At 38.0% G+C, this 72,089-nt stretch overlaps 2 protein-coding genes and 1 long non-coding RNA gene across 3 annotated transcripts in view; 2 read left to right on the forward strand and 1 right to left on the reverse strand.

Moving 5' to 3' along the window:
- The first annotated feature begins 19,752 nt into the window (after positions 1 to 19,752).
- LOC106091054 (probable cytochrome P450 28d1) lies at positions 19,753 to 54,345 on the forward strand. The gene is made up of 8 exons (XM_013257460.2): positions 19,753 to 20,013; positions 50,878 to 51,016; positions 52,728 to 52,835; positions 52,907 to 53,011; positions 53,075 to 53,500; positions 53,565 to 53,682; positions 53,738 to 54,001; positions 54,055 to 54,345. Exons 1-8 carry the CDS (start codon positions 19,826 to 19,828, stop codon positions 54,219 to 54,221), a joined length of 1,515 nt encoding a protein of 504 aa, XP_013112914.1. The 5' UTR covers positions 19,753 to 19,825; the 3' UTR covers positions 54,222 to 54,345.
- Positions 40,976 to 41,724, reverse strand: LOC106091055 (uncharacterized). The gene is made up of 3 exons (XR_001221934.1): positions 41,692 to 41,724; positions 41,210 to 41,469; positions 40,976 to 41,148 (listed from the first exon to the last, which is right to left on the reverse strand). It is a non-coding gene; the product is annotated as an uncharacterized LOC106091055 (long non-coding RNA).
- A 13,925-nt stretch (positions 54,346 to 68,270) lies between the features above and the next one.
- LOC106091058 (probable cytochrome P450 28d1) overlaps positions 68,271 to 72,089 on the forward strand; it is a 15,242-nt gene continuing 11,423 nt past the window's right edge. The window contains exons 1-2 of the mRNA XM_013257463.2: positions 68,271 to 68,526; positions 68,632 to 68,770. Of these exons, the coding sequence (XP_013112917.1) occupies positions 68,339 to 68,526; positions 68,632 to 68,770 (327 nt within the window). The 5' untranslated portion in view covers positions 68,271 to 68,338. The remainder of the gene's footprint in view (positions 68,527 to 68,631; positions 68,771 to 72,089) is intronic.

Raw genomic sequence — 72,089 nt, forward strand, 5'->3', positions numbered from 1 at the left:
ACCGACCTTCCCTTGACATAGGCATGCTGTTTGTATTTAAGCAGTTCGCTGGAAGTCCTACTCTTTATCATGGTATCCACAATACGTTCCATGGTTTTGACTGTAGGCCTTTGGTGTCGCATAACTTGCCTTGCCGGGCTTGGGTATAAACACCACCCTTGCCTCCTGCCAGGCTTTCGCAGTATATATAGGAGTATTCTATGTCGGCCTCCTTTTGTAGTAACGCCGGATATATCCCATCAGGTTCGGGTGACATAAATGGTTTGAAGATCCTCAAGGATTCCTTCACCATAAGATCCGTTATTATAAACCTTCGATCAACATCATTATTCCAAGATTGTCTCTACTCTCACTCTCATGTCATCTACTAAAGTTTCAGTTTGGACATGTGTTTTTAGAGAAACTCTTTTATCTTGCCGGTGTCATTAACGCTTAGACCTGTTCGCAGAAAAGCTTCCAGGAGGCACGTTTTGCCGCTCTGGTAATCTTATTGTATTCCTTGAGCCGTGTGTAATACACATCCCAATAAGCTTCCGCTTTTTCACGACGTGATCTGTTAAAAAGTCTGCCGACCTCTTTCCCAATATTGCGAATCTCACCGGTCATCCAGAGTTTTTCTTGGGCTGATTTGCTTTTCCGAAGAGGGCAATTATCTTCATAGGACGCCACCAGTGCTGTGCTTGGACAATCTTAATTATTTGCCCAAGGCTTCTTCTGAGTAGCCTTCCGAATTTCGTGCAGTTTGTTTTCAACTTACTCTGGAAGCTTATCGGATTCGGCGTTGGCCGTGCTATTCTAACACTAATGTAGCGATGGTCCGAGAAAGAGTGTTCCATAGAGACCCTCTAATCCAGAACCTCATCAATTAGATTTTCCGAACATATCGTTACATTTAATACCCCCTCCCTCATCCTATTAAAAAAGGTAGCGGTGTTACCATTATTAAGTGTTATTAGGTCGTTAGTATTTAAGAACACTGCCAGGGCCTGACTCCGCTTATTAGTGTTGGTACTACCCCACGAAATGTAGTCAGAGTTCGTATCGCCCCCTATAAGTACCTCGTTTCCTATCTGTTTGCTTTCCGCACCAGCCGTTGCAGCGCCGACGTGGGTGGCGGTGTCGGAGAGTCGAAAGGCAGATAAAGTGATGCCACATATGTTGGTATGGTATTATATATATAAAAACTTTTCAAACAAGGTGTCAATTGCTTTAATAATTTTTAATATAGAAATTCGATTTTCTTTTGTATCACTGCAAGTGATTGGAACAAGGCATACGATGAACATATTTTTAATTGTACGAATTAAATTGTTATTTAATAGTATAAATTGTGCATTGATCAAGATTATACTGCGTTCCCTTTCACTCATATCCATTGCGAAAAAAAGTGAGAATTAGTCAAACATATGCATTGCCTTTATCATATACAGATACAAAGTGGCGTGGGTAGACAAAAAAATATCGAGAGAAATAGAAATTGTAGTTTTTTATCTCACCATTAAATATAATTTATTTAATTATAATTGCTACGAAAATAATTTTTGGGAATAACGTTACGCTGAAATAGTTGAAAGTGGAAAATATTAGGATGTAAACAAATAGAATGGCCAAGTTCCAAACGCAACAAATTGGAGAAAATTGAAGAATGCAAACGTGGTGTATACAACACATAAATATTATTAATATTTTCTTATTTTAATAGTTTATTATCCATATGGATCTACATATGTAGATCCAGATTTCGTGGTACTGTACGCAACATGCTAAGATTGGTGTTTATTACGGTTCATTTTAAAAATGTATATAAATGAATTTGTTTACTCTTTACAGACCATGTCCCTGTCAATTAATAGAGCTTCATAATGGAAACGGCAGTTTTTTTTCGTTTTTCCGAAGCCTGGAATTATTTATATATTTTCAGCTATATATTTCATTTTTATAAACAATTTTATCCAATAAAATAAAATGAAAAGGTTTTTATTCATGTGAAAAATAACAATTTTAAATTTTTCTGAGTAGTTTAAATGTTTTTTTTTCTTCCGTCACTATGCCCTGAAGATTCAGCAGTAGCCAGCCTTAAATTTTATAAGTCTCATAGATTGTCTTATAAGTTGGCTTCCCTATATATAGAGCACGCCTTTAGCTTTAAGTTGGTGGTCGAAGACACTTATGCAGGGAAAATGAGCCTCATTATAGGAAGTGATGCTTAAGCACATCATCACATATGGCGACTGTTCGGAAATCAACGAAAGGGGTGAGCTGCTTATCGGATATATTATAAGTTGCAATCTGACGATTTGTATTAAAGGGAATAAACCAGTGAGCGGAGCAGAGCAGGCTTATTTTTGCCGAAGTGGGAGTGGAGTGAGAGCGAATTTTTTTAGTCCGGAGCGGAGCGGAGTTTGGAAACCGCTCCGCTCCGGGACAACAAAATACAAATGTTTAAAATACACTTTTTTTGGTTTACGAACTTGTTTTTTTTGTCGAAGAATTAAAACAAACATTTAAAATTATTAAATTAACATAAAAAACTTATGAGATAACTTTCGTTAAATCATTATAGAAAACATATCAGAGAAAAAATTTGTACCAATTTTAAAAAGTTTCGTCATAAAGTCAAAACAAGTAAGAACGAGCTAAGTGCGGTAGGGCCGAGTCTTCTATACCTTCCACCATTGATCGCATTTGTCAAGTTCTTTTTATAGGCAGAAACTAAAAAGAAACAAGCAACAAACTCTATGGATTTTTATACACACCACATAGGAAAGAAGGTATACTCATTTAGTCATTCCATTTGCAACACATCGAAATACTTATTTCCGATCCTACAAAGTATATATATTCTGGATCGTCGTTAAATTCTAAGATGATTTAACGATGTCTGTTTGTCGGTCCGTCTGTTGTAATCCCGCTCCAGCCATCAAAAATTAAGATATTGAGCTAAAGTTTGTCAAAGATTCGTATTTTGACTATGCGCAAGTTAAATTCTTGAACGAGCAAAATCGGATCATATTTAGATATAGCCGCCATCTTCTGGATATTAAGCCCACAAAAGCCGCATTTATTATCCGATTTCGTTGAAATTTTAAACCGCTAGTTGTACTATAAACTGCTAAACCCGCTAGTTGTCAATAATTGGGTATAGATGCCATAAAGACCAACCTAACGATATAAGGGCGTATTTATTCCAATAGTTATTCCTTCTGTAACAGCTCGAAATGTATATATATTCTTGATCGTCTCGACGTTCTGATTCGAAATAGCATTGTCCGTCCGTCCGTCTGTCGAAATCACGATGGCGGTCGAACGCATAAAAATAGCCGCTTGAAATTTTGTACAGATACTTATTATTTATGTAGGTTGGGGATTGTGCCAAATAGCTCCCATATGAACCGGACTCTAGATCATCCATTTTTGGTTCCAAGAAGCTTTAATTTTTGTGACAGAAGTTTGGTATGTAGAATATAATTGTGTCCTTAAACTAATTTTATTTTGTATATATTTTTAGAAGAAACCCACCACCATGGGTTCCCATAATTCGGCCCGGCCGAACTTAGCACGCTTTTACTTGTTTGAAATTAAAACAGTGAAATCCGCAACGAGTTTGGTCCAGCTCGAACTTTATTTAGATACAGCTGCTGTATAGGTCTATCTGCCGATTAAGGGTCTTAAACCCATAAAAGCCCCATTTGTTATGATATGTGTTTCTACAGGGTAAATACCCAACGCTTGGGTATTTATTGGGTAAATACCCAATAAAAACCTTTCAAAATCAAAAAATTCCAGGAAGAGATGCGGCGACGGTGACATTTGGTCATAAAAGAAGAGCTTAACTTTGCTTAATAGTGAGTTAACTTTTAATAGTGAGATTGCGGTATTCAATATTTTGTCTAATATTTCGGTGAAGTGGCCCGGCCAGCACAGGATAGCTATGAGCATCACACAGTAGAGCAGGCAAACTATCGATAATCTCAACATTTGATATTTTAGATAGTTTTGCTACAATCGTTAATTTCTCATCACTTTTTATTTCAAACGAAAATGAGAAGTAAAAATCTGGTGATCGATTTGTATAGAAGCAATATCAATGCACAGACCAAATAAAACCAAGATTAATAAAGTCAGTTGTAAGTCATCTATAGGCTCAAAGTATCTTAAAGGATAAATTCAGTGTTGGATCAATTATTTTGGTTTAACTTTGCAAAAAATTTAACTTTCCGATAATTTTCATCAGATAAATATCAATCGATATTCCGTCAAAAAATTAAATATCGATAGTGTCATCGATATTTTGCCAGCTCTACCACACTGGCTGGAACTTTGGGCCCTGAAGTGTGTGGAGTTCATCGTTATGACGAAAAGATTGGCTGAGAGCTACAGGGCGTGTCTGCGGGTTGAAGATAGTGGAAAGCTTTGTTTTTATGCGGAGTGGGTGAAATGCGGCCGCCGGCAGTCAGCGATTTTGAGAGAAGGGTGTCATGAGGGGTAAATTGGTAAATCCACCACAGACCAGATATTTACACTGCTCCAAATCTTGGGAAAGATCCGAGAGAGACAAATTAACACCTACCACCTTTTCCCCCACTACAAAGCCGCCTTCGACAGCCCTATTCGTTCAAAGGAATTTAAGCCATGTCTGAGTTTGGTATCCCTGCAAAACTTATCTGACTTTGCAGAATGACACTTGTTCCTATTCTTACTGAGGAAAGTGTATCAGTTTCCTCAGTAAGAATAGGACAAGGAGACAGCTTATCGTGTGATCTCTTTAATATTTTCCTGGAGAAGATTATTCGAGTTGCAGATGTGAATAGATATGGCACACTAATCACAAGAGAACACATGCTACTCGCCTATGCCGACACTTCGACATCGACATCAGAGTAACTACATCCTTTGAAAGAATAGAAAGAGATTCAGTGAAAATGGGTCTGGCTGTAAATGGAGATAAAACAAAAGGAGTAGCATCAACTCCCAAAAGACCCCAGCACAACTGATCAGATAAAGAAAATGGAGAAAGTTGGGAACCACAACTATGAGATAGTCAGCAACTATATCTATATCGGCGCCGCCGTAACCAAAACGAATGACACCAGTTTTGAAATAAAGCGAAGAAAAATTACTTTGGCGCTCCGGTAGCCGAGTTGGTAGCGTGCTTGGATTACCAGTGCAGGGGTCGGGGGTTCGATCACAATGGACTTAAAATTGTCTTAGTGAGTCTTTAAAGGACTGCCACTCTTACCTTACCCAACTTAACCTAAAAAACTGGCAAACAGATGCTACTATGGATTAAGTAGGCAGTTTAGAAACAAGGCCACCTCTTGACAGACGAAAATTACACTATACAAGACACAGGGGTAGTGTTGTTATATGGTTCTGAGGCACGAGTAATTGTGAAAGCAGACGAGGAAGTGCATGGGGGTGTTTGAGAGAAATATTCTTCGTAAAATATATTGACCAGTTGGCGTCAATGGAGAATATTTGTTTCGTATGAACCACGAGCTGTATGACGACGATAGCTTAGTAACACGTATCAAAATACAACGGCTGGGTTGGCTTGGTCATGTTTTTTGAATGGATGAAGAAACTTCAGGAAAGAAGTCTTTTGAAAGCAAACCGGGACGATCAAAAGCCCGATGGAAAGATTAAGTGGTGGCAGACACCTCGAAACGTGGTGTCATAGATTAAAGAAGGAGCGCAGAAGATCGAGTCGCTTGGAAGTCTATGCTGAGTTCGGCAAATGAGACTAAAGTTCTGTCATAGCCAATAAAAGTAAGTTAGTTGGGGTATTCAATATATTGTCAAACATTTCGGTAAACTGGTTAGTATTTTGATGATGATTTTTACTTTTTTTAAATATTGAAAAAATTTATATTTTGCACTAAAATAAGACTAATTTTTGTAAAAAAATGTCATTTGAACATGATGTATGAGTGGTGTACATAAGTTCTCCTTCGAATTTCATTAAAATCGACCGAAAATCTTTTTTGCTGGATAGATAAGGTAAAGATTGCAGACAACTTTTGCTCAATATGCCTATTGCTACTACATTTTCTTAATTTTGGAGAATAAACAAAGAAAATGTTAGAACCAAAATAGCATGCTAACTAATTACGTATAATATAAATCTCACCTGATTGAAAACTTTTCCCAATTTAGCAAATTTTCAGCATTTTGGAAATTGGACTGATCTATTTTCACCACAGAGCCAATTTTTTTTTTAAATTGTTTGTTGAGAATATTTCATGAAAATATTAAAATCAAAGAAATTTTTTATAATATTCTTCTTAATCTTAATTTATATTGCACTTTGACCATTGGAGGAAATTTCATTAAAATCTTGTTTAAAATAAAAAACTTTTCATTTTTGTTTCCATAAAAATTAAATTGAAATTTTGTTTATAGGGAAAAGTCTATTGAAATTTTTGTTTTAGAAAAAAATCATAAAAATAGACTGGCTTTCCTACATATGGCACACGATTCAGAGATGCCGCCTTCAAACTTTAAGCCGCTTCTGTAGAGATGAAGAGCTTCGTTGTAGGAAGTGATGCTAATGCACATCACCAGATATGGGGAAGTTCGGATGTCAACGAAAGTGGTGAGCTGCTTATCGAATATATTAAAAGTTGCAATCTGGCGATTTGTAGTAAAGGGGATAAACAGACCTTTATTACCAGGAACAAGCAGGAGGTACTAAATATTACCTTTGTATCGGAAGATGTATGTGAAAGAATATGCGACTGGGAATTGTAGGATGACCTTCTGATCATCGTTATATTGGTTTCAGCCTTGGAGAAAATACTGAAGTAGTGGTCCCTCGGCTAAACAGAAGAAAGGCCGATTGGGATAAATTTCGGCACTAATCCTGCACGTCTATCCTTTCTAGACCAGAAAAGGAAATGGAAACTACGGAGGATATAGACATAGTGGTCAAACGGATCACGAAGACCTCGCTTGTGTCAGAATATCCTAGTGCCAAGCCAAGGGGCAAACAGCGATCGCCATGGTGGACCCCAGAGCTAGTTGGTCTAAGGAAGGACTGCAGAAAACTCTTCAACAGAGCAAAAGCCACAAGAGCACCACACGATTGGGACATCTATAAGGCTGAGCTAAGAAAATATAAGGGCGAGCTTAGAAAGGCCCAGAACAAATCCTAGGCAGAATTCTGCAGCTCCGTGGAGGATACATCTGAGGCCTCTAAGCTATGGAAGATTCTGTCTTCGAGACTTATTACTGTGGGGTATATCCAGAAGTCAGAGAATGTATGGACAATGTCTAGTGCGACCATTTACTGAAACTAGATCGTTGACACATTTCCCGGGAAATTCTCCAATGGACAACGTGGCGCCAGAAGAGGTTGTCACTGATATGTATCCGTCGGAGGTGTCTGAGCCGAAAATCCTTTGGGCAATAAGAAGTTTCGACTCCTTTAAGTCGCCAGGCTCTGCTGATGTATCACCGGTTAATTTATAAGCTGTGTCTGATAGACTGGTTCCCTGGCTTAGGAAGGAGTATCAGAATGTCATATATACCTGTGGGATGGAGGGACACGAAGGTAATTTTCATTCTGAAAGAAGGAAAACCTTACCACACGAAGGCAAAACATTTTCGTCCTATTAGTCTATCATCCTTTATGCAGAAGACTCTTGAGATGTTGATTGAGACATATTTTAGAGCAAAGATCCCTGGAGATCGCCTGTCGTGGCAGCAGCATGCATATAAAGGGAAATGCACTGAAACAGCCCTTTAGGACCTACTCGGCTGCATAGAGGGTTCTCTCGCTGTCAAGGAATATACAATGGTAGCATTTCCTGACATTGAAGGTGCTTTCAATAATGTAAAACTGACGTCAATCATGAAGGAGTTGGAGTTTCTAGGCATCATCTCTATCGTAAGAAAGTTTATTAATAACTTACTTACTAAAAGATGCATTACGGCAGGCTTGGGATCTGTGTATCTAAAATGATGGGTCAGCAGAGGAACTCCTTAAGAAGGCGTACTGTCTCCTCTACTTTGGAATATAGCCAGTAACAATATATTATTATCTCTAAAAGAAAAAGGCGTAAAAGTGGTCGTGTATGCTGATGACGTGGCAATTGCTGTTAGGGGAAAGTTTCCCACACTCTAAGAGATATACTTCAGAAAGCTCTACGTGCAACAGCAAAGTGATCACAAAGAGGGGGCTGTGAGCATTCCAAAACTATGTAGCCTAATCTAGACTTATAGAGGTCTACTGCTTTGCAGACGTCTCAGTCATTGTGTCCGTCATGACATGTCACTTTGGTTCAACGGTAGGAACCAGAAGACTTCTTCCTTCTTCTGTTCCTGTGGTATCACAATGGACGAAAACGTCTAAGTGAGTCTGATGGTAGACTGCCACTTAAACCTAATCTATCTTTAAATAAACAAGTAAGAGCGTGCTAAGTCGGCCGGGCCAAATCTTATATACCCTCCACTATTGATCGCATTTGTCGAGTTCTATGCGCGGTATTTTTTTTAGACAAACATAGAATATTGAATAAGAACTGTTATGGTATTGGAGCTATATCAAGTTAAAGACCGATTCGGACCATAAATGAATGCTGAACATTGTAGAAGTCATTGTGTAATATTGGGTTGCCCAAAAAGTAATTGCGGATTTTTTAAAAGAAAGTAAATGCATTTTTAATAAAACTTAGAATGAACTTTAATCAAATATACTTTTTTTACACTTTTTTTCTAAAGCAAGCTAAAAGTAACAGCTGATAACTGACAGAAGAAAGAATGCAATTACAGAGTCACAAGCTGTGAAAAAATTTGTCAACGCCGACTATATGAAAAATCCGCAATTACTTTTTGAGCAACCCAATATTTCAGTTATTCGGATAAGAATTGCGCCTTGTAGGGGCTCAAACAGCAAAATCGGCAGATAGGTTTATATGGGAGCTGTATCAAGCTATTGATCGATTCAGACCATATAAGACACGTATGTTGAAGGTAATAAGAGAAGCCGTTGTACAAAATGTCAGCCAAATCGGATGAGAATTGCGCCCTCTAGAGGTATATCAAAACATGGACCGATGTAAACCATACTTGGCGTAGTTGTTGGAAGTGCTACCAAAACACTACGTGCAAAATTTCAATAAAATCTGATAAGAATTGCGCCTTCTAGAGGCTCAAGAAGTCAAGACCCAAGATCGGTTTATATGGCAAAACACGGACCGATTTGGTCCATATACAATACCAACCGACCTACACTAATAAAAAGTATTTTTGCAAAATTTCAAGCGGCTAGCTTTACTCCTTCGAAAGTTAGCGTGCTTTCGACAGACAAACGGACGGACGGACATGCCTAGATCGACTTAAAATGACATGACGATCAAGAATATATATACTTTATGGGGGAGGGTATAAAAACGTTAATTGATCTTGCCTTTGAAAAAAAACAATTTCCAGGTGAGCCGGGCCAAATAATATCTTTAGGGGATTTTACTAATATGTTTTCTTTGGGGAAATTCAAATTGAAGTTTTCACTTTAGAAAAAAAACAATTTTTAAAAACTACAAATTTAAAAAACAACATATTTAGAAAAAAAATTATTACAATTTTGTCTTCAGAAAAAGTCATTGTAGATGCGATTTCATTGAGATTTTATCTTAAAAAAAATCCTTAAAAATTAATTTTTTGAAATATTGCTTCAAAAAAATAATGTTGACGGGCCGCCTGGGCTAAATTTTGTCTTCGCAGAATATTTAGCTGAAATTTTATCTCTATTGAATATTAGTTTTCAGAGAAAATTTAAGTTTATCTTTAGATTTTTTTTTTGAAATTTGGTCTTTCTTTTTTATACCCTCCACCATAAGATGGGGGGTATACTAATTTCGTCATTCTGTTTGTAACTACTCGAAGTATTCGTCTGAGACCCCATAAAGTATATATATTCTTCATCGTCGTGAGATTTTATGTCGATCTAGCCATGTCCGTCCGTCTGTCCGTCCGTCCGTCTGTCTGTCTGTCGAAAGCACGCTAACTTCCGAAGGAGTAAAGCTAGCCGCTTGAAATTTTGCACAAATACTTCTTATTAGTGTAGGTCGGTTGGTATTGTAAATGGGCCATATCGGTCCATGTTTTGATATAGCTGCCATATAAACTGATCTTGGGTCTTGACTTCTTGAGCCTCTAGAGTGCGCAATTCTTATCCGATTGGGATGAAATTTTGCACGACGTGTTTTGTTCTGATACCCAACAACTGTGCCAAGTATAATTTAAATCGGTCCATAACCTGATATAGCTGCCATATAAACCGATCTTGGGTCTTGACTTCTTGAGCCTCTAGAGTGTGCAATTCTTGTTCGATTGGAATGAAATTATGCACGACGTGTTTTGTTATAATATCCAACAACTGTGCTAAGTATGGTTCAAATCGGTCCATAACCTGATATAGCTGCCATATAACCCGATCTTGGGTCTTGACTTCTTGAGCCTCTAGAATGTGCAATTCTTGTCCGATTGGAATGAAATTTTGCACGACGTGTTTTGTTATAATATCCAACAACTGTGCTAAGTATGGTTCAAATCGGTCCATAATCTGATATAGCTGCCATATAACCCGATCTTGGGTCTTGACTTCTAGAGCCTCTAGAGTGCGCAATTCTTATCCGATTGGAATGAAATTTCGCACGACGTGTTTTGTCATGATATCCAACAACTGTGCCAAGAATGGTTCAAATCGGTGTATAACCTGATATAGCTGTCATATAAACCGATATTGGGTCTTGACTTCTTGAGCCTCTAGAGGGCGCAATTCTTATCCGATTTGAATGAACTTTGGCACGACATGTTTTGTTATGATATCCAACAACTGTGACATGTATGGTTCAAATCGGTTCATAACCTGATATAGCTGCCATATAAACCGATCTGGGATATTGAATTCTTGAGCCTCTAGAGGTCGCAATTATTATCCGATTTGCCTGAAATGTTGTACGACGGATTCTCTCATGACCATCAATATACGTATTTATTATGGTCTGAATCGGTCTATAGCCCGATACAGCTCCCATATAAATCGATCTCTCTATTTTACTTCTTGAGCCCCCAAAGGGCGCAATTCTTATTCGAATTGGCTGACATTTTACACAGGCCTCCAACATATAATTTAATTGTGGTCCAAACCGGACCATATCTTGATTTCGCTCTAATAGCAGAGGAAATCTTTTCTTATATCCTTTTTTCCCAAAGAAGAGATGCCCGGAAAAGAACTCGACAAATGCGATCCATGGTGGAGGGTATATAAGATTCGGCCCGGCCGAACTTAACACGCTTTTACTTATTTAAGTTTGTCTTTAGTGAATTTCTTTTTCAAAATTTTGTCTTTGAATATTTTTGAGCAATTTTCACTGAAATTTCGTTCTAAGGCTGGTACTACGTTCACTTTCTACGATATTTTTCGCCGATTACTTTTTTTAGACAAAAGATTTTCCGTCATTGCAAATTTACCCATGAACATTCTAAAGGAACAGGGGCAGACTTCTCACACATCAGATTCATGTTTAAGCTTAATAATAAGGACCTCCTTTATATAGTGTGACACCTCTTTTGGTGTGACGCCACTTTGGGTGTGACGCCTCTTTGGAGGCGTCACTCTTTGGGGAAAAATCTTTACTTGGCATAGTAACTCACAAATGTCGCCAGCATAAGGAGGATTTAACCACCGCAAAAAATTTTTTGTTATTCTCGCCACGATTTGAACCTAGGCATCAGATGGTGTCTTCATATGCTTACATGCTAACCTATGAGCTACGGTGGCCTCCCGTCATCACTTATGGTAAAATTTTAATAAAATTGTTTTCGCGGTGTGGTTCCAACGGTGAAAAACGAAAAGCTAATTTGTCCGTAGCTAATTTTGTCACAACGAATTGAAAATTGAATAAAGTTCATCGATGCGCTGTTGTTGAGTTAATTCACTTAGAAAGTTGTAAAAAATAATCGCACGAAAATGTCCACTATTTAATTCCATTTTTTGGGCGAGATGAATCTTTTAAGTTACTGTAAACAACACAAATAGCACTCGTATGTCAAAACGTTCTGAGTACATATAACCTCAAAAATGTCAAGCTTTACTGTAGAGCTATCAGTTGGCAGATTGCAATATAAGGGTTGTCCAATCCCAATCCCAATAAGGCAACCCTCGTACATATATTGTCAAAAATCTCAAATAAACAAATTTAAATTTGCATTTAGGAAAATTATCCTGAAAAAATTCCTTTGGAAAAATTTTTTGAAAATTTGTCTTCAGAAAAATATTTTAAAGTTGCCCGGGCATAGGCAAAATTTTGCCCTTAAAGAATTTTTCACGGAAATTTTGGCTGTAGAAAAAATTTAATTTAAATTTTGTCTTAAGAGAAAAATTCATTAAAATTTTGTCGTTAAAAAAATTATATAGTGGGCTAAGATTCCTGGAGATCACCTGTCTCCGCAACATCATGCATATAGTAAGAGCAAGTTCATTGAGCAGCCCTTCACGACCTAGTCGCCTACATAAAAGGTTCTCTTGCTGTTAAGGAATACAAAATGGTAGCATTTTTTGACATTGAAGGTGTGTTAAACACTGCACTGAAAAACTATGTTCAAATAAGAAATTTGTACATTCAATTAAAAAAAGCTGAAATCGGACCTATAAAGGAATTTGTATTATAAATTACATTATAATTTGAATTTTTGAAAAGCTCAAAAATCAAATTAATGTGATTAATAACTGAATAAACCATTTATTTCAAATTTGCCATTTCTTTTAAATAAAGTTTTTACTATTTTAATAAAAACAAATTATTAATATTTTTCACGTAAATAAAAAAATGTTTAATTCATTGGATTAAATTGCGAATAAAACATGAAATATATTGCTTAAAAATATTTATATTTTTTTTTAATGGTCCCAGAGTTAAAACAAAAATGCAAAAGAGTCGATTCCGTTTTGAGCTTTTCTTCGTTGTCGGTTACACCGTTTATAAAGAGTTTGTTCCGTATTGACTCAAAAACGGCTGAACCGCAATTCTCACAGATTGTGTGGAGTGGTCCGGAAGGAGCCAAAAGAACGACCCCAAAATAAAAGTGGGCCGATCGGGACAATGTGGGATTAAAATGAAAGGTTTTAACTGGGGGGTCGCCGGGGGACGATAATGACAATATGGGACTCGAATGAAAGGTATTCGGGAGTAGATTACGAATATGGTCAGGAAGGAGGAATAGGCTTTATAATTTGTAGCTATTGAAAGAGAGCCGACCCTCCCCCGTTACCCCAAAAATACGACTTAAAACCAAAATGGACCGATAAGGACAATATGGGTATCAAATTAAAGGTATTGGAGAGTAGAATACGAATATCGTATTAAAATTGGGACAAAGTATCCAAGGGGTCGCCCAACCACATAAAAACTCCCCCAAACAGACATATTGGACGTACATATCAAAATGGGACTCAAATGAAAGGTATTTGGGAGTAGACCACTAATATAATATAAAAATTCTCAAAACGCCCCCCAAATGGGAATATTATTCGATCATAACTAGATGAGACTCAAACAAATGAAAGGTATTTGGGAGCAGACTACAAATATGAGATAAAAAATTAGGTTCAAGTAATTGAGGGTCGCCCCATCCCTGATAAGCCCCTCAAATGGGAATATTACTCGATCATAGCTTGAAAGGAATTTAAGAGCAGATTACGAATATGACATTAAACTTTGTGTGTAAGAATCTAGGTGGTGATTTGCCTCGTAATTTCGCCTCCAATAGGTTATTTGACCGATTAAAAATATAATTGAAGAGCGACATTCAAATTTGTGCTCAAGTGGCAGATGGAGTGTGGCGCACAACCCTCCTATAGACGCCCCCCACCAAACGGCTGCATACACCAATTATGACAATATGGTGTTAAATTAAAGGTATAAGGTTGTGGACTGCAAATCTGATATCTTTATTCCACTCCATAACATGATTGACCTACATCATAATGACCTAATAGGACACTGTGCGATTTACTTAATTTGGGGACATAAATCAAGGTAGGCCGCCACAGCACCAAAGTTTTGACGTTCAGTGTGATAGGAGGAGTTGCAAACCTCAACGTCAAGGTGGCCGCCAGTTTAAGCTCATCGATAAGGGGTTTTCTTTTCCTAGACAACGACAAACGACGTGATGCTGGGCAACACTTTCAAAAGTTTTACATGGTTTAATTACTAAGAACTGTCGCCACCGCACCAAATATATAGACTGGCAAATTAGTTCTTTAACACAGAGAATCGTTGAATATGGTAATTTCTAAATGATGACTTTTTAATAGGTAGTCATATAAATTAAAGACAACTACCACATGACAACTAAGCCACTCCAAGAAAGTAGCATCATACACAAAAGAAATTTAAGGACTCATAACAATATGTTCAAAAAGGCTTTAACAGATGGGAGAAATGTTAAACTCTTAGTCGTTTATATGTGATTGCAAAATAGAAAAAAATGGATATGAATACAAACAATTTCTATAGAAAAAATAATTTAGGAGAAAAATGATTAAATAAAATGTTGTCAAAATTTTAGAGTAAGAATAAAAAACAAAATTTTCTCGTGGTGTTAATGAAGGCGCAGCGGAGCGGGCAGGGTTCAGCTAGTCTTATATATATACAAATGAATTTGTGTTTGTTTGTTTGTATGTATGTATGTTTCGTATAGACTGAAAACGGCTAAATCGATTTTCTTGAAATTTTTACAAATGGGGCACAATGATCCCGTGGGGGAAATAGGGTACTACATTTTTTTGATATCTGAAGGGGGGCTTTGTTGAATTTCCATTGTATATCGGACACTAATGTGAAATAATTGAATTTGAATCCAAATTGATTTTGTTTTTAGGTATTGTTACAATTTTGCCCACTTTCCAGTTTCAAGGGAAGTAAGAATTATTAATAATATTATTAAAATTTTTTAGTAATCTATTATTAGTTGGTCAGGAATTTTTTAAGAATTATATTGGGAATATTGTCCGTACCGGAAGATAATTTTCCTTTCAAATAAATTAGTGTTTATCCATTCCCTTCGATCTTAACATGTCCAAAAAATATATTGCGTGTTCTGGCTTGGTGAAGACATGTGTTCTGGTGAAGACATGTGTTTCATTTTCCGTATCAATATGCTTCCGTATCAATATGCTTATGACCAGATCCTAGATAAGCACCTATAATATCAAGAATTAGAACACTATCCCTAATAAAACAAGTAAAAGCGTGCTAAGTTCGGTCGGGCCGAATCTTGTATACCCTCCACCATGGATCGCATTTGTAGAGTTATATTCCCGGTATCTCTTTTTAGGCAAACAAAGCATAAAAGAAAACAATTGCTATGCTATTGGAGCTTTATCAAGTTATGGCCCGATTCGGACCATAATCGAATTGAATGTTGGATACCATTGTAGAAGTGATTGTGTAAAATTTCAGCCAATTCGAATAAGAATTGCGTCCTTTAAAAAGAAAAATAGGGAGATCGGTTTATATGGGAGCTTTATCAGACTATAGATTGATTCAGACCATATTTGGCAAGCATGTTGAAGGTCATGGTATTGTAGATGCCGTTGTATAACATTTCAGCCAAATCGGGTAAGAATTGCGTTCTCTAGTGGCTCAAGAAGTCAAGATTCAGATCGGTTTATATGGCAGCTATTTCAGGTTATGAACCGATTTGAATCGAGCCCCCGCTGAAATGATTTGGTCCAAAGAAAAAATTGAAATTAAATTTATTCTATACCAAAAATGTCGGTAAGATTTTTTAAAATTATAAAACTTCATGTTTATAATATTCTACAAAGACAACATTTAGCTGAGGCTAGGGCCGCCTTAAAAACAAAATTTTAATCAGGTTTTTTCTAAAAAAATTTTAATTAAATTTTTCTGAAGACAAAATTTCAACGTAATATTCTCATATGACGAAACTACAGCACGGGACGGACCCCCTCGAAATTATTTTTTAGAGACAAACTTTTTTAAATTTTTTCTAAAGACAACATTTTTATTTAATTTTTCCTAAGGACTAAATTTTAGCGAAAAACTCTCCAAAGACAACCTAACCTCGAGATTATTATATAAAATTTTTGTGATTGTTTTAAACGAAAAGTTATTAAAAGTTTCTTTCTTTAAGTTTAAGTCTTCATGGAATATTCTTGCCACAAAATTTTTTTATAAAAATTGTTCCGAAAGACAAACCATAAACATTTAACACATAATTCGAAATCAATTTTCTGTTATTTCTCGTTTTATTATTGTACCATCTTTTCTTAGTTTATCTCCAATAAATTAGGAAAACTAATCTAAATTAATAACTAACTAATAATAATCATGACGGCAATAGTTCGACTCAATTTTACAGGACATCTTTTCCATCAAAAACGAATTATAGGTCGATTTTAAGTTCTAAGAAGAAATTAGCGACATCATTGAAGCAGAATGTAGATGGTACTTCGTAAAAATTGGTCAAAAATTAATTTTTTTGAAATATTTTACATATATGTTTGCTTAATTTTTTCAATTTGTTTGCGTTAAATTTCATGGAATTAAAAGTCATTTAAAAGCAATTGATAGACACAAACAATAACCTGTTGAAATCATAAAACTAGTTGGAGAGCGCAAAAAAAAGCGCAAATGAAAAAATTTCATCAAAATACTGAAGCATATTCGCTAAAACTTTCACTATAAAACTAAGATATTCGCAAAGACAACCACACTTTAAAAGCTTTGAAAGATCAACCTATAAATATTGTGTTCGCAAGTAGTATAAAATTCTGCTCTGACTCTGTCGCCGCCAATGGATCAGTTCCTGCTGCCAATAGCGACCACAATTTTCAATAAAAAATGTGATGTATCTTTACCAATTTCACAGTAATAGCAGAATTTTGGTAACTGTCGGTTTAGAAAAAATGTGGGTTGGTCTCTCTCAGAAGTAAAACATTTAAGATGACTAGGGCGAGGGGGAAGCTTTAGCTGAGCTGCCAGTATTTTGATTTACCCACTTTTAGCGCTGCCAGTATAATTTAAAGAAAATCACTCCAGCTTTTTTGACGTTCAACAGATCATTAAACGAAAATTAATTCATTTGTAAACATGTACGCAGAAACATATTTGTTAACCCCTGCTTCATAGTTTTCACTATTAAAAACACTTACAAATTTGTTTAATCCCTGCAATTTTAATTCGGTTAAACCAGCATTTGAACGCACCGCACATTACCACAATGTGTGTGTGTATATGCTGCACAGCGGCGGCCGTAAATTGAGTTAAAATTGCTTTTATTTTTATATGTTTCAATATTCTACAATTGAATAATCTACAGGAAAGCTGCACCTAGAGCTTTTTCTCCACTTTCGCACTTAATGTGACAGAGAATTTTTTTATTTACCTTCATTTGACAGTGAAATTTTCTTCAAAGCGGATCATAAAGAACATAGCGCGGCAGTAGTTGTAAACCCAGAACGTTGTCACAATGATAGTTTTCATATTAAGTACAATATGTGTTATCCTTCTGTTGTTGTATTTATTCCTGGTGTGGTCATTTGATTATTGGAAGAAACGTGGAGTTAGTGGACCCAAACCATGGCCCTTTGTGGGCAACTATCCTAGCTTGGCTACGCAAAAACGGAATATGGCATGTGATATTCAGGATATTTACGAGTACGTACCCGATTGAGTGGCTTTTAAATTTTAATATGTAATTTGTGAAGAATGAAGGTCCAGTTAAAATCGATTAAAAAAGAAATTAAAATTTTCCAAAGCGATATAACAGTTTAAGAAAAAAAAAAAACAAAACGTTATTGGTGGCCATAGCAAACCAAATTTGTTATTCAAAACAGCAAATATGTTTGCTTAAACAGCAGTTTTTGTCTGCTGAAAATGGGAAAGCAGACATTACTGCTGTTTCAGCAAACATAGGGCTGCTGTGTTAACAAACATTTCTACTGCTATTTGAACTAACAAAATCAGTTGTTCTGAGTACACAAGTCTGCTGAAAAAAATTGTATTCTACTGGTACTTGTTTTGATTATTTTAGGCATTTTTTTAGAAAATTGGTTGGAAGGGATGTTTTTAATTTGTGGAATATTACTGTAAAGAAGCTACCTGATCCATACATTGGTATTCATTTCGAAATGTAGCTGAGCTAGCTCGCATTTTTTGTTATTGCTCTGCTAATGTGTTTTTCTAAAAAAATTTTAATTAAATTTTTCTGAAGACAAAATTTCAACGTAATATTCTCATATGACGAAACTACAGCACGGGACGGACCCCCTCGAAATTATTTTTTAGAGACAAACTTTTTTAAATTTTTTCTAAAGACAACATTTTTATTTAATTTTTCCTAAGGACTAAATTTTAGCGAAAAACTCTCCAAAGACAACCTAACCTCGAGATTATTATATAAAATTTTTGTGATTGTTTTAAACGAAAAGTTATTAAAAGTTTCTTTCTTTAAGTTTAAGTCTTCATGGAATATTCTTGCCACAAAATTTTTTTATAAAAATTGTTCCGAAAGACAAACCATAAACATTTAACACATAATTCGAAATCAATTTTCTGTTATTTCTCGTTTTATTATTGTACCATCTTTTCTTAGTTTATCTCCAATAAATTAGGAAAACTAATCTAAATTAATAACTAACTAATAATAATCATGACGGCAATAGTTCGACTCAATTTTACAGGACATCTTTTCCATCAAAAACGAATTATAGGTCGATTTTAAGTTCTAAGAAGAAATTAGCGACATCATTGAAGCAGAATGTAGATGGTACTTCGTAAAAATTGGTCAAAAATTAATTTTTTTGAAATATTTTACATATATGTTTGCTTAATTTTTTCAATTTGTTTGCGTTAAATTTCATGGAATTAAAAGTCATTTAAAAGCAATTGATAGACACAAACAATAACCTGTTGAAATCATAAAACTAGTTGGAGAGCGCAAAAAAAAGCGCAAATGAAAAAATTTCATCAAAATACTGAAGCATATTCGCTAAAACTTTCACTATAAAACTAAGATATTCGCAAAGACAACCACACTTTAAAAGCTTTGAAAGATCAACCTATAAATATTGTGTTCGCAAGTAGTATAAAATTCTGCTCTGACTCTGTCGCCGCCAATGGATCAGTTCCTGCTGCCAATAGCGACCACAATTTTCAATAAAAAATGTGATGTATCTTTACCAATTTCACAGTAATAGCAGAATTTTGGTAACTGTCGGTTTAGAAAAAATGTGGGTTGGTCTCTCTCAGAAGTAAAACATTTAAGATGACTAGGGCGAGGGGGAAGCTTTAGCTGAGCTGCCAGTATTTTGATTTACCCACTTTTAGCGCTGCCAGTATAATTTAAAGAAAATCACTCCAGCTTTTTTGACGTTCAACAGATCATTAAACGAAAATTAATTCATTTGTAAACATGTACGCAGAAACATATTTGTTAACCCCTGCTTCATAGTTTTCACTATTAAAAACACTTACAAATTTGTTTAATCCCTGCAATTTTAATTCGGTTAAACCAGCATTTGAACGCACCGCACATTACCACAATGTGTGTGTGTATATGCTGCACAGCGGCGGCCGTAAATTGAGTTAAAATTGCTTTTATTTTTATATGTTTCAATATTCTACAATTGAATAATCTACAGGAAAGCTGCACCTAGAGCTTTTTCTCCACTTTCGCACTTAATGTGACAGAGAATTTTTTTATTTACCTTCATTTGACAGTGAAATTTTCTTCAAAGCGGATCATAAAGAACATAGCGCGGCAGTAGTTGTAAACCCAGAACGTTGTCACAATGATAGTTTTCATATTAAGTACAATATGTGTTATCCTTCTGTTGTTGTATTTATTCCTGGTGTGGTCATTTGATTATTGGAAGAAACGTGGAGTTAGTGGACCCAAACCATGGCCCTTTGTGGGCAACTATCCTAGCTTGGCTACGCAAAAACGGAATATGGCATGTGATATTCAGGATATTTACGAGTACGTACCCGATTGAGTGGCTTTTAAATTTTAATATGTAATTTGTGAAGAATGAAGGTCCAGTTAAAATCGATTAAAAAAGAAATTAAAATTTTCCAAAGCGATATAACAGTTTAAGAAAAAAAAAAAAACAAAACGTTATTGGTGGCCATAGCAAACCAAATTTGTTATTCAAAACAGCAAATATGTTTGCTTAAACAGCAGTTTTTGTCTGCTGAAAATGGGAAAGCAGACATTACTGCTGTTTCAGCAAACATAGGGCTGCTGTGTTAACAAACATTTCTACTGCTATTTGAACTAACAAAATCAGTTGTTCTGAGTACACAAGTCTGCTGAAAAAAATTGTATTCTACTGGTACTTGTTTTGATTATTTTAGGCATTTTTTTAGAAAATTGGTTGGAAGGGATGTTTTTAATTTGTGGAATATTACTGTAAAGAAGCTACCTGATCCATACATTGGTATTCATTTCGAAATGTAGCTGAGCTAGCTCGCATTTTTTGTTATTGCTCTGCTAATGTGCACATGACTGGCATGGCCTTTTGTATTTAAATTTAAAGAAAAAAGGTTTTGGAAAGTATGCATTCAGTGGTGATTAAAAACATTTACTGAGACACACATATGTGTTCCATTTTTTCATCTAACATCCCCTTTAGTAGTACTTTTCAGCAAACAACAGACTTTTCATTAGTAAGCCTGCTACTCTGAAGTTGCTACTGCTGTAATAGCAGAACTGCGGATACAATAGCAGCAAAGTTAACTACTAACTTCAGTAGAAAGTGTTTGCTATTTTCAGCAAACTTTTTTCTATGAGTGTATTGGAATTGTGAAAGTGACTTTTTAAATATTTAGTTTTAATATTGTGATGCAGCATATTATTCAAAGTCTCTACCCAGTATTTCTGAATGTGGGTGTGGTCAATGCATCAAACCCACAGTGCTGGATCCCTTATAAAGTACTACATCCAACTTTGGACATCGTGTAGTTTTGGGTTATTGTTAACTGATAGCCAAATATTTCTTATTTTTCTTATTGGGATCAAAAGTAAAAAAATAGAGGGTGTGCGTTTAAAAAAACCAAAAAAATAATATACTTTTTGTTTTTGGGACTCTACTATGCAATCAATAAATTTTTAGCTTTAAACATCGTTCAAATATGTGAAAATATATCGATTTGTATACCCTCCACCATAGAATGGGGGTATACTAGCCGCTTGAAATTTTGCACAAATACTTCTTATTAGTATAGGTCGGTTGAGATTGTAAATGGGTCATATCGGTCCATGTCTTGATATAGCTGCCACATAAACCGATCTTGAATCTTGTCTTCTTGAGCCTCTAGGGGACGCAGTTATTATTCGACTTGGCTGACATTTTGTACAACGGCTTCTCCTATGACCTTCAACATGATTGTCAAATATGATACAGCTCCCATATAAACCGATCTTTTTACTTTACTTCTTGAGCCCCTAAAGGACGTAATTCTTATTCGAACCGGCTGAAATTTTATACAATGACTTCTATCGGACCATAACTTGATAAAGATCCAATAGCAAGCAATTGTTTTCTTTATATCCTTTGTTTGACTAAAAAGAGATACCGGGAAAATAACTCGACAAATGCGATCCATGGCGGAGGGTATATAAGATTCGGCACGGCCGAACTAAGCACGCTTTTACTTGTTTAATTTACAGTGTGTTTTTGGGTATTGTTAAAAGCGTTACTTTTCACTAGGATTCGAAATTCTTTGTACAAAAATAACGTTTTAAGCTCAGAACATGTATTTTCCAATCTTGGCAAATCTTTGTGGGTTTTTATTTACAATCGTTTAAAAATAAACAATGTGAGTTCCTTATTTTATTAATGCAAAATATTCAAACAAAAACTTGGGATAGTAAATTGTTTTTGATGGGGAAAAAAGTAAATATTGGGGATGCTCTAGGGTAAATTGCGTCAGCATAGCTTTAAAATTAATTTTTAAATTTTAGTTCAATGCCGTCCATTTCTCTTGGATAAGGATTTAACAAAAAGCCTATTAACCTACATCGATGTTTACTGCAAAAACGCATCTCTTCCTAGAGGAAGCATAGGCTTTAATCAATCGTACTAAAACTGGAAATACAATACAATTTGATAATTGTTTAACGATTTTAAATAGCAGCAGACAAAATAACTTCCAAAAATATATTTAAGAAAAAATCTGTAGGGTTCCGTTCAAAGGTTGAAAATTTTTAATTTAATATAAGCAGACAGTAGTCACTGATATCAGCAGACACATTTCTATGGGTGTAGTGAAAATTTTTGACGATTTGTTCACCACACTCGCATGTAGAGTAGGACATACTCTTATTAAAAAATCGGCTGATAAAAGCAAACACTGTCTGCTGACTCTTAGTAGTTAAAGTTGCTGCTTTTACTGCAGTAGTTCTGCTGTTAAAGCTTAATGTTTGCAATTTTAAAACAGCCGGCTAATAGCTGAAAGTCTGTTGTTAGCTTAAAATGGCTGAAATAAAATAAAATGGAAGAAAAACTAAAATTTCGGGAAAGAAATGAGAAAAAATTACCTGTAGCAAGCAGCTCGACAACACATAAATAACTACAACAGGCAAACATAAATAATAGCATAACATTTCACAGATCACGCGTGGTCTGACAAACAAACCACACTCAAGTATGCTGTTGTTGTTGTGCTTCAAAGAAATTTGCGAATTTGCTCATGAACATTCCACAAAGGAACAGGGGTAAACTTCTCACAGTCTGCCATCAGACTTACTTAGACATTTTGGTCCATAGTGATACCACAGGGACAGGAGAATGAAAATGCTAGATTAGTCATCGCTTTAAAAAGCCCAACAATTTGCGAATGTTCACATTCTCTGACAAGTTCTCAAAGAAATAAGAACCTTAAGTGGAACTTCTTCTGACTGCCAATGTGGGACATACACACATCAGGAGTTCTATAATATCTTCTTTCCCGACGTGCTCACAGCTTCGACAAAAGTCGTTACTTCAAACCTTCAGTCTGTCAGCATGTTTTCCGACCAGACAGTGACCTATCATCACGGGCGCAATGATTGAGACAATTGTTCTGGCCAGCGACAGCAAAGCGGCAGACCTCTTCAAGTCTAGATCGGGCCACATAATTTTGGAATGCTTACAGCCCCCCTTTGTGACCATCTATCATTCGTTGCCCTTTCTGAAAACTTAGCTTGCATGTCGCTAGAGGCATAACTACATATTCTAGTGTAAAATTTTCTTTACACAAGATTTTATACTCAACTAGCTGAACCCGGCCCGCTTCGCTGCGCCTTCTTTTACTTTATATGGAACAAAATTATTCTTTGTATATTTATTTTGGACAATTAAAGAGCTTTTAGTGAATATCATGCTACGATAACAGTAAATGTATATCGCTTGACTAACCGTATAACAATACAAATGCCTTTATCTGAATTCCATATGATCTTTATTGGTCTATGAATTCTCTCGGATTGCAAAGGGTCAGTTAAGTTTGGATAGTAGATGTACTCCATTCTTAAAAGACATTATTTTAGCCCGATATTCTGATGACGTCCGATTTAGAGTTGTTTTCGGGTCAGTTGGTTCCCCAGACACTTGGTCCTGACAACAATATCAGCATCGTTTATGGGATAAGGCGTCCCCCAAACACTTGCCCACCAAAATTGGTTATCAAATTCGTTTTCTAATCTCAAATACTTTTCATTTGAGTCACATATTGCCATGGTCGGTAAATTTTTACTCTTTGGGGGTGTTTTGGGGAAGGGGCGGTGCGCCAAATACATAATCCCATATTTCGATATCAGATTCGTATTCTGCTCTAAAATACTTTTATTTGAGCCCCATATTGCGATGGTCAGTAAATAATTGCTATTTGTGGGGTCTTTTGGGGAAAGTCCCGAAAGTTGGCATAAATTTCGTGCTCTACTCCCGATTATATTTCATTTAAGCCGCACATTGACATGGTCGGTAAATATGCCCGACTTAGGGGTGTTTTGAGGAGTGGGGTGGTCCCCCGAATACTTAGCCCTGAAAACATATCAGCATCTTTCTCTACTCTCAAACATCATTTATTTGATCCCTATATTGACCTTGGCCTCAAAATTGGATATCAAATTCATTTTCTAATCTAAAGTACCTTTCATTTAAAGCCTTATTGCAAATCAGCAAATATCTCCGGTTTGGGCTCTAAAAACTGTCAATATCGACCTCCACCCTCTTTAACATCCAAATTGTCATGGTGGGCAAATACGTCCTATTTGGGGTTTTTATGGGGGTGGGATGTCCCCAAGACGAATACTGAGATCAGATTCGTTGTCTACTCCCAAATACATTTACTTTGAGCCCCATACTTCCATAGCAGCCAAATATGTCCGGTTAATGGAGTGTTTTTGGGGATGGGGAGTCCACTCAGTGACTTGGCCCTGAAAATATATATCCGATTCGTGTTATACTCTACAATACCCCTTATTTGAGTCCGATATTGCAATGGTCAGCAAATACGTCCTATGTGGGTGGTGTTATGGGGGTGGGGTAGCTCCATAGACACTTTTCTCGAATATTGATTAGATTCGTACTTTACTACCTTTCATTTGTGTCCCATATTGCTATGGTCGCAAATTTGTTCTCTTTGGGGGTGTTTTTGGAGAGGGGCGGCCCGCCAAACACTTGTTCCCACATTTGAATGTCCGTATGCACGTATTCTACAGTCAAATACATTTTATTTGAGCCCCATATGGCCATGGTCAGCAAATACGTCCTGTTTGGGGAGGGGGTGGACCCCAGAAATTTGGTGCCACATTTCGATATCAGATTCGTTTTCTACTCGCAAATACCTTTCATTTGAGATTCATATTGCCATGGTCGGTAAATATGTCCGATTTAAGGGTGTTTTGAGGGTTGGGGTGGTCCCCCACACACTTGGCCCGACAATTGGATATCAGATATGTTTTCTAATCTCAAATACCTTTCATTTGAGTTCCATATTGCCGAGATTGGTTCGGGTGGTCTGAATAGAATAAAGATATCAGAATCACAAATTGTCATGATTGGTGTATTCAGCCGTTTGACGAGCGTCTATTGGAGGGTTATGCGCCACACCCCATCTGCCATTTGAGCACAAATATGAATGACGCACTCCACTCAAAAATATCTATCACTTGATCCCCCATTATTTTAATGGGACATACCTATTGGATGTAATTAAAGGAGTTATAATTAAAGGAGTTAATAATAAATTAACCTATTTTGGGGTGTTTTAGGAGTCGGAGAGCCCCCAGTTACTCGGAACCAATTTTTAATAGAAAATTCGTACTCTACTCCTTAATACCTCCACTTCATTTTACTCTCCACCATAGGATGGGGGTATACTAATTTCGTCATTCTGTTTGTAGCTCCTCGAAATATTTGTCTAAGACCCCATAAAGTACATATATTCTTGATCGTCATGACATTTTAAGTCGATCTAGCCATATCCGTCCGTCCGTCTGTCTGTCGAAAGCACGCTAACTTTCCAAGGAGTAAAGCTAGCCGTTTGAAATTTCGCACAAATACTTCTTATTAGTGTAGGTCGGTTGGGATTGTAAATGGGCTATATTGGTTTATGTTTTAATATAGCTGCCATATAAACCGATCTTGAATTTTGACTTCTTGAGCCACTAGAGAGCACAATTATTGTCCGATTTGCCAGAGGTGTTTTATCATGACTACCAACAACTGTGCTGAGTATGGTTGAAATAGGTCTATAACCTGATATAGCTGTCATATAAACCTATCTGTGGTCTGGACTTCTGGAGCGTCTAGAGGGCGCAATTCCTTTCCGATTTAGATAAAAATTTTTTGACGACGTGTTTTATTATGATTCCATCAACCGTGCTGAGTATGCTTTAAATTGGTTCATACCGATCTGGAATCTTGACTTCTTGATCTTCTAGATGGCACAATTCTTATCCGATTTGGCTGAAATGTTGCATGAGGTTTTTTGTTATGAATTCTAACAACTGTGTCAAATATGGTTTAAATCGATCAATAACCAGATATAGCTGCTATATAAATCGATCTGAGATCTTGACTTCTTGAGCCTCCAGAGGGCGTAACTGTTATGTTATGCATAAATTTTGTATAGAAAAAGAATTTGAACTTCGCTCATAGACTGGTTGGTGGCGCTTGTGAATATAGATAAATGAGAATTATCTAAGAACATGCCGCAAGCAGAATTCTGCTCTCCATGGCATGCAGTTTGAGTCGTTTGCAGTTTCTATATATGCAATAGGAAATATTACCGAGAAGGAAGCTGTGGCGTAATGCACTTTATTGGGTTTCGGCAGTCGTAGCTTCCAATATGTGTATCTTTCTTTCCTTCATTTCTTTTCTTTCTGCTGAAAATTAGATTTTTTTCAATTTTTTTCGTCGGAGCTGCTTGCTTTGAAGCAAAATAAAATAATTACAGACACCTAAATATAAGCTTGACATTTGCTGTACAATTTTGAGAGCACAAAAATTTCTCCGTTATTTCAATCCTTTTTTCTAGCGAAGGAAAAGTTTATAATTGTGTTCAATATTATATATTCTTAAAAAAAAAATGTCGGATAAATGAATTTTTATTCAAAGAGAGAAATGTTAAAAAATGTGGAGAGCAGTTCTCACATAGTCCTTTTTTCATTTTGGCCACGCAGCTCAAAAATGTGTAAGGTAGTTCCTAGTCCCGCAAGCACTTTACAATTCATTGGGATATCTCTGCGGCCCGGCGCCCAGAACAGTTGAATATTAAACAGTTCAGCCATCTCGTTGAGAGATCTGCCACAGACGAGGGCGGTTTCTGAATTCAGAAATAACTTCTCTAAAAATTTAATGGCTGCCTGAGAAGAAATGTATGCCAGTTTTCGTTATGACATTGCAACTTAGCCATTCCACCACTTCTTTAATTGCAAGGTTTGATTCACACTGTAGTGGTTGGGTAGCCTTCTCGATATGACCAGTTCTAGTTTTTCAGAGTACACTCCAAAGCTCACCTGGTAGTCTAGATTGGAACCATCCATGTAGAAGTCTGCTGTAAAGCTCCCTTAGCTTCACAGCAGCAGCAATTTGTCTCGCCACAATTTCCCGAGGTATTAGGTGTAGCATTAAATTCAGTGCATCAGACGATGTCGTCCTAAGTGCGGTTGTGATGCACAAACAAACCATCATTTGGATCCGGTTGAGTATTGAACAGCAGGTGGACTTTTGAAGCGCTGTCCACCAGACCACAACACCATATAGCAATATACGTTTGACAAATGCCATTTATATCCAGTGAATACCGCACGGTTTAATCTCCCAACTTTGCCAATGGCCCTCTTGCCTTTTCCAAAATGTTGAAATTGAAGTTCAATTTCCTGTCCAGCAAAACACCCAGTAAATGAAACATTTTCTTCTACCAAGGAGACAGGTGCCATTGTAAGTAACTTGTATCTTCTGCTGAAAAGAACTACTTTTGTCTTGCACGGATTTACGTCTAGACCACTTTCGGTAGCCCACTTAGCTGTGGCACGTGGGAAAATTCCCCTTACCGCAAAGCCACGTCATCAGCATACGCGACCACTATAACACATTTTTCTTACAGGGTTATGTTCCAAATTAGAAGAAATTGTACACCTCCTTGGGGTGTTCCTCTGCTAACCCATCTTTTTAGATACAGATCCCAAGCCTGCCGTAATGCATCTTTTGGTAAGCAAGTTATTAATAAACATTCTTACGGTACTAGAAACTCCAGCTCCTTTATGAGAGACAGACGATCTTCAGGGTTCTTTGCCCTAAGATATGTTTCTATCAACCTCTTAAGAGTCTTCAGCATGAAGGATGGCAGACTACTAGGGCGAAAACCTTTCGCTTTCGTATGGTACGGTTTTTCTGCTTTTGGAATGAAAATCACCTTTGTGTCTCTCTATCCTATATCATGCTGATACAAGCAGAGTATATCTCCCTAAGCCAAGGAACCAGTCTGTCAGACACAGTTTGTAATTCAACCGGTGATACATCATCAGGGTCGGCGATTTAAAGAAGTCGGAACTTCTTACCGTCCAAAGGATTTTCGGCTCAGACACAATTTTCGAAATAACCTCCGACGAATGCATACCAGTGACAACCTCTTCTAAAGCCATGTTGTTCGCTGGAGAAATGTTTTTCAAGGAGTATTTTTAGTGTTTCCTCACTAGACGTTTTCTATGCGTTATCTGACTACTGAATATATCCCACTGTAATAGGTCTCGAGGATAGGATTTTCCTTAGCCTATACACGTTCATTTGTATCCTCCACGGCGCTGCAGAATTCCACCCAGATGCCCTTTTTGCTTTCGCCGTGATGAAAAGTTTTCTGTAGCACTTTCTTACACAAACCAGTTCTGGGGTCCACCTCGGCGGCATCGACCGCCACTTGACTTGGCTCTAGGACATGCTGACACAAGCGAGTCATTCGGGGTCTTCGTTATCAGCTTGACCATTATGTCTTTGTCCTCCGCAGTTTCCTCTTCATTTCCTGGTCTAGAAGGGATAGTCGTGCAGAATGTGTACCGAAATCTATCCCAAATCGTCTTTCTTCTGTTTAGCCGAGAGACCACTTCTGCAGCATTTTCTCAAAGGTTAAAACTAATATACCGATGATCAGAGAAGCTGTGGTCATCTAACACTTCCCATTCACATATCCTTCCGCATAGATCTTCCGATACAAAGGAAACATCTAGTACCTCCTGCCTAAACATGCTAATAAAGGTCAGTTTTTCCCTTTATTACAAATCGCCACATTGCAAACTTTAATATATTCGATAAGCCGCTCACCCCTCTCGTTTATTTTCGAACTTCTTCATATCTGGTGATGTGCATTAGTATCACTTCCTACAATAAGGGTATTTTCGGTGCAGAAACGGCTTCAACCAGCAACGTAAGGCTTGAAGGCGGAATCTTTGAATCATGCGCCATATATAGTGAAACGAGCCACTAAAGATACTTTTTTATTTCCAAGCTGGCTACTACTGAATCTTCAGTGCTTAGCGACGGGAGATGAAAAACATATAGACTACTCTTTGCAAGAATACAGTCTCTTTGTCTCCCATTCCCCATAACCTTGAGTAGTTTAAATCCATGAATTCTTAGTCCACTAACTATTCCTCCACACATCTATGGCTCCTGAATAAGAACCTCGCGGGAATACGAACACTGCATGTCTCCGATCGCCATCAGACTCATCTAATCTACCAATCTTCCAGTCGGTGGATGAAAGATTGGGCTTACATTCCTTCAGTCTCCCAAGTATGAATTCAGGATCTGAGGGAATCCTTGGTATTCAAGCGTGTGTCATTGGTCGATAGAGAATATCTTCCTTCTTGACTTAATCCAGTGATGCTCCTAGCCAGATCTCACCAATCTTCTTTGGGGCGCAAACATCTCAATTGAGCGTTGATCGCTGAAGGCAATTAGTTTGTATAGGCCTATATACCAACCTGCATTGTAGCAGACTGGAGGAGGGTAAATCCGCAAGGACATCGGAGTATATCAATGACAGTCCATTTACTATCCCACTCCAAATGTTCCTAAATATGCAGCCCTGTTCCTCCCCATTGTCGACAACTTCCATCACCAATCTGTCCTTAGCGACATTGGAAAAGGTTCTTGGACCCATATTACTATTGTTCGCCTCAGTTCTTTTGGGCATGGGATTCCCCCAACCTTTTATCTGTCTGCGGCGTTGATTCCGAATCTAGAAGTCTCTCTCCTTATCGATGAGAGTCTTAGGACCATTCGCACCAAGCCTCTTAATAAACCTGAGAGCGATGCGCCTCTTATTATTCCAACCTCTGAAAGAGCGTATTGTTTTGCCGGAGAAGGCCGATGGCATAGGCAAATTATAGGCACGCGAAGATAAAATAGGCTCAGCTTTGTCCTTAAGACTTGAATCGGGTGTCTTTTTCAAAAGCCCCTGCTGACCAGTCATCTGTCGGCTAGTCGGGCCTGGCGCAGCCGCTAGACCAGTCGAGGCCTCAGTAGAAGACAACATGCTACGGCCTGATACCACCACCGCAGCTGTTGGGTCTTAGGATCCCATTCTAACCTTCAGCCTACTCAGATCATCAACCGCCCAATGGATAACACTATCGTAGCTACCATTCTCCGAAAATATCTACCTATTACAAGATACAGAAAATTCTTGCGGAGTGAAATAAAGATACGTCCGCTCTACTCAAAGGCTCAATGAAAAGGGGCCTCCTTTTTATTGCCGAGTCCGAACGGTGTGCCGCAGTGCGACATCTCTGAGTGGAGAAGTTTTTAGATGGCTGCCATACCAAATGGCTCAGTGCCTCACAAATGTCGTCAGCATTAGGAGGGGATAACCACCGCTGAAAATGTGTATGCTGTTCTCGCCAGGATTCGAACCCAGGCGCTTAGCAGCATTGGCGGACATGCTTACTTTTGTACTGCGGTGACCTCCGTTTCAAAGAAATATAGCAATGAAAAACAGGTTGTAAATAACAAACAATAATATTTACCAGCAATATTCCGCACAAGTGATATGATGCTGATGTTTTTGTGCTTCATATCAGCAGCAATATAATAAGCAAGGGACAAAGGATGTTGTTACAGTCAATGCATTGCATACATATATACAAAAGTAGCCCAAAAATTTAATAAATGTTGGTATAGGACTATTAAAGGACGTTACATGACTGAGATATAGATATATAGGTAAACGGAGATGTGTGTCTCAGTGGATGTTTTCATTGTAAAGGGTGATTTTTTTGAGGTTAGGATTTTCATGCATTAGTATTTGACAGATCACGTGGGATTTCAGACATGGTGTCAAAGAGAAAGATGCTCAGTATGCTTTGACATTTCATCATGAATAGACATACTAACGAGCAACGCTTGCAAATCATTGAATTTTATTACCAAAATCAGTGTTCGGTTCGAAATGTGTTCAAATTTTGACAAATTTTGTTCAGCGATGAGGCTCATTTCTGGTTGAATGGCTACGTAAATAAGCAAAATTGCCGCATTTGGAGTGAAGAGCAACCAGAAGCCGTTCAAGAACTGCCCATGCATCCCGAAAAATACACTGTTTGGTGTGGTTTGTACGCTGGTGGAATCATTGGACCGTATTTTTTCAAAGATGCTGTTGGACGCAACGTTACGGTGAATGAACACATTTCGAACCGAACACTGATTTTGGTAATAAAATTCAATGATTTGCAAGCGTTGCTCGTTAGTAAGTCTATTTATGATGAAATGTCAAAGCATACTGAGCATCTTTCTCTTTGACACCATGTCTGAAATCCCACGTGATCTGTCAAATACTAATGCATGAAAATCCTAACCTCAAAAAAATCACCCTTTATATATTGTTTCATATAATAAAGAAATAAGAACCACAGAAAAGCAGAGCAATAAAATTGGCGAGACAATTTCTCGCTTCAATGGCTGCAATTATGTTAACCAGGTATTCCACAATTTTAAATCTTCTCGTCCAACATAATTTCTTTTGATCATTAGTGCGACTCCCTTTGGAAAAAAATGTCTAAAGTAAATGACTCGCCGTAATGAACGGTCATTTACTTCCTTTGGAAATGCAAAATTTTTTGTCAGTTCAGCAGTAATAATAGTAAAATGGCAGAAGGAAATGTATGCTAAGATAGTGGCCCTATGTTTGCTGAAACAGCATCGAAGCCTGATTTCCCATTTTCAGCAGATAAAAACCGTTGTTATAGCAAACTTTTTTGCTATTTTTAATAACAAATTACGTTGAGTGTATGCTTTCAAAATCTCATAATGCTCGCATTCTCTAATGAAACAACAAGTTATATGATCTCTTGGATGAAAATGACACAAACTCTAAAACATTGAAGGTCTATAGAAGCGGTGGGAATGGGGAATCAGGAGATGACTCAGAAGTTGTTGCTGAACACTTGCCTGATGAACTATCGACCACATCGCTAAAGTCTGTCGGATTGCAGGAGACTGAAAATCCCCCCGCCATAATCGAGACGGGAGGGGATGGCATCGAAACGGAACCCGACAAGCCTTGTGTGGGTGGGTCATAAAGTCTTACTGGGCTCAAAGTGCGCGCCAGCGGGGAAGCACGGAACTCAGAAAGTACTTCGACAGCAGCAGTTAGTGAAGAATCTAAGGAGATTCTTCGCCTGGAGGCGTACGGAAGCTCATCATGACAAGTTCTAACGAATCTTGTGAGGGTGAACTCCTGGTGGAGTCAGAAGACGAGGCTAACACAAAAGTGGTGGAAGTTCTGAATCCTGACTATGGTCCGGTTTCTACAGATAAATTTCCACTATTGTAAGGCCGCTTCGGTGGCACTAAAGGTCCTTCTGATGGCAGGGGGATTTGACTTGGTTCTTATCCTGGAACCGTGGGTGTGTGGAGCAATGGTACGTGGACTAAGAATTTCGGGATTTAAACTTTTCTAGGGTACGTGGAATGGATGACACAGAGCCTGTATTCTTTCAAAGGATAATCTAAATGTTTTTCTTCTTCCGTCGCTAACCATAACCATAAATTCTGCACCACTATCCTTCTAGACTAGAAAAGGAAGAGGAAACTATGGAGGATATAGACACAGTGGTCAAGCGGATCACGAAGGCCCTGAATGACTCGCTTGTGTCAGCATGCCCTAGTGCCAAGCCAAGGGGCAAACAGCGATCGCCATGGTGGACCCCAGAGCTAGTTTGTCTAAGGAAGGACTGCAAAAAACTCTTCAACAGAGCAAAGCCACAAGAGCACCACACTATTGGAAGGGGCGAGCTTAGAAAGGTTCAGAACAAATCCTAGGCAGAATTCTGCAGCTCCGTGGAGGATACATCTGAGGCCTCTAAGCTATGGAAGATTCTGTCCTCGGGACATATTACTGTGGGGTATACCCAGAAGTCAGAGAATGTATGGACAAAGTCTAATGAGGAAAAACTAGAACTACTCGTTGATACACATTTCCCGGGAAATTCTCCAATGAAAAACGTGGCGCCAAAAGAGGTTGTCATTGATATGCATCCGTCGGAGGTCATTAGGGAAATTGTGTCGGAGCCGAAAATCCTTTGGGCGATAAGAAGTTTCGACTCCTTTAAGTCGCCAGGCCTTGCTGATGTATCACCGGTTGAATTATAAGACTGGTTCCCTGGCTTAGGGAGGAGTATCAGAATGTCATATATACCTGTGGGATGGAGGGACACGAAGGAAATTTTCATTCTGAAAGAAGGAAAACCCTACCACACGAAGGCGAAAGATACATATAGTAAAGGCAAATCCACTGAAACAGACCTTCACCACCTACTCGGCTACATAGAGGGTTCTCTCGCTGTCAAGGAATATACAATGGCAATTGACAATTAAGGTGCTTTCAATAATGTAAAACCGACGTCAATCATGAAGGAGTTGGAGTTTCTAGGCATCAACTCTATCGTAAGAAAGGCTTGGGATCTGTGGACCTAAAATAATGGGTCAGCAGAGGAACTCCTCAGGAAATTGAACTTCAATTCCAACATTTTGGAAAAGGCAAAAAGGCCATTGGCAAAGTTGGGGGCTTAAACCGTGTGTCATGCACTGGATATATATGGCATTTGTCAGAGCTATTATGCTATATGGTGTTGTGGTCTGGTGGATGGCGCTTCAAAAATTCACCTACTTCTCAATACTTAGCAGGATTCAAAGGATGGCTTGTTTGTGCATCACAGCCGCACTGAGGACGATACCATCTGATGCACTGAATTTAATGCTACATCTTATGCCCAAATTGCAGCGACCACTGTCGTGAGGTTAAGGGAGCTTTCTCATTGGTCATGTGGCTGCTACGGACACTGTGTTATCCTTGATACAATATCCGATGTTCCAGGCAGTGTGGACTATACCTTACCTGAGCCGCTTTTTGATAAAAATTACTCTACCACTATTCCTTATAGAACCGATTGGAACTTCGACATACCTGGTAACTGAAGTTACATAGACTTCTATATAATGATTCCAAATTAAACGACCAGGTGGGCTTTGGGTGTACTCTAAAGATCTAGAACTGGTCATATCGAAGATGTTACCCGACCACTGCAGTGTGTATCAAGCAAAGATGCACATACCCTTGCAATTAAGGAAGTGGTGGAATGGCTAAGATATAATGTCATTACGACGATTGGCATAAATATCTCTTCAGACAGCCATTAAATCCCTGGAGAACGTATTTCTCAACATAAAAACCGCCCTCGACTGTCACAGGTCTCTCAACGAGATGGCTGAACAGTTCAAAATTCACCTGTTATGGGTGCCGGGCCACAGAGATATCCCAGGGAATTCAAAAGCAGACAAGCTTGCGAGACTAGGAACTACCAGGGACACTGGAATCTGTTGGTATGCTTCAAGTGAAATTGGGCTTTTTAAAGCGATCTGGATGGTTCAACTGTAGGAACTAGAAGGCATCTTCCTTCTTCTGTTCCTGTGGTATCACAATGGACGAAAACGTCTAAGTGAGTCTGATGCCAGACTGCCACTTAAACCTAGCCTATAAAATTTTGAAAAATTTTGACGGCAGAGTTACAGCTGCGGACAGCATGTCATATATTCCTGTGGGATGGAGGGACACAAAGGTGATTTTCATTACCAAAAGCTGAAAAACCGTACCATACGAAAGCGAAAGATATTCTTGAGAGGTTTATAGAAACATATCTACATATCTAAGGGCAAAGATCCATAAAGATCGCCTGTCTCGGCAACAGCATGTATACAGTAAGCACGGCCAGCGCCGAATCCGATAAGCTTCCGGAATAAGTTGAGAACAAACTGGACAAAATTCGGAGGGCTAGTCAGAAGAAGACTTGGGCAAAATAATTTAGATTGTCCAAGCATAGAAGAAATTGACGAAAATGTCAAAAGGATTACGACTGCACTGGTGGGATCCTTTGAAGATAGTTGTTCTCTTCGGGAAAGGAAATCAGCCCAAGAAAAACCCCGGGGAGATTCGCAATATTAGGAAAGAGTTCCGCAGACTTTTTAACAGAGCTCGTCGTAAAAAAGCGGAAGTTTATTGGGATGTGTATTACACACGGCTCAAGGAGTACAATAAGATTACCAGAGCGGCAAAACGTGCTTTCGGGAAGCTTTTCCGCGAACAGGTTGATAGCGTTAATGACGCCGCCAAGACAAAAAAGTTTCTCTCAAAAACCCATGTCCAAACTGAAACTTTAGAAGACGACATGGAAGTGAGAGCAGAGACAACGGAGGACATTTTGAGGCTTTTAATGAAAACCCATTTTCCACAGGATACGATGGGACTCACGGAGACACCGGAATGTTGGAATAATGACGTTGATCGAAGGTTTATAATAACGGAATTTATGGTGAAGGAATCCTTGAGGAGCTTCAAACCATTTAAGTCCCGGACCTGATAGAATATTTCCGGGGTTACTACAGAAAGAGGCAGACTATCTGGCGCCTCGTCTAGCCAAAATTTTCACAGCGTGCCTAGGACTTGCATATACTCCGAAAGCCTGGCAGAAGGCAAGGGTGGTGTTTACACCTAAGCCCGGCCAGCAAGTTTTGCGAGACCAAAGGCCTACAGACCCATAAGCCTTACGTCCTTTCTACTCCAAATCATGGAACGTATTATGGACATCATGATAAAGAGTAGGACATCCAGCGAACTGCTCAAATACAAACAGCATGCCTATGTCAAGGGAAGGTCGCTGGAGACTACCCTGCACGAGGTTGTGCATAAAAACATACACACTGGCGGTATGTATTGACATCGAGGGGGCTTTAAACAATGTGCGGAGCTACACACTGATCCAATCCTTAGACCAGTACTGGGTTGACCTGGTCCTTGGAGACTGGATAAACCATATGCTAAGGAACAGGTGGATAAATTGTGTGCCCAATGGCATAAATATAAGGGAGAAAGTGGCACAGGGCACGCCAGGGGGGCATCATATCGCCACTCCTATGGTGACCACAATAAATGACCTGACAAGGTCAAATACTTAGGTGTCATCTTGAACAGGAAACTGAATTGGAAGTATCAGATTCAGGAGCGTACTAAGAAGGCTCACAGATGTTGGGCACTATGTAGACGGACCGTAGGCTCGAAATGGGGCCTCATTCCGAGGACAGTCCACTGGCTCTACAGGAGCATGATTAGACCAATGCTTACAAACGTGTCAGTAGTTCGGTGGACTGCGATGGAGAAAAAGTACAATTTATGGATAATACAATAGGTTCAGAGACCACGCCCACTAGGGCACTGGAGACTATTCTAGATATCCGACCCATTGACATACAGATTAAGTGTGAGGCAGCCACTGCGGCTATGAGACTTAGGCGATGGGAGAATGGATTGAGGATGGGAGTAGCTCATACCATCGCGGTATAATCGAGGCGACGATAGGAAGCCTGGAAGGAAGGGAAGAGGTTTCCGATCGGATACCTGAAATGAACCTTGAAGTGGAGCATTTTCTTTGTCATTGCCCGGCTTTCGCGTCCAACAGATACCGGTACTTAGGTGGAGACACAATATCAGACATAAACCAACTTAGGGGAGTGGCATTGAAAACAATGAAGGATTTTGTAAGTAGCACGGAACTCGTAACTTAAAATTTTCTTTTTAGAGGTTACTTTATTTTTTTTAGAGCGTACAACAAGCCGATTAATGGCTTAGTGGAATGTCCATAGTGGCATCGGATTAATATCTGCACCCCCTTTTTAACCTAACCTAACCTAAGGGCAAGTCTATACTGAGGGTTCTCTCGCTATCAAACAATATTCAATGGTAGCATTTCTTGACATTAAAGTTGCTCTCAGTAATGTAAAATCGACGTCAATCATAAAGGAGCTGGAGTTTCTAGGCATCATCTCTATCGTAAGAAAGTTTATTAATATCTTACTTACTAAAAGATGCATTACGGCAGGCTTGGGATCTGTGGATCTAAAATGATGGGTCAGCAGAGGAACTCCTCAAGAAGGCGTACTGTCTCCTCTACTTTGGAATATAGCCATTAACAATATATTATTATCTCTGGAAGAAAAAGGCGTAAAAGTGGTCGTGTATGCTGATGACGTGGCAATTGCTGCTAGGGGAAAGTTTCCCAGCACTCTAAGAGATATACTTCAGGAAGCTCTACGTGCAACAGCAAAGTGGGCTACCGAAAGTGGTCTAGACGTAAATCCGTGGAAGACAGAAGTAGTTCTTTTCAGCAGGATATTCAATTTTCCTACAATGGCACCTGTCTCCTTAAGAAGAGAGAATGTTCCATTTACTGAAAGCAAAATACCTGGGTGTTTTGCTGGACAGGAAATTGAATTTCAAATCCTACATTTTGGAAAAGGCAACTCTTGCTCCATTGGCAATGTTGGGGGTTTAAACCGTGCGTTATGCGCTAGTTACATACAGCAGTTGTTAGACCTATAATGATATATGATGTTGTGGTCTGGTGGACGGTGCTTCAAAAGTTACATAGACTTCTACACGGATGGTTCTATACTAGACGGTCAGGGGGGCTTTGAGGTGTACTCTGAAAAATTATAACTGATCATATCGAGAAGGTTACCCAAATATCTTTTCAGACAGACATTAAATCCCTGGAGAAGGTATTTCTGAATTAAAAACCGCCCTCGACTGTCGCAAATTTCCCAACGAGATGGCTGAACAGTCCAAAATTCACTTGTTCGGGGTGCTGGGATATATCATCACATCTTCTGTGTGTGTGTCCCACACTGGCATTCAGAAGGAGTTCCATTTCAGGTTCTCATTTCTTTGAGAACTTGCCTGATATAGCGGATATGAACATTCGCTAGTTGTTGGGCTTTTTATCACAATGGACAAAAGCGTCTCAGTAAGTCTGATGGCAGACTGCCACTTTAACCTAACCTAACCTTATGTATATGGTTCTTCTTTAGATCAGCGTATGAACTACTTTCGCAACTATAAATCAAAAAATCTCGAAAATCAGTTAGTTAGCACCAAAGATGTTGCCGCCGAGAGATGAAAGGTGATTTAATTTAACAACCTATAGATACAGGACCTTGTATGAGGGATACGGGTCATCCATAAATAGTAACTGAATCCGCGATAAATATCTAGTAACTCCTACGCGATAAATATCTAGAATATTTTGTATCGCTCAGATCAATTGACCAAAAATTGTGGATCCAAAATTTAGATACCCAGGATTTCATCGCTCAGATATTATAGTTGAAGTGCAGGTATATCGAAGGATTACCGCGTACAGTATTCAACACCTTTTACAAATAATTAAAACATACGAACAGATCAATGACAGTTTAATCCACAGTTCTTGATTTTTTATATCCACCTCCGTAGGGCGGAGCATATTTATTCCATTCTATTTCAACCCTTCAAAGTATGCATTCTTGACTAAACAGATTAAACCATGTCCGATCTTTCGCCTGTCTTTTGAAATCATACAACAGCCATTAATAATAAGAGGTATAGTTTAAAGATGTGTTATGCCTTGATTAAGGCTCTGTATATTATAGACCTATCTCCGGATAAGAACCTTTTCCGATGAAATTAGCAACAGTTGCATTAGATCCATCGACAACAGTTCCGATTTTGGATAAATGTATCATATAGACTCCTGATTTAAGGTATTACACCAACAAAAGATGCATTTATTACCTGAAATTTAGACAATTTGGAATCGCACCAATTAAGTCAGCAACAGCTTATATGTAGCTACTACGGAAATTTTTGTGACCTGGATTTAACTAAATCCAAAAACAAATCCTGTCCGTTTACACTGTGTTTATTGCGGTATTTTAAGTGAAATACACAAGCGTACTTACATATTCATGAATATGCATATTACACACGTCCATAAGCATTTTTTGACAACAGTTGCATATTTTGGTACTTTCATCGATTATTCAGCCATAAAATCGGTTTTATTTGGGATTTAAAAATAAATCTAGCAAAAGCGGATTTATTTTTGTATGGTAAAACCTGGCAATAAACAAAGTATTTAGCACTTTTATCTCGAAAGACCATAGATATTTCTCATATAGGTGTCGATTTGAATTGTAAGTAGGCCAAATAGATCCGGTTTGTTTGATCTTTCTTCTTGAACTAAAATTTCTTATCACAATCGAAAGAAATTTTGTCTAAATAAGCCCCAAATGATCGAAAAAATGCAGAAAAATTATATATTATTCATATATTTATAAGCAATTTTAACATCCAAACGATTAATCGATAAACAGTCGTAAATTATTCGATTATATGAAAATGTGTCATTTTCATTTGTTCGATTATTTGAAAGGCCACGAATAATCGATTAATCGAGTGTGTACCCTAGTTACCAAGTAGACCGATCTCCAACTTTAAAGAATTGAATCGATAATTGGCATTTTCACTAATCTCTTTCTTTCAAATTGGAAAATATTTGGTTGTAGCAGTTATGTAGAATCATTTTGGGCTCAAAAAAGGCGCATGCTTTATTCTGGTTTTTTTTTGCTAGTTTTTCATTTAATTTATTTAAAAAAAAAATTGTACAAAGAAAGTTTCCGTAAATTTAATTAAAAGCAAGTTCGGTAGGAATGCGAATCTGAATAATATTGCACATTTTTCATTTATCTACTTGGCTTACCAACCTTCCAAGAAAAAAAAAACTACCGATTTAGTAGGAACCTACCAGAAACGGCAATACTGTTCTTTGTGTGAACACAGAAAAAAAGAAAATCTTGGTTCCATTAAGAAATTTATATATTCAATTGGAAATATTGCTGAAATCGGACCTATAGAGGAATTTGCATTGTTAATAGAGAGCGGATATATATATGCAAATGCATATATTTTTTGGAGCACCGGAAAAAATATTTGAAAACACAGAAATTCGTTTCATCGAATGTAGGTTTAGAAAACGCTTACAAATTTTTGCATATTTTATGCAAACTGCATATATTGCATATCTTCTGCATATTTTGCATATCTTCTGCATATTTTGCATATCTTTTGCATATTTTGTGCATATTTGTTGACTAAAAAATGCTAGTTATCGAAGATGGCTTGTCCGATTTAAGCTTATTTTTTGATGTACCCTTACAATAACTCAAAAATACGAATCTGGTGGTAAGTTTGGGGTCAAGCTATTAGGTGAACGGCCCAACCCAAAAGGACTTTGGTAGATTGGGACAATATATGATTCAAATGTAGGGTATTTGGACACATGTCATCTAGATCCGACCGATGGGTATCCAAAATTTTGGCTCTACATAATACTAAGATATTACTAAGCACTAGAAAGACCAACCGCCCATATAAATGATTTTTTTTTCTTCAAAAATGTATGTAGCTTTTTATTAAATTTATATAAACTTTATGTTAAACACATTATTTTATTTGTAAAATTTGGACGTAGTAGGTTCTTAGGATATAATTAAAGAGAACATTTATACCCACAAAAGTACGTAGAACCCAACCCTTAAATCATTTATGGTGTCTATTTTGGCTCGTACATTTTGCATATTTTTTGCATATATTAGATATGACGTCAAAATTCGATTTCTTACACCAAATAACGCTTAAATGCAAATGTTGGTAAAAATCGGTCCATTAACAAAAAGTGCATATATATCCGCTCTCTAATTATTAATAAACGATTTTGCGATTTTCATTTACGACACGCTGAATAATTCAATTAAAGCGGTTACCAACAACTCAATAAACCAATTTATTGAAAAGTCGTTCATTCTTTCAAAAACAAAAAACCTTTAACTGACTTAATTCAAGTAAATAATTGATATTTCTTCATAAATGAACAATTTTTGTTTGTTTTTATTTCAAATTTTTTTTTGTTAAGAATAATTTGTTATGATCTTCGCCATAATTGTTTACTTCAGTCGATTAATTTGGATTGAAAAAACAAATGTGTCGCATTAAAATGTGTTGTCTTTTTTTAAATCAAGAAACTAATAATTTTTACAGAAGGAGAAGATATTAATGGTACATGGATATGTATACTATGCAAAGTCTTTGAGTATTTATATATTGTTGTGTGGGCATAGTCTAGATGTCATTTCTCTCAGCCGTGGTTTAGTTTTATAAAAGAACATTGTGTACAGGTGCTTCTTTAAGCCTTATACAATTGTCGTGTCTGTAAAGTGTATAATAAAGAAATTATTTGCAAATGGAAATAAATTGGAATGGATACCAACCTCAGCATTCCGCGTATAATAGCTCGAAGTATTAATCCAAATGATGGTATATGGTTCTGGAGTTTGCTTCTGCCAGTCAATATTAACACATTAAGTGCCAAGTGGTTTTGACGAAAACCTTCCCAGCAGGACATTTTTCAATTGCAATTGCACAAACACTATAACATATTTGTGTACGCGAACAAGAACATAAGCCCATGGGCTTGGAAATAGTACGCACACTAGCGCCAGTGCCCAACAATGTCCTAGACCCATGCATGCTTTTGCAAAAATTTTCAGTAAAGGATTCTTTATTTAAAAATCGTAAGAAATTGCACTCAGTATCGTACATAAAATAACTACAGGTTCTAAGTAAAACCCCACAGCGGTTAGGTGTCGTACGGAAACATACGACGTGACACTCAATATGTTAAGACGCTTAAATTGTAGATGGATAATTAAATATTCCAATACACTATGGTAACATTAATATACATAAATACCTTATTCATTTTCTACAATGCTCTCTATTTACGGCTGCGTTTCGCAATGGAATTCTTTCATTTACATTTTCATATCATACATTTTTATACCCTCCACCATAAGATGGGGGGTATACTAATTTCGTCATTCTGTTTGTAACTACTCGAAATATTCGTCTGAGACCCCATAAAGTATATATATTCTTGATCGTCGTGAAATTTTATGTCGATCTAGCCATGTCCGTCCGTCTGTCCATCCGTCCGTCCGTCTGTCTGTCGAAAGCACGCTAACTTCCGAAGGAGTAAAGCTAGGCGCTTGAAATTTTGCACAAATATTATTATTATTCTTATTAGTGTAGGTCGGTTGGTATTGTAAATGGGCCATATCGGTCCATGTTTTGATATAGCTGCCATATAAACCGATCTTGGGTCTTGACTTCTTGAGCCTCTAGAGTGCGCAATTCTCATCCTATTGGGATGAAATTTTGCACGACGTGTTTTGTTATGACATCCAACAACTGTGATAAGTATGGTTCAAATCGGTCCATAACCTGATATAGCTGCCATATAAACCGATCTTGGGTCTTGACTTCTTGAGCATCTAGAGGTCGCAATTATCATCCGATTTGCTTGAAATTGTGTACGACGTGTTTTGTTACGATATCCAACAACTGTACCAAGTATGGTTCAAATCGGTCTATAACCTGATATAGCTGTCATATAAACCGATCTTGGGTCTTGACTTCTTGAGCCTCTAGAGGGCGCAATTCTTATCCAATTTGAATGAATTTTGGCACGTACTATTTTGTTATGATATCCAACAACTGTGCCAAATATGGTTCAAATCGGTTCATAACCTGATATAGCTGCCATATAAACCGATCTGGGATCTTGACTTCTTGAGCCTCTAGAGGTCGCAATTATTATCCGATTTGCCTGAAATTTTGTACGACGGATTCTCTCATGACCATTAACATACGTGTTTATTATGGTCTGAATCTGTTTATAGCCTGATATAGCTCCCATATAAATCGATCTCTCTATTTTACTTCTTGAGCCCACAAAGGGCGCAATTCTTATTCGAATTGGCTGACATTTTACACAGGTCTCCAACATATAATTGATTTGTGGTCCAAACCGGACCATATCTTGATATCGCTCTAATAGCAGAGCAAATCTTTTCTTATATCCTTTTTTTGTCTAAGAAGAGATGCCGGGAAAAGAACTCGACATATGCGATCCATTGTGGAGGGTATATAAGATTCGGCCCGGCCGAACTTAGCACGTTTTTACTTGTTTTGTTTGCAGACCTCCAATTCACATCATAAATTCATTTTATTTCAAAATTATTGAATTTTATGCAATGGTTAATACATCTTCGTTTTTGAGACAAATTTATTCTCGTCTATTGGCGAAATTCGTTTTTCACAGTTGAAAACGCACGTTTTTGCGATTATTTTTGAAACACTACAAAAATCTCAATGATAACATAATAATTATTTTAAAAAAAGTTTTTACATAAGTTGTTGGGGAATGTCCTACTGATTGACATCACAAAGATTTTTCACTTCAAAATCTATTATCTAAAAAAAGTAATTACGAAATCGGCGAAAAATAGTGTGAAAAACGAATATAGTATCAGCCTTATCCACGTATTTTCTACATCAGGGATGTACAAAATGAGAACCAAAAATTCTGTTTTTGCATTGCAGTGGTATACATATGTGTACATATATTAGACTCATTTTAGCTCTCTTATTGTAGAAACAGATATACTCGAGTAAAAAAAGTTCGTGTGGTCAGATCTAAGTATATCTAGCAACGTTGGAGCATTTACTATGTCAGTGCACAGAAAAAATATAGATCTAAATTTGAATAATTAAGTATGATATTGACTTATAAAAGACTTTTCAAACAAGGTGTGAATTGCTTTAATAATTGTTGACATAGAAATTCGATAGTCAAAATTCGGCAAGTGGTTGGTAAACAAGGCATACGTTGAACATATTTTCGCAATAAATTCAGTATAAGTACATCATGCCAACGTACGGGCTCTGAAACCTTCACACCTAATATGGCTGATAAGAAATTCGAAACCAAATTCCGAAAAGGGTCCCATAGTGGTTGGTGTGTGAAGCGATCTCTGGCTTTCCTTTTCCATTTGCAAGGAAAATCTTCGATCATTGAGTTCGTCTTGAAAGAGAAACAAACAAAAATTTTAAAATTTAATGATCCTCGCCCTCTTTTTGATAATAGAATTTAAAGCAAAAAAACAAGCTGATTTCATATATTCTCACATTACTTGTGGCAAAAATTTTAAGAAAATTCTTATTTTATCATTGTTCAAAAAAGTAATCGCGAAAAACATGGAATTTCAACGGTGAAAAACGAACATAGTACCAGGTAAGTATATTCTTTTTTGGACGGTTTTTGGGGTGGGGCGGGACCTCCGACACATAAGATCGAATTGTTGTATCCAGTTCGTACTTCACTCTTAAATACCCACACTTCTACCTGGCAATTATATCCAAATATGGTTCGATTAAGAATGTAATTGTCATAGATGTGAGGTCTCTAATACAAATCACTGCTAAAAATTCAGCGAAATCAGGTTAAAGACACGTCTATTAGTAGCGAAGGAAAAAGATAAAAATTGTCTGATTTACATCATGTTCCAATAAAAAAGTTTTATATGAATAAAGCAAATTTTATTGTTGTTTTACTAAGAAACGTATTTCATTCTACACAAAGCAAGGCAAACTTAATCATGTATATTTTTTGACGCAACATGAAGACAACAGCGGATAACAGAATTCCCAATGTAAAAAATCGTAACTAACAAAAACATAATATGCCAACTTCATTTGATATGACATTATACTCGGTAATCAAGTGCAACTTTTGTCAAATGGAATTACATCCGTTATTCTTTGAGATATCTTATAAAATGTCAATCCTATTACGAATTATATTATGTATTCCAAATGTATTACATTCGCCATTTTCCCACTGGACACTTAATACACAATATAGTGATCGGGTATGCAAATGCAAACTTGCTCTTAAGCATTCCATTAAGGAAGATAGGCAATCTTCTCACATATCAATGAGAGCTTTCCGATTTAAGTTTTAAGCTCAATGATATGGTACCTACTTTTAATAGCCGAGTCCGAATAGAGTGCCGCTGTGCGACACATCGATGGGGAAAAGTTTCACAATTATTTCTGATGTTCTCGCCAAGTCGTACCCAGGCGTTTAGCATCATAGGCGGTCATGTTAACATCTGGGCTACGGTGGCCTCTGTGACAGGTAAAATGGTTTGTGAATATATCTTTCAGCTGTTCCAACCTTCTCCATTTGGTATAGTACTTCCGAGCAAATAACAGTTCAAATCTACATTTCCTGTCTGACATTCTATCGAAGGTTGCAGCGGCGCATGTCGATGTATCCAATACTAATATTATTTATTGAACGGCCCGTCTGCTTTAAATGGTTGGACAATACTGGTTTTTTTATTACACCCCCGAAGTAAGTAAGCCTGCTAAGCCAATAAATGTGGTAATGTTTTGGTTTTTGTTGTTTTGTCGTTGGAACATGTTCGGATCTTTGCCTAAGTTGTTTTTCTTCCATGTAGCACTGTTACAGTTGGAGCCGCGTACATTGGTCATTGCTGGTAATTCAAAGTTCATCTGTTATTACCACAAGCTGCTACATGGTCGATAGTCTTAAGGAGGTGTCACAACCTACCAACGTGAGTTCGAATCCCACCAGCGATGTTTTTTGACTTTTTTTTGTTTTGTTTCATTCAGGTTTTTTTTTTTAACATTTGATCACATATAGGCTGTAGTGAGCTCATTTTGTTTAATTTTTTTTCGTTTTTTTGTCATTGTTGGATAAGGTGAAAATAGTTTGAGTTTGTTAACATCCACACATATGCGTATAACCAAATCAAGGTCTTAGAGCATTTTACTCCATATTGTAAAAGTTGCCATAATTTCCCCGTAGCCATAGTGGTGAATGATAACTACTTTTCTATGTTCTTTTTAGCTTTTCTTTTACATTTGAATTCCCATATATGCACAAATTAGATATTATTGTAATTTATATGCCACAAATACAATAATAACTAATTTGTGCATGTATGGGAATCCATATGTAAAAGAAAATCTAAAAAGCCAAAGGAGACATTTTTGATTTCGGAAAGCATTAATTGGTAGTTGTAATTCAGCAATTTGTTTAGGCTGAGGCTACAAAAAGAGGAAGCAGACCGAGTTGAGGTACATTTTGCTTCAACCTTGCATCTGAAAGTTTTGATTTGTGCCGTGAAGGACTTTGTGATTTTCTAAAGTGAAATAGCGTTATAAAAAGGACTTAAATATTGTTGTTTACAGATATCTTTGTTTTTTTTTTTAAAGGATTTTAAAGGAAAGATTCCCCCTTTTCTCTGCTGCCCATACACATGTTTGCTCTAGTGACCAGATTTGGCTAGCCCGAAAGGATCTCTACAAATCCAATCCGTCAAATCAGTGGATTCTGGTACCAGTTTTGCTTATCGAAACGAGTGCATTTTGCATCAAATATTATCTCGAAATTGAAGAAGAATTTTTTTTCGTGCTAATTTTATTTTATTTTTACCCATAGAAATTGCCTAAAGTGGGTTAAAGTTTTAATTTTGTTAATTTGTAAGGCAGAGACAAAGAAACCAATCGGAAGTAAAACAAAGTTTTTTGATAAAAATCAGCAGGAATGAATAATTTGTTGAAAATAATCCAAATTGTGAATCTGAAAAAAGTTCCGTTTAAAAATTTTATCAGATTTTAAGGACAATATTTTAAAAAATTGATATGTTGTGTTAATTAAAAACTTGCAATTGGCTGGAGTCTGCTGGTAATTTTTATAAACCCTCACCCCCTCAAAAGGTCTTTTAACGTGGGCGCTTCAACAAAAACCAAGTAATTGCCGAACTGTTATATTAATACTGAACAAAGCCAAACAGATTTAATGTTCTGAGTGAAAAATTACCTCTCTCAGTGAATTTTTGTCAAATTAAATATTTTTCTTTCAATTTAATTTAAATATGTCAAAATCATTCCTCATAATTTTTATAGATCTGTTTGTGTGTGCTCATTTAAATATCCTGCATATACATATTTGACTTTGCGTTGGTGGATATGTCACTGTCAAAGAAATAAATAAATTAAAATTGTTAATCCACTGTTAACATAGCTCTCTCTAAATTTGTTTTTGGGTTTGAGAGGCGCTGCTTTGATTGAAATTACTTTGATACGTTTGTAATGTTGATCTTTTTATGAACAAACGTTTTGTGCCTTCATATCATTGACATATCTAACCAAGCATGCATATACATTTGATATCATTTTTATTGAGAGTTCGGTGCAATTTATTTGAGATAATTCGCGGTTAAATTTATTTTTGGTTTTGTGCAACTGAGTGAGTTGTGATTGTTTGTGTGTGTAGAAAAGAAGTAAGACAAGAAAGGTCAATGTACTCACAGCGGATTTAATGTAATAGAGGTACAATTCGAAGTAGAAATATACACTCACACAGAGACATATCGTTTTTATACATAATGAAAGTTTTGCATAAAGATTGTTTCACAACCGATCTAGTTTTTTGCCGCGATTTTTGAATTTGCTTAAAGTAAAAAATAATTCATTTTTTTGTATAATTTTGCTTGCTAATTTTAAACCTAATATAAATGGTTTATCTGAATGTTACGGAAATAATTGAGTAAATTAAAGATTCAGATTAAAAATAGGAAAAATATTTGTTACCCTTAAATTTAATATATTTTTTTTAATTATTTTAATTTAATTTAATAAAAAAGCGCAAGTTTATTGGGATGTGTATTACACACGGCTCAAGGAATACAATAAGATTACCAGAGCGGAAAAATGTGCCTCCTGGAAGCTTTTCTGCGAACAGGTCGATAGCGTTAATGACGCCGCCAAGGTAAAAAAGTTTCTCTCAAAAACCCATGTCCAAACTGAAACTTTAGTGGACGATATGGAAGTGAGAGGAGAGACAACGGAGGACATGTTGAGGCTTTTGATAAAAACCCATTTTCCACTGGATACGACGGGACTCACGGAGACACCGGAATCGTGGAATAATGACGTTGATCGAAGGTTTATAAGTGGGAAATTAATGGTTAGGAGCTTCAAACCATTTAAGTCACACAGACCTGATAGAATATTTCCGGCGTTACTACAGAGGCAGCCTATCTGGCGCCTCGTTTGGCCAAAATTTTCACAGCGTGCCTAGGACTTTCATATACTCCGAAAGCCTGGCAGAAGGCAAGGGTGGTGTTTATACCGAAGCCCGGCAAGGCAAGTTATGCCAGACCAAAGGCCTACAGACCCATAAGCCTTACGTCCTTTCTACTCGAAACCATGGAACGTATTGTGGACACCATGATAAAGAGTATGACATGATAAAGAGCATGCCTATTACAAGGGAAGGTCGGTGGAGACTGACCTGCACGATGTTGTGCGTAAAATAGAAGAATCCTTCGATGCCAAAACGTACACACTGGTGGTATGCTAAGGAACAGGTGTATAAATTGTGTGTCTCATGGCATAAATATAAGGTAGAAAGTGGCACAGGGAACGCCACAGGGGGCATTTTATCGCCACTCCTATGGGTGACCACCATAAATGACCTATTACGGATGCTGACTGAGGAGGGATTTGAACCCGTCTGCTACGCAGAAGATGTTAAAATACTTATAAGGAGTAAGGATCAAAACGAGCTATGCAGAAGGGCCGAAAGGGTCTTGCATATGGCATACGACTGGGCTACACCAAGAGGTCTCAATGTTAACCCAGAGAAGACTGACAAATGCCTGTTCACGAGGAAGACGGAGATAGGGCAATTTAACGCACTACTTTTCCTCAATAAGGCGATTTCGATATTTAACAAGGTCGAATACTAAGGTGTGATCTTCGACAGGAAATGGGGCCTGAATCCTATGATAGTCCACTGGCTCTACAGGAGCGTGATTAGACCATTACTTACTTACGCCTCAGTAGTTTGGTGGACTGCTATGGCGAAGAAGTGCAACATAAGGACCATACCACAGGTTCAGAGAACATGTTATTTTAGCATAGGCGGAGCGATGAGGACCACGCCCACTAGGGCACTGGGCGGAGATCCGGGCGATCACAGAATGCGTGAGGTGGTGTGGTACTAACGCGAGGACGTCGATTGTGAACATCTTAACGGACAGTAAAATTGCCATAAGGCCAATAACAAGCAGTACTCTAAGGTCATGAACAGTCTTGCAGTGTAAGAAGGAGATTAAAGCCTTCTCTGAGGATGGCAAAATCCGGACAGCTGGGCCATAGCGGAGTATGGGGGAAAGAAAGGGCTGACGATTTGGCGGTGAAGGGCAGAGGACTGCCGTCAATAAACTTAATTAACCCAAAGCCTCTCGGGTCGATTCAGTCCGAGTTAAGGGAGTGGGCGATGAATGCGCATGCAACACTGTGGAACAGCGAAACGATCAGTAGGACGACGAAAATCCTATGGGAAGACGAGGCAATTTCTGAAAGGAAGTAAGATAGAGGTCAGTATAGCTATTGGTATGCTGACGGGACACATAGGCTTACGAGCTCACTTATGTAAAATCGGTACGGCATGTGTAGGGCATGCGGCGAAGATGATGATACGTTGGAGCATTTCCATTGTCATTGCCCGACTTTCGCGTCTAATAGATATCGGCACTTAGATGGGAACACGATACCAGACATGAACCAACTTTGGGAAATGGCATAGTAAACAATTAAGGAAGGAATGTAAGTTGAACGAAATACCTTACTTAAATTTTCCTTTTCGAGGTTACTTGTTTCTTTTTTGTATCTAGAGCGCACAACAAGCCGATTACTGGCTTAGGTGAATGTCCATAGTGGCATGGGCGGATTAATATCTGCACCCACTTTTCAACATAACCTTATCTAACCTATCAGCAATGCAACTTTAAGGATTAAACTAGAAGTACTTGGCTACGAGATACCATCTGATCATCGCGCTGTATTATGTACAATAAAACGAGCAACAACAAAAATAGATCCAGCCGCTTTAACCTTAAGGTGACCAATTGGAATTCAGGAACTTATTTACAACAGAATAAAAAACGTTATTCAAGATTTAAGAAGAGTCGAAGCCATAGACAATGTTTTAAATAAACTCACGCACCTTATGCTTGAAGCTAGGCATGCAACGAGTCTGAAAGATTATTATAAACTTATTTGAACGACGTGCGCTAAAAACGACATTACAAGGATCTTACAACAAATTTGTACTATACTTACTTAGAAAATAAAAGTTGACCGTATTCAAATATGAATGAGTAAACGATTAGTGAAAACAAGTAAAAGCGTGCTAAGTTCGGGCCGAATCTTATATACCCTCCACCATGGATCGCATTTGTCGAGTTCTTTTCCCGGTATCTCTTCATAGGCAAAAAAGGAAAGATTTGCTCTGCTATTAGAGCGATATCAATATATGGTCTGGTTTGGACCACCATTATATTATATGTTGGAGACCTGTGTAAAATGTCAGCCAATTCGAATAAGAATTGCGCCCTTTGTTAGCTCAAGAAGTAAAATATAGAGATCGATTTATATGGTAGCTGTATCGGGTTATAGTCCGATTCAGACCATAATAAACACGTATGTTGATGGTCATGAGAGAATGCATCGTACAAAATTTCAGGCAAATCGCTTTAACCTTAAGGTGACCAATTGGAATTTTGAATACTTTTAAATATATAAATAAAATGAATTTCTACAAATCAATGCTTGCTTGTAGTATAACACGTCATTCCCAAGAGTTGTAAAATACTATAAATTTCTATCTAAATAAATATATGTATGCATATTTTTAATTATTTAATCTTATCGGATTCAAGCATTCATAACTTAATGTCCAATGACATATCACATCTTGGAAATTTATGGCTTTTAGATTTGTTGTAATCGAAGGTGATGTGAATACGAAATAGGCCCTACCCCATGAAATTCTAAACCTTACCTTGCAACTATTTGAAATAAATTAACAGCGTTAACATTAATGCGGGTCAAAGAAATTAAATGCAAATAAGATATAAGAATTTCGATCGCTCTCAGATATATCTTATTAATTACTAAAAAATAATACTAGTATGGTTGTTGAACTCTTTTTCAGATCATATAAACACTCGGAAAACTTTGTGGGCATTTTTAATGGTGGCACCCCTCAGTTGTTATTAACTGATATTGACATAATCAAAAGGGTATTGATTACGGATTTTAAAAATTTCCACGACAACGATATATCGAAGTATGTAAGTATAAGGGAAAGTAAAACTTAACAGCAGGGAGAAACAAACTATTGCGAATAGAACGGCAATAAGTTTGTTCGGTAAAAATATTGTTTGTTCACGGAAAACGCACGGTGATTCCGGATTTGATTTCACTGACCACAAATCAAATTTTTAATCCCCACCTTATCTTAGCCAGCCAAAAAATAAGATTAAAATATTTGCTCTGGTATGCGTGGCGCGCTATTGAAAACATGCATTTTATCGTAATTTATAAAAAACTTAATTTTTGAATTTTTATGCAGAATGAAATTACGATTTCTCTCAAACTTATTAATGATAACTATTTTTTTTAAAGCGATTCTGAACCGATTTAAATGATTTTGTGGGTGGTTATTTGTTTGTGACGGAACACTGGTATTGCCATCTGGAAGATCATGCTACACAGATGGATCAAAGCTAGAGGACAAAGAATCGACAAATTTTTCTTGAAAAACGTCATAAAATCGGCACATCTAAAATTTGTTTTTATCATTTAGATTTCGAAATTTTCAGAGGGTAAAATACCTCTGGAAGCTCAAATAATTAGGGCTATTCGTTGGATTTGCTATTACTTCCAATAAAACCATAAATATTCTAATATTTAATATAAAGAACAAAATTTCAATAAAATATTCTTTATACACAAAATATCAATGAAATCTAGAGGGACAAAGTTTGAAAGCAAATTTCCTGCAAAGTAAAAATTTAACTGAAATTCTTCTTAAACACAAAATATCTTTATACAGGACCGTAAATTCGGTCCTTCATGCGGAGATCCGAACGATCATGGAATGTATGAGGTGATGTGGTGTTAACGCGAGGACTTCGAGTGTAAACATCTTTAAGGACAGTAAACTGGCCATCAGCGCAATAACAACCAGGACTTTAGGTCACGAACAGTCTTGGAGTATAAGAAGGAGATCCGCAGTGAATGCCAGAGGTTAAGCTGAAGCCTATCGGTCGACGCTGTCCGAGTTAAGGGCGTGGATCGGAACACGCTTTTAACAATGTGGAACAGCGAAACGGTCAGTAGGACTACGAAAATGCTATGCGGAAATCCAAATTGTGAGAAGACGAGGCTATTGCTGAAGGGAAGTAAGCAGGAGTTTAGTATAGCTTTCGGTACCATAACAGGACACATAGGACCACGAGCTCACTTATGCAAAATCGGTTCGGCAAGTAATAGCATGTGTAGGGTATGCGGGGAAGATGATGAGACGTTGAAGCATTTCCTATGACATTGCCCGGCTTTCGCGGCCAATAGACACCGATACTTAGGTGGGGACACAATACCAGACATGAACGTTCGGTGTGTGGTATGGAAAACAATGATGAAGTTTGTAAGTAGCACGGAATTCCTAACGTAGGTCTCCTTTTTCGAGGATACTTTTTGGTATTCAGAGCGCGCAATAAGCCGATTACTAGCTTAGGTGTTTGTCAATAGTGGCAAAGGGCGGATCAATATCCGCAACCTCTGTTCAACTTAACCTTACCTGGGGGCGACATCAATATATTGGCGAATGTGGTCAAATGCGGTATTTAAAGTAGTTAAAAATCATAAATATTCTAAATCAAAACGAAGAAAAGTAAACTCGTGGGAGACCACTTATTATTATATATAGTATATAAGCCTGAATTCCTGAGGTACATCGGTTTAACTTTTGTATCGTCGTTTTCTCTTCTTTCTTTTCAGGTTGATGTAAGTTCAGATAAAATATTTGGCAGCAATCCATTTATTTTAACTGGCGAGGAGTGGAAAGAGCGAAGAGCTGAAGTAACTCCTGGTCTAACTACAAACAGAGTAACTCTTTGGACTTCAAATACATTTTAAAAACAATATTTAATTAAGAGTTTCTTTCGGTTTGCCTCTAGATTAAGACCGTTTATCCGGTTACAAACAGAGTTTGCAAGACCATGGTTGATTACATCGAAAAGCAAGCCAAGATGGGAGGCAAAGATGGAGTCGATGGCAAAGATGTAGGAGAAAAATAATAATGATTTATTTTGGGGCTATCTTAATGAAGTTATATTCCATTGCAGCTTTGCTTACGTTTCACTTGTGAAGTGGTTACTGATTGTGTTTTGGGCCTAAATGCGGAAACCTTTACAGATAAGCCAAGCATTATTTTGGCCATGACCAACAAACTCTTTCAGCAATCGTATATAATTATTATTTATATGGTGTTAGCAGGTATATTTCCATCTATTCACAAAATCAAGAAACTGCGTTTTGTGCCGAAGAATGTGGAGACATTTTTTTTCGAGTTGTTACAAACCGCATTGTCCATGAGAAGAGCACAAAAAAAACAGGGTCTGAATGAAGAACGTGTAGATTTTGTGAATTACATGCTGCATCTGCAGGAAAAGAAAAACCTACAAATACCTGAATTGACTGCCCATACGATGACATTTCTATTGGATGGATTTGAAACAACTTCTATGGTTCTGAGCCATTGTCTACTCCTGGTAAGTTGGCCACGCAACACATGTGGAGGAAATGCTCACAAATCCTCCCTTGATTTGTTTTAAGTTGGGACGCGATTCCAGTCGTCAAGAGATGTTACGCACGGAAATCGTTGAAAAATTGGGTAACTCAAATGACTTCGACGCCTTAGGGGAGTTGCCGTATTTGGATGCCTGCGTTCATGGTAATTCTGACTTTTTCGTACTCTCTTCCTAATATTTCTCTTTGCATTCTCTTAGAAAGCCTTCGAATATTTTCTCCCGCTGGTTTTCTTACCAAAATGTGTACGGTGTCCACAAACTTGGAGAATAAAAATGGAAAAATTTTGAATGTAGCTGTTGGAACACCCATTATTATACCCGTTCAAGCCATTATGATGGATGAGCGCTATTATAAGAATCCAAATAGCTTTGAGCCTGAACGTTTCCTTAATGGAGGCCTTAAGAATTATAAAGATCGTGGAGTGTTTTTGGGATTTGGCGATGGACCACGCATCTGCCTAGGTTGGTAAATGGTAACAACACGAAACGTTTTCTTAAATTTTATTCACATTCAGGAATGCGTTTCGCCTTAACTCAAATCAAAGCGGCCCTTGCGGAAATTATAAGACATTATAAGGTCCGCATCAATCCGCGGACGCGCAGTGATAACAAATACGATCCGACTTATTTTATGTTACGGCTTGATGGTGGCGTTTGGTTGGAATTCGATAAATTGAACTAAATGCGAAAGGTCCCAATTGCAAATAATGGGGGTTAATTCTAATTTGGCAATGAAATACACAATCACTGATGTAATCTCCCTTTTAATATTTTTTTAAATAAAAAGCTCAACAATTGCAATTTTATTGCTTGGATTTTTTACTTGAAACATTTTTACGATTTAACTGAGTTAACAACATGAATCATAAATCAATATAAAGTGTAAATGATTACATACTTATTGTATTTTATATAAATTCCATCATAATTCCCTGCCCTTCAGATTGGAAACAGCATGTTTCTTTGCGTTTAAATATTTCACCTTAAAAAGGAATCCTATCCTCGGGACCTATTACGGTGGGATACATTCAGAAGTCAGATAATGAATGGACAATGTCTAGTGAGGAAACACTAGAACTTCTCGTTGACACACATTTACTGTTGTTGTCACTGGTATGCATTCGTCGGAGTTAATTGGGAAAATTGTGTCTGACTCGAAAATCCTTCAGCCGAAAAAAAGTTTAGACTTCTTTCGCCAGGCCCTGATGATGTATCATCTGTTGAGGTTATCGTCGGAGGTAATTGGGGAAATTGTGTCTGACTCGAAAATCCTTTAGCCGGTAAAATATTTAGACTTCTTTAAGTCGTCAGGCCCTGATGATGTATCATCTGTTGAATTACAAGCTGTGTCTGATAGATTGGCTCCTTGGCTTAGGAAGATATACTCTGCTTGTGGGATATATTGTACCTTGTGGGATAGAGGGACAGAAAGGTAATTTTCATTCCAAAAGCAGGAAAACCATACGAAAAATGTTCGTTCGTAGTCTGTCATCTTTTATGAAGATCGTAAAGATCGCTGGGGATTGCCTTTATCGGCAACATGCGTTTAGTAAGAGCAAGTCCTCTGAAAGAGCCCTTAACGAGCTAGTCACCCACATATAGGGTTCTCTCACTGTCAAGGAATATTCTACGATGAAATTGAAGGTGCTTTCAGTAATAATAAAAACCGACGACAATCATGAACTCCTTCCTAGGCATCAACTTACTTACTTACCAAAAGATGCATAGGGCAGGTTTGGGATCTGTAGATCTAAAAAGATGGGTCAGCATAGGAACACCTCAAGGAGGTATACTGTCTCCTCTACTTTGAAATATAGCCATTACCAATATATTTTTGTCTCTGGAAGAAAAAGGTGTAAAAATGGTCGCGTATGTTGATGAAGTGGCTATTGCGGTTAGGGAAAAGTTTCCCAGTACTCTAAGAGATATGCGACAGCGAAGTGGGCTACCGAAAGTGGTCTAAGGTAAATCCGTGCAAGGGAGAGGTAGTTCTTTTCAGCGGGAGAAGTTACTTACTGTGGCACCTGTTCTGGTCTTATGATATGGCAAAATACCTGGGTGTTTTGATGAACTGGAAATTGAACTTAAATCCAAGATTTTGGAAAAGGCAAGAAAGGCAACTCTTGGCCTATATATCTTCAAGAGAGCCAGAGAGAGAGAACCGTGCGTCATGCACCGGGTATATTTTGCCGTTGTCAGACATGTAATGCTATATGGGGTTGTAATCTGGTCGACAGCGTGTCAAAAATCCACCTACTGTTCAATACTCAGCCATATCCAAAGATGGCTTGTTTGTGCACCACAGGCGCATTGAGGACGACACCATCTGATGCACTGAATTTAATGCTACAACTAATGCCTCTGGACATTGTTTGTGAGGAGACAAATTGCTACGAGCACTGCTGTGAGGCTAGGAGGCCTTTTCGTTGGTCATGCGCCGGCTACGGACACTGTGTTGTCCTACACTGCCTAAACCGATTTTTGATAAAAAGTACTGTACCACTATTCCTGATAGAACCCATTGGAACTACAATATACCTGGTAATAGAAGTTGCATAGATTTCTATACGGATGGTTCCCAACTAGACAACCAGGGGGAATGGCTTAGACATAATGCTATAACGACAAATGGCATAAATATCTTCTTAGACAGCCAAAAACCGCCCTCGACTGTCGCAGATCGCTCAACGAAATGGCGGAACAGTTGAAAATTCTTCTGTTTTGGGTGCCGGGCCACGAGATATCAGCAGTTGTGTCCATCATGACAGGTAACTGTCTGATCAGAAAACTTGCTGACAGACTCAAGGTTGCCTGTAGCGACTTTTGCCAGTAAACACTTTTGCATAAGCTGTGAGGTCGTCAACCCGGCCGATACGGGATAACTATGAACACCACATGGGCTGGAATCTAGAGCTCCGACTGCTGGAGGCGAGCGTCGGATCTTGGAGCAAACGACTCGCCATAACGAGGGATACATATGCAATCCCACAAAACCCATGCGGTTGGGGCGCTGGGCCAGTAACGCGCCCCCGGAAAACTGTGAAAACTACTATGAGAAACCAGGGAATAGTAAAAACGGACCCCCCAACGTTGACAACCCACGCAAACGAAATAAGGACCATGATTTGTGGATCTGCACCTGGAATGTCCGCACTCTTTATAGGAAAGGTGCAGTATATGCGCTGGCGGATGTATTAGAGAAGTACAAGGCAGATATTACCGCCTTACAGAAAGTGCCATGGACTGGGAATGGCGTCACTACAACACCAAACGGTGACGAACTATACTATAGCTACCATAACACGAGGCATGAATTTGGCTGTGGATTTGTGATTAGTCGGTGACTGAAATACCTTGTCTCCAGCTTTCCTGAGGTGGATGAGAGGCAAACCAAAATCCGCATAAAAGCCAAGTTTTTCAACATCAGCCTTATTTGTGCCCATGCCCCGACGGAAGACAAAGACGAGCAGACCAAGGATATTTTCTACGAGCGCCTAGAGAGTGAATATGAATAACAAAACACGAGAAACCAAATTGATCATGTTGTGATAGATGGAATGCATTCATCCAGCGTGTTAGATCGATACGTAGAGCGAAGGTTCGCACCCGTTTGAACATGGCGAGGAAAGTACGATCTGACACTGCACGGAAGCTGAACATTGAAAAGCTGCAAACACAACAAATGGCAGCGGCATACTCCACTCGACTGACCCAACTGCTTGATGAAAGCACTCCTTGTTCCAATGATATAATGGCGCAGAGGCATACTATTGCCCAGAAAAAGGAAGTGGAAAGACGTGAGTGTGAGCGAATCTAGTTGTACAGGAGTCAAAATAAAGTCCGGAAGTTCTACCAAAGAATTAAACATCAAACCGATTGCTTTGGTGCAGGCACATCCTCCTGCAGATAACATGCTGAGGATATGGAAAGAACATTTTACCCAACTGCTAGTGTCCGATGTTGGCGGCGAAGAGGATACCGCAGAACCAATCAATGATGATGGTATATAATGTTTACCTCCTAGTCAGAATGAGGTCCAAGTAGCAGTGACCCGACTAAAGAACAACAAGGCAGCAGGAGCCGACGGGTTACCCGCTGAACTATTTTAGACCGGAGGCGACATGCTGATAAGGCGTATGCATCAGTTTATCTGCGCAATCTGGCTAGAATAACGCATACCCGATGATTGGAACCTTAGCATACTATGTTCCTCACACAAGAAAGGAGACAAGACGGAATGTGGCAACTACAGAGGAATAAGTCTCCTCCCCATCGCATACAAGATACTCTCGAGCGTACTGTGTGAAAGATTAAAACCTAAGAGATCCGAGAATGACAAATCAACACCTACCATCTCTTTGTTGACTACAAAGCCGCCTTCGATACTCCTTTACGTTCAAAGGTATTTCAAGCCATGTCTGACTCTGCAGGATGACACTTGCTGATACGAGTTCCTAAGTAAGAATAGGAAAGAATCTCTCCGAACCATTTACTACAAAAGGAGGTTTCAGACAAGAAGACAGCCTATCGTGTGATCTCTTTAATATCCTGCTGGAGAAGATTATACGAGATGCAGATGTGAATAGATATGGCATACTAATCACAAGAGAACACATGCTATTCGTCTATGCCGACGAAATCGATATCATAGGTCGATCACCGGAAGTAGTAACTGCAGCCTTTGAAATAATCGAAAGAGAGTCAGTGAAAATGGGTCTGGCAGTAAATGGAGATAAGACGAAATGGATGGTTTCAACTCCCAAAAAGCCTTGTACAACTGAGCAGATAAAGAAAATGGAGAAAGTTGGGAACCACAACTTTGAGATAGTCAGTAACTTTATCTACCTCGACACCGCCATAACCGAAACGAAAGCGAAGAATAATACTGAAAAACAGATGCTACTTTGGATTAAGTAAGGGGTTAAGCAACAAGGTCACCTCTCGACAGACGAAGATTACACCATACAAGACACTGATACTACCCGAATGGATGAAGAAGCTCCAGCAAAGAAGTCTCTTGAAGACAAAGACGGTGGTATACGCAAAACGGGAAGACCAAAAGCCCGATGGAAAGATCAAGAGATGAGAGAGTCTTCGAATCTTGGTGTCAGAGATTGCGCAAAAGATCAAGACGCTTGGAACGCTATTCTACGTTCGGCTAGTGGAACAAATATTCTGTCATAGCCAATTAAAGTAAGTAAGTGAGGTCGTCAAGCCGAAGATACTAAAGAAACAAAATTTTTAAGAAAAATTTTCGAACAGCTATAACTTTAAAACAAATGAATAGATTTAAAAACACCTAAATGTTTTTTTCTGCAGAATTTTCTTAATTTTAAATGCGTGTTTCTCAAAAAATAAAAAAAAAATACAACAAAGTCAATATTTTTTTAATTTTTAACCCTTTGTAATAAAATCGTCATTTGGTCACCGATTTTCACGAAATAGGACAGTTTCTCTGGAGAACTGGTGAACTTAATAGAAATCGGTTCAGAGTTGGATATAGCTCCCACATATATGTTCGTCCGATTTGGACTTGAATTTGATAGAATTAGGTTCAGATTTAAAGATGGCTCCATGTATATGGGAGTTGTATCTTACCCATTTCGAACAAATTCCGTATACATAATGGAAACCATAGATGAGGACATTGTATAAAATTTTGAGAAGATCGAGTGATTAATGCTCCTAAAGTGAAAATATAGCCAGAGAAATGTTATTAAACATTTCAAACTTTCGAAAAAATCTTTACAAATTTTGTGATCTTCAATTGAGGGATTTGCTACATATAAATAACAAAATTGGCAATTTTAGGCGATAATTTTTTGTTTAAAATCATAAATATAGTTATGATAGTTATTTTGTCTGCTGTTATTCAAATTTGTTCAAAATAAGTAAATTGTAGAGAATTGGGACAAATTGAAAGTTATATGTTTGAAAAATTTAAAGATAAGATGATATTTATGACATTTTTGAGATTTTTTGTTAACTTTTTATCATCTGAAAAGAGCAGAAATGATTTTAAAGATTAAAATAAAGAGTGCAACCAAACGAGCCCTGTTTCAATACAAAAGCGTACTCTACACCGTGCTCAATAGTCGTTGGGCCAGAAGAGCACTTTAACCAATTTGACAATGGTGTTGATGAAGATATATGGCGTATCAGAAATCGCAATTCACCATGCCAGTCAATATGTGTTGAAAACAGCACACACTTGCCTAACTTGTAAAAATGTTTTGATATTTCCCTTTGATTTCCCCTGTATAGGCTCACTCTTATGATAAAGAAGAATTAAGGCCTTCATTAGTTGAAATCACCTGTTTTCGGATATTTTTTTTTTCGAGTAATTTTCCGATTTGGTCTATCAGATCCATGAAGCTTTAACGGGTGAAAAAAGCTCTTAACAATTTTATTATTCTCGAACTCTATAAGCCGTAGTTTTAGGTCAACAGTTAGTTTAAAATAAAATTTGGTTCAATTATGACACGTTTTTTCCACACTTGGTTCCAAATTATTACTGAATAAAATAGATTACTTACTTTACTTTAATTGGCTATGACAGAACATTTGTTCCACTAGCCGAACGTAGAATAGCGTTCCAAGTGCCTTGATCTTCTGCGCTCATTCTAAAATCTCTGACACCAAGTTTCGAAGTGTCTCTCACCATTTGATCTTTCCATCGGGCTTTTGGTCTTCCCGTTTTGCGTATACCACCGTCTTTGTCTTCAAAAGAATTTTTTGCTGGAGCTTCTTCATCCATTCAAACAACATAACCCAGCCAACGGCTGTGTTTTTACTATGCTATCGTCGTCACACAGATCGTGGTTCATTCGACACCTATATTCTCCATTAACGCAAACTGGTCCATATATTTCACGAATAATCTTTCTCTCAAATACTCCAAGCACTGTCTCGTCTGCTTTTACAAGTACCCATGCCTCAGAACCATATAACAACACGAGTAGCATCAGTGTCTTGTTAGTGTAATTTTCCGATTTGTTCTATCAGATCCATGAAGCTTTAACGGGTGAAAAAAAGCTCTTAACAATTTTATTATTCTCGAACTCTGTAAGCCGTAGTTTTAGGTCAACAGTTAGTTTAAAATAAAATTTGGTTCAATTATGACACGTTTTTTCCACACTTGGTTCCAAATTATTACTGAATAAAATAGATTACTTACTTTACTTTAATTGGCTATGACAGAACATTTGTTCCACTAGCCGAACGTAGAATAGCGTTCCAAGCGCCTTGATCTTGTGCGCTCATTCTAAAATCTCTGACACCAAGTTTCGAGGTGTCTCCCACAACTTGATCTTTCCATCGGTCTTTTGGTCTCCCCGGTTTGCGTGTACCACCGTGTTTGCCTTCAAAAGGCTTCTTTGCTGGAGCTTCTTCATCCATTCTAATAACATGACCCAGTCAACGGCTGTGTTTTTACTATCGTCATCACACAGCTCGTGGTTCATTCGACACTTATATTCTTCATTAACGCAAACTGGTCCATATATTTTACGAATAATCTTTCTCTCAAATACTCCAAGCACTGTCTCGTCTGCTTTTACAAGTACCCATGCCTCAGAACCATATAACAACACGAGTAGCATCAGTGTCTTGTTAGTGTAATCTTCGTCTGTCGAAAGGTGCTCTTGTTGCTAAACTCCTTACTTAATCCAAAGTAGCATCTGTTTTTCAGTATTATTCTTCGCTTTCGTTTCGGTTATGGCGGTGTCGAGGTAGATAAGATTTCTGACTATCTCAAAGTTGTGGTTCCCAACTTTCTCCATTTTCTTCCTAATATCACGACACTCTTGGTTGTACCGTGGGTTTCTTAGAGGAGGCTTCCCGTATCCAAGTACGGATTTCGAGGCAATTTCCATGAAGTGGGCAATGGTTTGCCACTGGCCGTTATATAATGTTGTTGTTGTAGCAGTTTATTGTGTTCTATCTTTAGTCTTCTGGATTCTGTTGAGTGTCAAGACCCAGGAACTCTGCGACTAAGATGGGGTGCGTCCACATGGATCTGAGTCTGAGTCGAGTGGGTCTAGCCGGGCAGTTCAACAGGTGACATGTATCGTGCGGTCGCTGGTTACAATCGGGACATACATCTTGCACGTCGGCATCAATTCTAGCTCTGTAGGAATTGAGGCGGCTGCATCTGCCGGAACGTAATTGAGCTAGAACTACTCTGGTTTGCCGGGGGATTTCGATTTCTTCAGGTGCAGTGGGAGCCGGTCGTTCTCCAAGGACTACATTCACCCGATAGCCAATTACCGCATCTACAACCTGTCTTCATAAATGTTGTTTAGACCTGCTTGATATGCCGCTTGATCTAGAGGTTCTCTCTTGTAGCGCTGAACCCCACGCTCTAGATCATGTAGATCTAGCTTAAGGCTTCTGGGCGGTGGATATCTATCCACAAGACGCTTGGGACATTACTCCTCCCGAGCCTCGTCGGAGAATTTCCATTCGCCGAGCATCAACACGGATTTCGAAGACTGCACAGCACAACAACAGCTTTGCATGCCATCACCGCACACATAGGTAGGTCCGACCTTTATTACCAGGAACAGGCAGGAGGTACTAGATATTTCCTTTATATCGGAGGATATAAGCGCTAGAATATGCGACTGGGATGTGTTGGATGACCACAGCTTCTCTGATCGTCGTTACATTAGTTTCAGCCTTGAAAAAAGTGGTCCCTCGGCTAAACAGAAGAAAGGCGGATTGGGATAAATTTCGGCACAAATTCTGCACGTCTGTCCCTTCTAGACCAGAAAAGGAAGTGGGAACTGCGGAGGATATAAACATAATAGTCAAGCGGATCAAGAAGGCCCTGAATGATTCGCTTGTGTCAGCTTGTCCTAGTCCCAAGCCAAGGGGCAAACAGCGACCGCCATGGTGAACCCTAGAGCTGGTTTGTCTAAGGACGGACTGCAAAAAAATCTTCAACAGAGCAAAAGCCACAAGAGCATCACACTATTGGGACATCTATAAGGCTGAGCTGGGAGGCCACCGTAGCGCATAGGCTTGTCCGCCTATGACGCTGAACGCCAGGGTTCGAATCCTGGCGAAGCCATCAGAAAAATTTTTCAGCGGTGGTTTTCCCCTCCTAATGCTGGCAATATTTGTGAGGTACTATGCCATGTAAAACTTCTAGGCCTCTAGTCTAAGGAAGATTCTGTCTTCGAGACCTTTTACGGTGGGTTATATTCAGAAGTCGGGGAATGTATGGACAATGTCTTGTGAGACTAGAACTACTCGTTGATACACATTTACCGCGAAATTCTCCAACGGACAACGTGGCTTTAGATGAGGTTATCGCTGGCATGCATTCGTCGGACGCTATTAGGGAAGTTGTATCTGAGCCTAAAAGCCTTTGGACGGTTAGAATTTTCGACTCCGTTGAGTCGCCAGGCCGTGATGATGTAACCCTACTACAGGAAGGCGAAAGATTTTCGTCCTATTTGTATGTCATCCTTTATGCAGAAGACTCTTCAGAGGTTGATAGAAACATATACTTGGGCAAAGATCCATGGAGATCATCTGTCACAGCAGCAGCATGCATATATATAGTAAAAGCAAATCCACTGAAACAGCTCTTCACGACCTAGTCGGCTACATAGAGGGTTCTCTCGCTGTCAAAGAATATACAATGGTAGCATTTCTTGACATTTAAGGTGCTTTCAATAATGTATAACCGACGTCAATCATAAAGGAGTTGGAGTTTCTAGGCATCAACTCTACCGTAAGAAAGTTTATTAATAACTTACTAAAAGATGCAGTACGGCAGGCTTGGGATCTGTGGATCTAAACAGCTGGGTCAGCAGGGGAACACCTCAAGAAGGTGTAGTGTCTCCTCTACTTTGGAATATAGCCATTAACAAAATCTTATAGTATCTGGATGAATAATGTGTAAAAGTGGTCGCGAATGCTGATGACGTGACAATTGCGGTTAGGTGAAAGTTTCGCAGCACTCTAAGAGATATACTTCAGGAAGCTCTACGTGCAACAGCGAAGTGGGCTGCCGAAAGTGGTCTAGACGTAAATCCGTGCACGACAGAAGTAGTTCTTTTCAGCAGGAGATACAAGTTGAAATCTGTCTCCTTGGGTGGAGAGAACATTCCGTTTACTGAAAGTATACCTGGGTGTTTTGCTGGACAGCAAATTGAACATGAAATCAAACATTTTGGAAAGGGCAAGAAGGCAACTCTTGCCCTAAACACCTGCAAGAGAGCCATTGGCAAAAGTTATGTATTGGTTATATACTGCAGTTGTCAGACTTATAATGATACATGGTGTTGTGGTCTGGTGGACGGCGCTTGAAAAGTCCACCTACTGCTCAATACTTAGCCGGATCCAAAGGATGGGTTGTTCGTGCATCACGGCCGCACTGAGGACGACACCATCTGATGCACTGAATTTAATGCTACAACTTATGCCTCTGGACATTGTGGCTACCTTAATTGCAGCGACCACCGCCGTGAGGTTAAGGGATCTTTCTCATTGGTCATGTGGCAGATATGGACACCTTGTTATCCTTGATACAATGTCCGATGTTCCAGGCAGTGTGGATTATCCCTGGTAATAAAAGTTACATAGACTTCTAAACGACCGGGTGGGCAATGGGGTGTACTCTAAAGATCTAGAACTGGTAATATCGAAAAGGTTACCTGACCACTGCAGTGTGTATCAAGCGGAGATGTGGTGGAATGGTTAAGATATTATATCATTACGACGATTGGCATAAATATCTTCTCACACAGTCAAGCAGCCATTAAATCCCTGGAGTACGTATTTCTGAACACAAAAACCGCCCTCGGCTGTCGCAGATCTCTCAATGAGATGGCTGAACATTTCAAAATCACCTGTGCGAGACTTGGAACTACCCTACACATTCCAGGGATACTGGAATCAGTGGGTATGCTACTGGCGACATATAAGCTAAGTTTTCAGGAACATGCCCGAAGAACAACGAATGCTAGATGGTCACAAAGAGGGGGCTGTGAGCATTCCAAAACTATGTGGCCTAATCTAGACTTGAAGAGGTCTACTGCTTTACAGTCATTGGCTAGAACAGACGTTTCAGTCATTGTGTCCGTCATGACAGGTCACTGTCTAATTGGAAAACATGCTGACAGACTGAAGGTTCCCAGAATCGACTTTTGCAGAAGCTGTTAGGACATCGAAGAAGAAGAAACTATATGTGTGTGTGTCCTGCACTAGCAGCCAGAAGGAGTTCCACTTTAGGTTCTCATTTCTTTGAGAACCTGTCTTATTTAGATGACATTCGCAAGTTATTGGGCTTTTTAAAGCGATCTGGATGGTTCAATGGAAGGAACTAGAAGGCATCTTCCTTCTTCTGTGCCTGTGGTATCACAATGGACGAAAACGTTTAAGTGAGTCTGATGGCACACTGCCACTTAAATCTAACCTAACCTATCGTAACTTTAACAATTCTATAAGGCGAATTATCCAGACGGTGGCCTCCGTCAATAACTTTATTGGATTAAAGAGAAATTCTTTGTAGTGGGTTTCATAATTTCCACCGAATTTAATGCCTTCTGTACTGTTTTACTATCAACTATAGTTTGGGGTTATACTAATCTAATTTTTCTGCTTTGACCAATTAGTATATATAGTCTTGGCACGGTAATGTGTCTCACGGAAGAACGAAAAAAAATTTTCGAAAGAGAAATACTAGCCCCTGGCCCTAGTAGAGATTGTATAGAGCCAAATAGGTTTATGTTTAGATACAGCTCCATTCTTAACCGATTTTCCGACGTGGCTTTGTGTGAAATATCACACGATGACTTATGTTACACTCAGAGAAAAAAGTTTGCATTGCCTCCTGAATATTAGTAGTTAAAACAAGTAAAATCGTGCTAAGTTCGGCCGTGCAGAACTTTGGATACTCAATACCATGGATAAAATACCCATCTTTTTTATAGCAACTCCAGTACAGTATCCATCGTATTATGCAAATGGGAGCTTGTCTGCATCATATTTGATTCAGGTCCCGAGAACTCTTATACAAGTCACAGTTTCATCGAAATCGGGCAACAAATCTGCTTTTTATGGGATTAAGACTCTATATTGGAAGATCGCTTTATATGGTAGCTATATTTATATTAAGTCTGGTCTTAACCATATTCTGGTGGATGACGGCAGGCTTAATATAAGACACTGTGTCAAATTCCAGTGAAATCGGGTAATAAATACAGCTTTTATGGGCTTAATCGGCAGATCGATCTATACAGCAGCTTTATCTGAATAAAGACAATCTGAACCATATTTAGGTGTGATGACGGAAGGCTAAAAGTTACTCGCTGTTTCAAATTTCAGCGAAATCGGACAAAAAATGCGGTTTATACGGGCTTAAGACCCTAAATCGCCAGATTGGTCTATGTGGCTGATATATCCAAGTATAGGCCGATTTGGCCCATTCAGGAACTTAACCTGCGTATAGAAGAAATAATAGTCTGTGCAAAATTTTAACTCAATATCTCAATTTTTAAAGACTGTAGCGTGATCAAAACTGTCGGACACACGGACATCGTTAAATCGTCTTAGAATTTTACGACGATCAGAAAAATATATACTTTGTAGGGTCGGAAATGGATATCTCGATATGTCGCAAACGGAATGACTAAATGAATATACCCCCTATCCTATGGTGGGTATAGTAAAAATACAGATGTAAATGTGTGTCTAAGTGGATGTTTATAATCACCACTGAATGTATACTTTCCATAACTTTTATATCCACTACCATAGGATGGGGGTATACAAATCTAGTCATTCCGTTCCTCGAAATATTCGTCTAAGACCCCATGAAGTATATATATTCTTGATCGTCTCGACGTTCTGAGTCGATCCAGCCATGTCGAAATCACGATAGGGGTCGAACGCGTAAAGCTAGCTGTTTAGTATTGATGTAGGTCGTTGGGGATTTCAAATGGGCCATATCGGTTCAGATTACGATATAGCTCCCATATATACCGATCTTCCGAATTGACTTCTTGAGCCCTTACAAGCTGCAATTTTTGTCTGATTTGGATGAAATTTTGCACGTAGTATTCTGTTACGACTTTCAAAAACTGCGCCTAGTACGGTTGGAATCGGTTCATAACCTGATTTGAGTTCTTGAACCATTACAAGCCTCAATTTTTGTCTGATTTGGTTGAAATTTTGCATGCGGTGTTTTGTTACGACTTATAATCTTATATAGCTCCCATGTAAACCGTTCTCTCGATCATCCTTGTTCGGTTCCTAGAAGCTTTAATTTTTGCTGGTTTGACAAAAGTTTGGTATGTAGAATAAAATTATGCTCTTCAACTATATTTATTTTGTATAAATTTTTAGCAGAATCCATGGTGGTGGGTTCTTAGGATTCGACCCGGCCGAAATTAGCAGGGTTTTATTTGTTTTTCTTTAAATTTATTTACAAAAGGCCATGACTGTCATGCACACATTAGTAGAGCAATAACAACAAGTGAAAGCGTGATAAGTTCGGCCGGGCCGAACTGCCATGGATCGAATTTGTGGAGTTCTTTTCCCTAAAAAGGCAAAAAAAAGGATAAAAGATAAGAATGGCTATGCAATTGAAGATTTATCAAGTTATGGTCCGATTCGGATCATACTTGAATTTAATATTGGAGACCATAATAGAATAGTCATTGTGTAAAATTTCAGCCAATTAAGAAATAAAATTGGGAGATGGGTTGATAGGGGAACTGTATCAAACTTTAGACCGATTCAGATCATATTTGACACGTATGTTGAATGGGAGAAGCCGTTGTACAAAATTTCAGCCAAATCGAATAACAGTTACTCCCTCTAGAGGCTTAGGAGTCAAGACTCCTAATCGGTTTATATGGCAGCTATATCAGGTCATGGACCGACTTGAACCATATTTACCAGTTGGAAATCATAACAAAACACCTCATGCAAAGTTTCAACAAAAACGGATGTGGATTGCGCTCTCGAGATGCTCAAGAAGCCAAGATCCAAGATCGGGTTTTATGGCAGCTATATCAAAAAATGGACCTATATGGCCCATTTACAATCCCAACGGACCTACACTAATAAGTAGTATTTGTGCAAAATTTCAAGAGGCTAGCTTTACTCCTTCGAAAGTTAGCGTGCTCTCGACAGACAGACGGACGGACATGGCTAGTTCGACTTAAAATGATATGTCGATCAAGAAAATATGTGCTTTATGGGGTCTTAGACGAATATTTCGGGGAGCTACAAACAGAATGATGAAATTAGTCTCCCATCCTATGGTGGAGGGTATAACAAATTTGTAAAAATAATTCGTAAATTAATCAAAACAAGTAACAAACATAAAAAAATGCATAACAATTTTTTCAGCAGAATTTTGTACTTAAAACAGCAGATTTTGTTTGTTGATTTAGCTGACTGAAATGTTTGCCAATACAGCAGCCCTATGTTTGCTTTCCCATTTTCGGCAGACAAAAACTGCTGTTTTAGCCAATGTTTGCTTAAACAGCAGTTTTTGTCACCCACCTAACTTCTTATGGAAAAAAGGTTCAAAAGTCTTGAATAATGCGATATATGGCGGAGGGTATTTTAGATTCGGTTTCTAACTTCTTGAGTTTAATTTTTAGACAATTGGCGGAAATAATAATAAGCTCGATACAAAGCTTTTAAAAAAGCTCAAATTTTTGGCAATGCAAGCCAACAGCAATCATTACATTAGTCACCAGTCGAGAGTAAACATCTCTTAAGACTCGTCGCGATAAAAGGAACAAAATTAAATGTGCTTAAGAAATAATTAAAATGATTGTCACTATTTTGGGAATAATTTGTGCAACTTTGCTTCTGGTTTACATCTTGGTGTTGAGATCATACGACTATTGGAAAAAACGAGGTGTCAATGGACCCAAACCCTGGCCCTTCATAGGAAATCTCTCCAGTGCATTTACGCAGGCACGAAATATGGCATATGATATACAAGATTTATACGAGTAGGTTTGTTTTAGTCCATGTGCTCAACATTTTTTCTTGTTTTTGTATTGTACTTTTTGTGGGAATTCTTTGGATTAATGCGCATATTGATAATAAATTTATAGAGCACACAAGTCTACCGAAAATTTTGTGGGAATTTATAACTGTTGCACTCCCCAGCTGTTGATAACGGACATAGATCTGATAAGACGAATTATGGTTGCTGACTTCAAACACTTTCATGATAATGAAATTTCCAAATTCGTAAGTAGTTTTTTATTAATTAAAATGAAATTGGAAAAAATTCAATGGTGTTGTATATACTATATGTAGAACAATTTCTAGGAATTAAATATATAATTTTATATGGCTGGTACTATGTTCGTTTTTCGCTACATTTTTTCGTGACTACTTTTTTAGATAATAGATTTTAAAGCAAAAAAACTTGCTGATTTCATTCAGTAGGACATTTCATCATTATTTATGAAAAAATTTTCTAAAAATTATTACGTTTTCATTGAGATTTTTGTAGTGTTTTAAAAATGTAACCGTGAAAAATATGTGTTTTCAACTGTGACATGTATTAATGGGTCGATTTTGGATAGCAACCAACGTTCAGTTGAGTTGTTGCCTGACAACGCAACTAAAATAAAAATGTGCATTATGTATGACAACTTTTGTCAACTGATGCCGGTAATAGTGCTTTGACAGTCCAGCAGCAAGAAAATGTGTGAACAAATAATTAAATCACCACAAAAATGGCTAGAAGTTGTGAAATACCATGAAGAATCATTTTATTTTTAATTTAAAGCAGTATATTTTTATTTATACCAATATATTTCTTTACCTGCTCCAAGTCCAATATTTTGTCAACACCAAGGAGCTCGCCTACAGGATTTACATCCAAATTAATTTGCAATAAATCTGCTGCCGTCTGTATAATGGAAATAGGTACTCCTGGCGATGGCCGACTGTCAATGATTACTTTTCCTCCTCTTTTATTACCCGCCAGTTTTTTTTTTTGCTTTAAAATATTTTCACACTATTAACTATTCTTCAGAAGTGTGCTGCGATGGTTTTTATGTGCATACGCTCAACCCGGGCTGCATTTCTGCATTTGGGTTTGCATAATCCACAATCAACCCATAAGTTTGGCCGAGCCAAACTTTAGATCGGGGATATTCGTATATCTTGTCCAATTTTTTCCAAATTAGATGAAAAATATAATGTTATATGTATAAAGTCGAAATTGTGTAATAACTACACGTTTCATGGGCTCTTGACCTTTATTTGAGATATAGGTTTATGGGTCGTATATGGATAACAACCTTAGTTCAAATGCGTTGTCCGTTGACAAATTTGCATTACGGATGGCAACTTTCAACTGAAGTTGCAAATGCCAGTTGCTAAAACTGGGATTTTTCGGCAACTACTTCTTGTGGTTGCTCTGTTGGTTTCATAAGTAAATAAGCAGAGAACTTAAAAGGAAATTATTTTTTTTTATACCCACCACTGTTTGCAACACATCGAAATATTAATTTCCCTCTGTTGTAATCACTCTACAGCTTTCAAAAATTGAGATATTGAGCTGAAATTTGGCACATATACGTAATTTTGATGCATGCTAGTTAAGATAAAGGGTGTAATGCCTATAAATGCTTTATTTTTTATCCGATTTGCCTGAAATCTGAAACAGTGAGTAATTTAAGGCTTCCCGATATCTGACCCAAACATGGTTCAGATCGGACTATATTTATATATAGCTGCCGATAAAGGGTCTGAAGCCCATAAAAGCTTTATTTATTACCCGATTTCGCTGAAACAGTGGGTTATTTTAAGCCTCCCCACATCTGACCCAAATATGGTAAAGATCGGACGGTATTTAGATATATCTGTCATATAGGCCGATATGACGGTTAAGGGTCTGAAGCTCATAAAAGCTTTATTTATTACCCGATTTTGTTGAAATTTTAAATACAAAATTGAACAGTGACTTATATTTATTAGACAACACAATGTCCGTGCCGTAAGTTATTCAATTTTCACCGGATTGTGACGAAAGGAGGTGATGGGTATCCAAAGTTCGGCCCGGCCGAACTTAATGCTTTTTTTAATTGTTTTGTGTTCTAATTGTTCATTTTTTCTTTGTATTACAAATTTGTCAGTGTTTGTAAGTTCTCCAGGGTAAAAATCCCCACAAATCAACAATTCATGATGTTAAAAATTGAGGCAAACCCAAAAGCAAACCACGTTGCACACGCACAAAAAACAAAATACATAAATAAACATAAGTACAGTCCCTTAGATTCTCAAATATGAACCTTTTACTCTTGTTGTGATGCGAGGCTGGAACTGCTCGCAAGAAGTCTCTTAAAAAATCTGATTCTGCAGGAATGTTTGGTTGGCTGAAGAACTCGTGGAGTAATCGTACATGTCCGCCATATAGAAGGTTAGCTGGCGAAGCTTGTAGATCTTCTTTAAAATCCGTTCATAAACCAAGTCGTATTACTGTGACACATTAGGTTAGTTTGAAATAGGGATAGTTTTAAATAGGGTGTCGATTACTAAACCAGTAATCGACCTTTTGTGCGCTCTAAATACTTAAAAAACTGTGACACATTGATGCGGCTTTAAAAGATCTGTGCCATCTTTCTATCATCCCGTTTGATTGGGGATGAAAGGCTGTTGTCCTCGTTGGTTTAGATCCAGTTAAATTAACCAGTGCTTTGAATAATCCAGATTCGAACTGGGTCCCTTGATCTGTTGTTATCACCTTAGGACAACCAAAGCGTGAAATCTTATTTGACAAAAATACAGTTGCCACGGTTTCTGCTGACATGTGTTTCTAAGGCACTGCTTCTGGCCAACGCGAAAAAACGAAAAATCATCGTGAGGCAATATCCGTTGATTGAAGTCCGGATGAGCAAGCATGGTTCCATGAAGTAGGCTCTCCTTAAAAGCCAAAAATGCGCTCTCTGCCTTGGATGCCTAAGGGACTTTCCTCTTATCATTCTTCTTGTATCTTTGAGAAATTCGTTTAATGGGACCTGAAATTGAGCAGCATGAGGTATGCATCGACGATAAAAATTGATTACATCAAGAAATCTGCGAAGTTTACGAATCGTTTCGGGCTTAGCATAGTTTTCGATAGCGGTTACTCGAACGGTTGGAGGTGTCGAGCCATAGCCGTTGATGATATATCCAAAAAACTGAACTTCAGATTGTCCAAAACAACATTTGCTCACATTTATAGTTAGTCCCGCAAATGACGATGAAATGTCTGGGCGGCATTTTGTAAACCAAATGGCATATAAAAAATTCAACCAGACCAAAAGGTGTACAAATTGCTGTTTATTGAATGTCCTCATTTGCTATTTGGAATTTGGTAATACGCTCTAACGAGATCAAGTGTCGTAAAAACGGACTTACCATATAATCTCCCTGAAAAATCGTTGCTATTGGCTATGGGATATCGGTCAGAAATAGTTTTGCAATTCAGCTTCCGGTAATCACCACATGCCCGCCAACCACCATTTTTCTTTGGCGCCATGTGAGTTGGGCTGACAATAAATATTCAATTTCT

This window comes from Stomoxys calcitrans, chromosome 4 (assembly GCF_963082655.1).
Source record: "Stomoxys calcitrans chromosome 4, idStoCalc2.1, whole genome shotgun sequence".
Classification (NCBI taxonomy): Eukaryota; Metazoa; Arthropoda; class Insecta; order Diptera; family Muscidae; genus Stomoxys; species Stomoxys calcitrans.

Coding starts and splice junctions, on each gene's coding strand:
- LOC106091054 (XM_013257460.2), top strand. CDS start 19,826: ATGATAGTTTTCATATTAAGTACAATATGTGTTATCCTTCTGTTGTTG. Junction 53,012..53,074: donor ATGGAGTCGATGGCAAAGAT/GTAGGAGAAAAA, acceptor ATTCCATTGCAG/CTTTGCTTACGTTTCACTTG. Junction 53,501..53,564: donor TGAGCCATTGTCTACTCCTG/GTAAGTTGGCCA, acceptor ATTTGTTTTAAG/TTGGGACGCGATTCCAGTCG.